We start from the raw sequence: 50,857 nt of genomic DNA, 5'->3' as shown, positions 1-50,857 counted from the left end.
AACACTACATTCAGAAACTACACACACACACACACTTTACCCTACAAATGAAAACATGCATGCACAAACCCACGCACATCATATCATGTGTATTATTGACATAGTGTGTCACATGCCCTTGTATTCAAACCATGCTACGGAGAGAGCAACAGAACTGTCACGCTACAATTTGTTATTTGTTTTTCCATCTTGGATAGATCTATATTTTACCAGACGCTATTAGAAAACAAATTAGACTATTGTGCTGGTATGAGGGCCTGAATTATACTCTTACTGAGAGACAGAAGGAGGACAGAGTAGAAACCTCTCAACCCCCCCAAATCATAACCTCTCTCTCTCTCTCTGGCTCTCTCTCACAGCCTTTTTCTCTTTTTCTCTTTTGGCTTTCTCTTTTAAACACTCTCTCTTGCTTCACCCTTCTCTCTTTCTGGCCCTGCAACTCATAGACAAAACTTTGTGACCCTTAACTGTTGCTGCAGTTTCCCTTCCCCCAATGGGTTTTAAACTGTCCGTTAAAATGGTTGTTGCTAGGCAAGGTTATTAGGGTTGCCTTATCTAATTCTCTTGAGTCAAGTGACTGAGGTCAGCCAATCAGAAGGTTTTATCTGGTGTTTTTTTTTTTTACCTACTGTGTGGTCATAAACAAGTGTTGTGTACATGTGTCTCTTAGTGGTCATTAACCACTCTCTGACTGAGATGACCAAGGGGGTTCATTTAAACTGACACTGGTTCTTTTCAAGGATGCTATAAAGTAAGCCCAACTGGTGTGTGTTGGGCTTACTGTGTACATTACTGTGTACATTTTGAAATCTTTATTGGGATAATATATAAATACACAACAGACCAACACAGTGCAATAAGTGAATGGATGAGTGCTTGGCTGTCAAGGTCCAGCCTCTGATAAATTGTGAAAATGTGATAGAATATTAATGTAAAGATTCTACCAACTCTCTCATTTGCTCTTTATTTGAGCAACAACTCTGTGTCAACCAATCTGCTTCAATAGTGGGATTTCCTGTCCCTCTTATCAGATAGACGCTAGAACAATGGGCTTAGCCCACGGGGTGACATAACCAAAGGGCTCTCTGTCCATATGCCTGTCTACCAGTCTTTGTCTGCTGGACAAGTCACTGTCCTTGCAGTGTTCTCCTAGAGCCAGATGTCTTTTGCTGGACCCAGGCCAAAAAAGCTTGACCATTCTGGAGCAGGAAACTTGATTATAAAAACACATATAGTCCATGACTGTCTGCTAGCATGGGAAGTAACAGTGACTCAAGATATTCACTCTAAGGCTGGACACAGATGGCTGACAGTATGTTCCTCGTGTCTGTCAGGGACCATTTGAAAAGATAGCAATGCCACAAAAAAGTTACTTCACTGTTATAAAACATTCTATCATGAAAATGGCACATATGTCCAATATAAATCACGATGAACCGTCATTTTTTATTGCATTTTATTTTATTTGTATTACAGTAACACAAGAGATAGCCACAAATTGCAAATATTCACAACAAAGAAATCTGATTGTTGGAAAATAAATATACCCAAAATAAAATGCATAAAATAAGCTTCTCTTTGTAGAGGGGACAACATTTCCTTGAAGCTCTAAAACAAGCGTCATCGTCTAGCTGCAGCCATATAACTACTAGGTATTAACGGTATATTTACATGTAACTACTATGTTATAACTGTTTAAAATCATGTAACTATTAGGTTATAACTGAACTAAGAAACAGAACTGATAGTTATTGACCTATACATTAGCAAATTCAAACAATATTTGTAAATGCCATGAAATCACAAGGCTTTGTTTCTGGTTGAAAACCATCTTCATTTGTAAGGCAAAGCTGTACAGAAGCGTTTGAAAGGAAGAACAAATGCTTTGGCTTGCTTGTAGAGACAGCAAGCAATGATTAGTGCCAAGCCAAGGGGAAAATGACACTAGACAAGGGATGATTAATTCTACAGAAAAGCCACAAACAAAGACGATGTATAGGCATGTTTACAGCATTACCATGTCAGAAAAACAAACTGCTTCCGAGCTGAGGAGCATTTTAGTATTCCATATTTAGTAGGCGTACATGTGCATCTGTTTCTGTTAGGACATAAATCATAATACAGCATATCAAAGTTGTGCAATAAATGTACCATATCAATGGAAAATAAAACAAAACAAGACAGCATCCACTTTACACTGTATTCACACACATTTACAAAGAACCAGCTTTCAACAGTCTGATAAATGTTAAATGTAATACGTCATACTGTGGCACTCGCAAATAACAAACACTCGCAGATACACGCACGCACACACGCAGACACACACACGCACACACATACAGACGCACACGTTCAGTCAGTCAGAGAGCATATTCCAGGTGTCCTTAACAACAATACGCCTGTGTGGGAAGAGGGAAGTGCTAGTGATTTGAGTTTGGAGTGATACGGAGGGCTAGCCCAGAGGTGGTGGAAGTGACCCTTCCGTCAGAGGAAGCAGCTGGACACAAAGAGCAGAGGGACGGTCCAAGAAATCGGCTACCGAAAACAGCTGGTACCAGGGCACTGAGGGTGTTGTCTACAGGTCTGTAGGGATCTTTAAGACATATCTTGTCAAACTAGGCAACCCGAATTGCCAGTCAGCCAATCCCCTCAGCAGCCAGCTTCCCATAGGCTGAGTGGTTATCTGCCTATTCTTACAACCTCCACATTGGCTTTAGCTTTATCCTCAAACAGAAAGCTTTCTTTGACAATCTGCAGGAGTTAAAAAGCCTCCACTGCCAATTACTTTAATATATCAAACAAAAATATAAACGCAACGTGTACAGTGGTGGGCCCTGGTTTAATTTACTGACATAAAAGATCCTAGAAATATTCCTTTAACCCAAACCCTAATTTCTTTCACATTTCTCTCACGTTCTATGGGCTAAACAAGTTTCAATGATTGCCATATTGACTAAATGAACTTTAAATCAGTAAAACGCATTGTTTTTATATTTTTGTTTCTTATGTACAGCGGGGAGAACAAGTATTTGATACACTGCTGAACCACTTACAAAGCATGTATCAAATACATGCTTTGTAAGTGGTTTTCCCACTTACAAAGCATGTAGAAGTCTGTCATTTTTATCATAGGTACTCAACTGTGAGTGAAGGCATCTAAAACAAAAATCCAGAAAATCTGATTTTTAAGTAATCAATTTGCATTTTATTGCATGACATAAGTATTTGATACATTAGAAAAGCAGAACTTAATATTTGGTACAGAAACCTTTGTTTGCAATTACAGAGATCATACGTTTCCTGTAGTTCTTGACCAGGTTTGCACACACTGCAGCAGGGATTTTGGCCCACTCCTCCATACAGACCTTCTCAAAATCCTTCAGGTTTCGGGGCTGTCGCTGGGCAATACGGACTTTCAGCTCCCTCCAAAAATTTTCTATTGGGTTCATGTCTGGAGACTGGCTAGGCCACTCCAGGAGCTTGAGATGCTTCTTACGGAGCCACTCCTTAGTTGCCCTGGCGTTGTGTTTCGGGTTGTTGTCATGCATGAAGACCCAGCCATGACCCGTCTTCAATGCTCTTACTGAAGGAAAGAGGTTGTTGGCCAAGATCTTGCAATACATGGCCCCATCCATCCTCCCCTCAATACAGTGCAGCCGTCCTGTCCCCTTTCCAGAAAAGCATCCCCAAAGAATTATGTTTCCACCTCCATGTTTCATGGTTGGGATGGTATTCTTTGGGTTGTACTCATCCTTCTTCTTCTTCCAAACACGGCGAGTGGAGTTTAGACCAAAAAGCTCTATTTGTGTCTCATCAGACCACATGACCTTCTCCCATTCCTCCTCTGGATCATCCAGATGGTCACTGGCAAACTTCAGACGGGCCTGGACATGCGCTGGCTTGAGCAGGGGGACCTTGCCCGCGCTGCAGGATTTTAATCCATGACAGCGTAGTGTGTTACTAATGGTTTTCTTTGAGACTGTGGTCCCAGCTCTCTTCAGGTCATTGACCAGGTCCTGCCGTGTAGTTCTGGGCTCATCTCGCACCTTCCTCATGTTCATTGATGCCCCACGAGGTGAGATCTTGAACTTCTTCCATTTTTTTATAATTGTGCCAACAGTTGTTGCCTTCTCACCAAGCTGCTTGCCTATTGTCCTGTAGCCCATCCCAGCCTTGTGCAGGTCTACAATTTTATCCCTGATGTCCTTACACAGCTCTCTGTTCTTGGCCATTGTGGAGAGGTTGGAGTCTGTTTGATTGAGTCGGAATTCTTACTGGTTGGTAAGTGATCAAATACTTATGTCATGCAATAAAATGCAAATTAATTATTTAAAAATCATACAATGTGATCTTCTGGATTTTTGTTTTAGATACCGTCTCTCACAGTTGAAGTGTAATTATGATACAAATTACAGACCTCTACATGCTTTGTAAGAAGGAAAACCTGCAAAATCGGCAGTGTATCAAATACTTGTTCTCCCCACTGTATACGGTACGGGCGTCATAGCCCAGCACTTTTCGAACCTTCACATTGTTGGTGAGAGTTTGTTAATAAGGAAAACACCACGGTCATAGGGCAGTACCTATCTGATGACGAATGTAAACAAGAGTCCTGTACCAAGGACAGAAGAGGTGCCGACACAAGAAACATATTTACATATTTACAAAGACTTTCCTGGTGAATGAAAGGTAATACTACAGCTCACATGATACACCTATTACTAGTCATACCCAAGATTAATCTATACACATATACACAGGAACGTCAGCTTGACTGAAGTAGTACCATTCATTTTGGATATTTGGATTGAGACTTTAGACTGATTATTTCAACCCTTGGCCTTAGAAATGTCTGACAAAATATCTCTCCTTCACATAATCACCAAAACTGAATGTTTGGAGTAATACTGACATTAACTCTTGAAAGACAAAAAAAAAAAAAAGATGGACTGGAATATCTCCATGATCTACGGAATGACGTTCAAATTTATAGTGCCTCTGCCCACAGTTTTGTCCCGCCACCATTATAAACGCTGGAGAACAAACAAAATTCTACTTGTAAAATGTTGACAACAAAAATACACACTAAGGAGACCTGAAGCAGAGCTTTCAGGAATATTCTGTCTATCAGCTGAAATTAGGCCTCTTTCTGAAGGGGGCGAAAGCTAACAGTTTGAATATAGGGGATGGGGTGGAGTGGGTGATTTGGGGCAGCACTGAACAGGCACTTCATGGGGCAGCCCTTCAGGGTTGGAGCCTACACCCGGTGGATCACGAGCCCTGTGGCCGTCTCCTCCAGGAAGACGTCATCGCTGGCATTGGCCAATAGGGGTTGAGTATGGGAGTTGCTGCTGCCTACCGGGTTGAGACGCAGGAAGCTGGCGTTCTGGGCCCCCTGATCCGTCTTGGTACCAGGGGGCCCCATTGTCACTGGAAACCTGGAGCTGAAGTTCAGATAAATCTGCACAGAGAACAAAAGCAACAGAGAGAGAGAGAGAGTTAGAACGTTGTCTGTAGTCTAGGGCTAGAGAGGAGTTTTCACAGTACTTCTTAACAGAAATAACCATGGAGAAAAGAGTAGAAAGCAGATGAAAAAGTAACACTCTGAGATGAGGTGTGAAAGGTGTGGCATGTGAGAAGAGTCTTGCCCTGAGTTAAGCCACTATGTGAGATCTCACTAGGGCTTCACAAGTGAAAGGTGAGCTGAGTTCTTGAGCAGAAGCCTGTCACTGTCAGTTTGACCCCATCAGAGGGGACATGAAAGGTGATTATGGCACAGTGGAAGAGTCAGATTCATCTCTTCTTCCAAATGTTCTATGATGTTCAGTGGGTACTGTGTGTGTGTGTGTTGTGGGACAAGGGGTGTAACACGTATGGCATATGTGTTAATTGTATGTGTGTTGACTGCCATGAGGAAGGAGGGCTGACTAGCCTGGGGGAATCCCAAACATGTGGCCCTGGGGTGACCTTGGCATTTTGACTCACAGGCATTTTCTTTGTTCGTTCCCTCTGGTCTTAGGAAGGTCAAAGGTAACCCATAAACAAAGCATCTATCTTACTATATGACTGCTCTAAGGCGGAGCAACGTTTTTAAATACATATTCTGTCAAGATGTGTAAACAAGCAGGTTTTGAGGAGTGTGACCTACGTGTTTGGTTGTGTCTGACAGCTGTTGTTCGATTCTTTCCACCACCTTGTTGAAATTGGGTCTGTTAAAGGGGTCTGGATCCCAGCACGAATTCATTATCTCAAACCTGAAAACATATCACACATTTAGAACATAAGTTTGGCACCAAGCACATACACCTTTCATCACCTCTTTCTATTCCCCTATCTAACAAACATTCAAAGTGGATCATTCTGGAAATGTTAAAGTGAACTAAGGGTATTCTCCTTTTAAATGTAGTTTTCAGGAAGTTAAATTTAAAAAAAATCTGCCATCTGCTGAAATCACACATTCACACCCCTGCATGTAGTACTCCCACACACAAAATCATCTTACTATCTCCTTTTATAAACACACAGACACACTAACACATATTGTAATCATATCCTTGTGGGGACCAGAACAATTACTCCTTAATTTCCCCTGTCCCTTAACCCTTGCCCAATACATACCCTAACTTTAACTTAACCCTAAACCTCAACAACTAAATCTTTATGCCTGAACCTAATCCTAAATAACCTAGCCATTATGCAGTAAACCAACCCTAACTCCAACCCTAATACGAATGATTAATTTGATAGTAACCCTGTTTTCACCATCAACACAAAGTTTTACCCTAAACCTCATACTTATGCCTTTTTCCTTGTGGGACCTGGCTAGATAAAAGTGTGGTAAACATATTGAGATCTCACAGGTTTTATAATCTTTGTCACATGTGTAATAAACCCCAGATCACACACGCACACACACACACACGCATGCACATGCACACCTACGCACATACGCACACACTCACATTTCACTTGGTGCAAAGTCTGGTGCATCCATTCTGTATCCTTCTTTAATCATTTTATAGAACTTTGAGTCCACAGGCATCCCAGGATATGGACTGCTTCCTACAGCCCATATAGGAAACAGCATAATTAAAGAAAGAGAAAAAGGTTAATGAGCACAAACACCCACACGCTGGCACAGATACACACGGCGATGTGGATGTACATACCGAGCGAGAAGATTTCCCACAGCAAGATGCCATAGGACCACACGTCACTCTCAAATGTGTACACACATTCAAAAATGCTCTCTGGTGACATCCACTTGACGGGGAGGCGAGCCTGCGAAGAACCCAAACCATCAGTGGTGTTGTTGGGGCCATACGTCCACCAAATTTGGAGGCTACTTTTTTTTTGTACGCCCAACTAATTTGGGGAGATTTTGCATAGGACCTTCAATATATAATTATTTTGTAAAACAAAACAATTATTAATTGTGCAGAAAAACGTATTTGCTATAGCTCGTGCAAGACCGCACCCACTTAGCAACATGATAATCATTTCATTTTAGTGGATATGCGGGCGAACTAATTGTTAGTGCATGTTTTCTTCCTGCTCTTATTTCATTGTATGGCAAGCCCATATCCTAAATCCAATCCAATTCCATCTCTCCAGAAGCCATCTTTTTCCTATGAAGTGAATTCGATTCTGAGTGCCAGACCTCGGCTTATGGAGACTTCCATAAGCCGAGGTCTGTCGGTGTTCTGGCTAGCTACTGTCCCTACATCAAACCATCACAACCAGATGTACAAGATAGACTCATCTTTAAACTAGTCATCTAATGACATTCCTTTTTTTTCAGTGTCAGCTGTCTACAGGTGTGGAGGGTTGAGAGGAAATGCTTCGCATATTGCTTGTTCATGTCTGGGTATGGTAGGAAAGGAATGTCCTCAGTTAATCACTAGACTAAAACTCCCCTAGGGATATTAAGATACTTCTAACTGGGGAGCCCATACCAATAACCTTGTCACCAGGATATTACACACAGCGCAGACATTCAAACTTCGCTTCAGTTGGAGAGACCATAACAGGTAATAAAATTGACAGGGGAATCTTTAAGGAATAGTTACACTCATACAGAGTGGCTCATACATATTTGGGTTAGGTCGGGTTAGACAGGGTTGGGTTGGGTTAAGTTGGATCAGACCTTTTTTTTCCACTGTTAAATGGCTTCTTAAACACGCATCTGTCACGGAGTGCACGTTATCACTTCACATGCCATGAAATTGAAATACACCCAAGTACACATAACTGAGGCCGATTTAGATATCCTTCATATAAACACTGACTGAACTTGAGTGTTCTGTTGGTTTTGACGTCCGTGGAGAATTATATTGTTACGGTTTTGTCTCCATGAATGTCATTAAGATGTCACCAGTTTGCCGGGCTTTTCCATGAAAATTGAGGTACCCAGCACGCAAAGAGGCAGACTTACATTGCCTTTCACCACATAGTTGGAGTCAGTGGTGATGTCACGAGCCAGGCCGAAGTCACAGATCTTTGCCACTCGTCCCTGGGTCAGCAGAATGTTCCGGGCAGCAAGGTCTCTGTGGATACACTGAATACACACACGAGCACACACACACACACACATAAATAATGAAACATTTTCTACTGCAATGAGACTAGGAAACGGAACATCATTTACCCCCAAAAAGAACAGACAATACATTGACAATGTGAATACATTGTGAATGAATTTCCTTTCCAGGAATCAGTTCCATACACACCCAGACACTGATACATGTCTGTAGTCTGGAGTCTGCTTGCATTAATGGCTTATACATTTTTCAGCAGCATGCTCAAACATGAGTTCTGGACCTGTTGACCAGCCATGGAAATGTGATCCTGGTATTGTGTGGAATTAAAGAGGTTGGAACTGACTGTGTGTCACTTAGTGGGTGTCTACATTTAACCTGATACACTGAACTTACAATAGCATTGGAAAGAATTCTTCCCTTTCAATCTATTCTTCCATTATAACACATTCAGTGGATATAAAAAGTCTTCACATCCTCGTTAAAATGCCAGGTTTTTGTGATGTATAAGAATGAGATTAAAGATAAATCATGTCAGAACATTTTCCACTTTTAATGTGATCTATAATGTGAACAATTCAATTGAAAAACAAATTGAAATCTTCGAGGGGGAAAAATGAAAAATAAAAACCTTACAATAACCTGGTTGCATAAGTGTGCACATCCTCTTATAACTGGGGATGTGGCAGTGTTCAGAATTAAACATTCACATTCAAACTCATGTTAAATAGAAGTCATTACACACCTGCCATCATTTCAAGTGACTCTGATTAATCACAAATAATGTTCAGCTGTTCTGATTTTCCTGACATTTTCTTAGTTGCATCTCAGAGCAGAAGCGATGGTCCACAGAGAGCTTCCAAAGCATCAGAGGGATCTCATTGTTGAACGATATGTCAAGAGAAGGGTCCAAAATAATTTCCAAAGCATTCGATATACCATGGAACACAGTGAGGAAAGTCATCATCAAGTGGAGAAAATATGGCACAACAGAGACATAACCAAGAACTGGACGTCCCTCCAAAAGTGATGAAAAAACGAGAAGAAAACTGGTCAGGGAGGATTCTGAGAGGCCTACAGCAACATTAAAGGAACTGCAGGAATTTCTGGCAAGTACTTGCTGTGTGCTACATGTGATGACAATCTCCCGTATTCTTCATATGAATGGGTTATGGGGTAGGGTGGCAAGACAGAAGCTTTTCTTACAAAGAAAAACATCCAAGCCCGGTTGAAGTTTGCAAGTTTCCCAAAAGCACATGGGAAAATGTGTTATGGTCTGATGAAGCCAAGGTTGAACTTTTTGGCCATCATTCCAAATGGTATGTTAGGCGCAAAAACAACACCGCACATCACCCAAAGAACACCATACCCACAGTGAAGCATTGTGGTGGCAGCATCATGCTTTGGGCTGTTTTTCTTCAGCTGGAACTTAGTCAGGGTTGAGAGAATTATGAACAGTTCCAAAACCAGGCAATTTTGGCACAAAACTTTCAGGCGTCTGTTAGAAAGCTGAAGATGAAGTTCACCTTGCAGCATGACAACGACCCAAAGCACACATCCAAATCCACAAAAGCATGGCTACACCAGAAGAAGATTAATGTTTTAGAATGGCCCAGCCAGAGCCCAGACCTGAATCCAATCGAACATCTGTGGGGTGATCTGAAGAGGGCTGTGTACAGGAGATGTGCTCGCAATCTGACAGATTTGGAGCGCTTTTGCAAAGAAGAGTTGGCAAATAATGCCACGTCAAGATGTGCCATGCTAATAGACTTCTACCCAAAAAGGCTGAGTGCTGAAATAAAATCAAAAGGGGCTTTAACAAAGTATTAGGTTAAGGGTGTGCACACTTATGCAACCAAGTTATTGTGAGTTTTAATTTTTTTCCTCAAAGATTTCAGTTTGTTTTTCAATTGAATTGTTCACATTATAGGTCACATTAAAGGTGGAAAAAGTTCTGACATGATTTATCTTTGTCTCGTTCTTTTACATCACAGGAACCTGGCATTTTAACATGGGTGTGTAGACTTTTTATATCCACTGTATGGGGTATGGGCTCTTATTAGGTCTATACTTTAATGCACTCAACAATCATGTCTTTAAGGTATCTTTTACTAACTGCTTTGGTGGCATTTAACTGTCCACTATAAGGAATGTGTATGTACCATGCCAGGTTTTGTTGCTGAACTTGCTTAGGTGATGTTCAACAAAACACTGTTGATGCATTTTGTAGGTTCCCAGCGTTGAGTAAGAGCTTGAGCTAGTACAAGTTGATGAAAGCTGTCAAACCGGGTATCAAACATTCTAGAATGTGCCTTTTGTCATGCGGCTACTTATTTATTTGCCTATCTAGCAATATATTGGTGGTGTATTATATTAGTAATGTATTGAACTGCATCAATATATTTTGCCAACAACACCCAAATCTGTCAATGAATGAATGACATATAACCTATTCCCTAAATGAATGAAAATATTGTTATAGTTTGTGTATTTGACCTAACTTATGATTGTTTGTTTCCTTCATATTTGTAAAGAAGTTCAAATGCTTTGGTGAGTATCTCAGGCACATGCAAGGATTTAAATATTTTGAGAAAAATATTCTTCTGGTCATTTATGCTTCTATTTATGGTAGTAGTACAGTAAATCGTCCATATGGCCCCTTTAAATTTAGAGACATAACATCAGTGAAAACTGACCTGCAGTTTCAGATAGCCAGTGATGGTGGGTTTCAGGAGCTATGAGGAAAGGAAAGCTTTTGTAAGGAAATTAAAGACTTACGTTTTTCGAAGCCAGGAAGTCCATGCCTTTAGCTACTTGGTAGGAGAAGCTAAGCAGATCCTCTGTGTCCAGAGAGAGACCGTCCTCATGGAGCATTTCACTCACAACATCTGGTTCACTGCTGGATCCACCTGAGAGAAAGAGAATAGAATCATAGAGCTGTACAAAAAATATAAATATAGATGCCATATTGTGTTATGTGGTTGTATGAATTAATTATCTCAAAAATATATGTGATGATTATTAATGAATATCATTCTGGATGTCTTGCCTGCTTTGCGTATGGAGCGTCTCTTCTCCGAGGAGAAGCCACTGGGCAGGACGCCAGCAACAGAAGGTCTCATGTCCATATAACCATTCCTGCTGTCTCTGTGAGGATGGAATAAGCAGTCAGTTCAGCTGTCATTACAACACATCACTCCAATACTCACTTACATTATAAAACAGTAGGTAGATTTTATTGGATGTTGTGTAATTAAGAACAAAGTGTAGAATTTGTCCTGCTTTCAATATCATAAATGTACTGCATGCTAAGTTTAATTGGAGAAAATTCAGTTGGGAGAATGACGGCTTTAAATTCAGAGGAAAAAGCAACATACACAAACATATACATGTACAGACTTGGCCAAAGACATTGGCATTTCATCAAGATATTCACCATTCCTTTCAGAAGCCTGTTGAAATTCCAAAAAATTGCACCAGTCATGTATTTCTTTGGTTTTGAATAATTTTATAAATCGTAGATTATTCCACAGATAAATTCTAAAACAGCCCAAACAACCAGTTACCAAGAAGTACAGATGCCATGGAAGCCAACCCTCCTGGACGTGGCTGTAATAGATATCTTAATGGAAGATCACAGCGAAGGATAATTTGAGTGATGGAGAATTCAAGCTCAGTTACTGTACAAATTTACCGACTACATGAAAGGGAGTTACATGGTAGGAGGCCCATGCTGATGGAGAGATAAGAAAGCCTGATCGCAATGTGTCAAAACACACCCGAACTTGCCAGATCTAAATACTATTTAAAACTAGACCTGAAGCACTTCATTGCAGTTATTTTGGCCAAAGGCTGTAGCGTTTAATATTATGTCTAGGGTACGTAATTTTGCCATTGGCATTTCTGTTTTAGTAATTTAAAACAGGTTTTGAAGTATTGACAGTGACAGAGTAACGGCGGACCATATACATGACAATACTACATTTCAACTTATTTTTAAAGATATTGTGAGACTGAAAAAGTGCAAGGGTGCCAATACTTTTGATCTCAACTGTTTATACAGTCAATATATCTATACACACCATTTATTTTTAATCTTTTTACATTTTAGTCATTTAAATGAGGTTCTTATCCAAAGAAAAGAATAAGCACCAGTTGTTGCTCCGTAAAAAGGACCATATCCATGAAGTGGATTCAAGCTTTAAATGGAAGTGGGTGATATGGGAACATTAGGGATTCTGAATGAGTTGTAAGGGTTTGGATGCACATGCTGCTGACCCCACCAAGGGTGAGTTGCTATAATCCAGAAGTGCTATGACAAGTGCCTGGACAAGTCCCTGTGATGCTTCCTTAGTGAGGTGCGGTCATACTTTACGAATGTTGTGGAGTATGAACCTGCAGGAGCAAGTCACTGCCTTGATGTTAGCAGTGAACGATCGTGTGTCGTTGAGGGTAGGATACAGTAGGTCTACCCACAAAAGTAGTATTTTTGAGAGCAAGCTTAAGGGGTTTGGGCTGATATCCTCACATGGTATTTCCTGCTATGCTAATGACACTCAGCTTTTCTCCCCCTTCCCCCGGTCAGAAGAAAAGACCAAGTGAGGATTAGACCAAGGCACTTGGTGTATAGATAGGGCCAATAATTAAGCTTTGGGGAACACCAGTAGTAAGAGGCTGTGTGGCAGACACTGATCCTCTCCACGCCACTGGGTTGGAGCAGTCCACCAGAAAGGAAGCAATCCAAGAGTGATCAGAGCCTGCGATGCCCAAATCAGAGAGGGTGGAATGTAGGATGCTATGGTTCACAGTATCAAGGGCAGCAGATAAAATCAAGGAGGATAAGAACAGAAGAGAGAGTTAGTCGTTTTGAATCCTGACTGGTTAGGGTCGAGGAGATTGTTCTCAGAGAGGTAGGAAGAGAGTTGTCTTCAAAAGGAAATAGAGGAGGGATACTCAGCCTGTGGTGTTTGACATCAGAGGGTTCTAGCGTTGGTTCCTTAAGAGGGAAGCTACTCTAACCAGGTTGAAGTCCACTGGCATGCAGCCAGTGTTTAGCAAAGCGTTTATGAGAGAGGTGAGGAATGGGAGAAGGACTCCTAAGATGGTTTGGAGAAGGGAGGAGGGGAAAGGGTCAAGAGGGCATGATGTCCGGCAGCCAGCTGTCACTTGCTGCAGGATATAATCTGGTAAGAGCGAGGAAAAAGGGGTTAATGCAAGGCCAAGTTGAGTGTGTGGGCAATCAGTTGGGATGCATGGCTGAGTGAATGAGGCTTGGATATTATCAAACTTCTCTTGAAAGTGGATGATAAAGTCATCCGCAGAGTGGGAAGATGGTGGGGGGAGGTTAAGGAGTGAGGAGAAGGTCAAAAATAGTTTCCTGGGGTTAGATGAAGAAGCCTGGAATGACAGAAGGTGGGAAGCGAAGGTAGCAAGGAAGGTCATTCTGAAGTATTGTTTTCCTCCGTTTCCGCTCATCTGTGAGACTGTGATAGTCGTAGGACTAGGGCAGACTGGTGATAAAGGGGAGAAGAATTTTGGAGACGGGAGAGATGATAGGATTGAGGAGACAGCAGTTGGGAGACTGAACGAGTGTTGCGGCAGCATAAGACATTGGAGGGGGCTGACAGTGTTGGGGTGGAGGAGAGAGAAAGAGAGAACGAGACAAAGAAGTGGTCAAACAACTGGAGCGGTATAGTGGTGAGTTTCACTGTCAGACAGCATCTAGTAAAGATTTGATCAAGTGCATTAGCTGCTTTGAGTTGGAGTTGACAAGGAAAGGTTAAAGTCGAAAGAGGAAAGGAGAAGAGAAAACAAACTGCAAATGTTGCAAGGTTGAAGTCACCCAATAATATGAGTGGTGAGCCATGTTCTGGGAATGAACTGATCAACATAATGTAAACATAATGCACTGACCCTGACCCAACTGTCTCCGTCGTAGCTGTCTCCCTCTGTAGCATGACGTTCCTGTAATAGCAGTCTTCCCCTAGCTTCGAACAGAAGAACATTTCTCTCTTCCTCCTCAGAAAGTTCAAGAGGTCACCGAAACAGCAGTACTCTGTGATCACCAGGGTTGGACCTGAAAACAGGAAAAACAATTGGAAATGTCAACACAGAAAAGACAACTAAAGATAAAGGAATTAGGCACATAATTATCCACACCAATACAAGCACAAAACATTTCAGGATCCCAACTCTTGTGCCACAGAACAATAGTTAACATGTGACATGACCAACAAGCCACAGCAAAGAGTATTACTCCATTTAACAACACTTCCCCATCACCCCTAGATGTGCCATGGAATTCAAATTATTTCTAGTCTTGAACTACAACGGCTGGTACAGTCATCCAGACTGTCAGCCCCTTACTGACCTCCAACAGTGCAGGCTCCCAGCAGGTTGACAATGTTCATGTGGTTTCCCAAGTAGCTCAGAACTTTCAGCTCTGACATCAGCGCCTCCTTCTCGGTGGCGTGGGCACTGGCTGTGGACACGCCATCAAAAAAATTGTTCAAGAGATTTTGAGGACTCAGGAAAACATGTGAAATCTGAAAATCGGGATACTATCAGTTCAAAGAAGCAGAAATGTAATGAAATGTAAGTCAAATAGTGTGGATGCTAAAGTTGGGCATTACTGCTGGGCCAAGGTTTTTGGGAAAAACCTTGAGATATACCCCCTCGGTTATCCAAATACATATTTTTATTGCTATATTAGACTTGCCTGAAGATACACAACTGGGGATAACTGACCCATTCCTCCTCCTTTTCTGAGATAGAAAACAACCTTCTGTGCCTATGCAAATGTATGTACACATTCCCCTTCCCCTTTAAACTTCACTCACATCTTTGTGAACCCTTTCCTATCAACCAGTTGGATCATGGACAATATTATTGATGTTGCCTATGTCTCTGGCTAGTATTTCTGAATAACCTTATATTGAAACCGGGAGAGATTCCAGGACATGCGATTACACTTCAATAGTCCACAATCAAACGTTTTTATTATCACTCTTACGCTTCAGCATTTTGACTGCCACTGTCATCACTGTATCGGCCTTGGACATCCCATAAGCAGTAGCTTCCACCACCTTCCCGAAAGCTCCGGAACCCAGAGTTTTTCCTGCAGACAGACATGGAATACAGACAGACGAATGGTAATCCATCCTTCTTCCCTTTCCACATCCTAGCTCCGCCTCTTGCTCAAGGCATTTTATCTGGTCACTAGGGTTTATCCTGCAAGGGCGGGGCAAGCAGACAACAGGACACGCAGGATCCTGTTCAGGGTGTTTTGAAAACTGCTCAAAAAGTCAACAGAACGTTTGCTTAGAGGGAGGGTTTTCTGTAGTTGGTTGGAAAAAGCTGTCACACGGAATCCACCATGCAGTTAGACGCAATTAAAACCAAATGGTTAGTAAATAATCCATCATCATGAAACAAGGATGATATTATCGCAAATATAACGTGGCTGACTTAAAAAAAAAAAAAATACAGTTGGATTTTAAAACCTGATGATTTGGCCTGATATTCAACTTCATAAACAGACATGTATAACAATCAAAACCAACTACACGTCAGTTATAGTAAGTCTTGCATGACAGATTTACTGTAAGAGATTTCTGAGGCAACTTCCCTGCTTGGTGATTAAACTTGTTATTCCAGAATGGGATGAAATAACCTACCAAATCGCAGTTTGTCTCGAGGGAACTCCCACTGGCTGTCATATGGGAGTTGGGTAGGGTCAATGTACACATAGTTGTTTCCGTGGATACCTTCAATAACTTTCCACTGGATCTGGTACTTCGGTTTCTGTAGGAATTCCAGAGAGTTACGTTAGAAATACCAGGGGCACTCAATCTTTCCCCTATGGGGAGGGTGTGTGGCCCGACACGCCGGCATCAACAACACAAAAGGCTTGATGCCGGCGTGTCTTTCATGCTTGTCAACTTCATGTTTATAACATTATTTGACAATACTGTAATAACATAATTCTCTAATAATAACCTAAGTATTCACTCTTAATTAACCATTCTCTAAAACCGTTCATGAATCGCCTCCCAGATTCCTAATAAAAGCCACTAACTGGAGGTCTTATTGTTACTGCTGAATCTCTAATGTTTCCAGCATGATGCTAATCTATTATAGCTGATTGTAGCTATCCTGTTGGTTAGCTAGCTAACTTCTTACCTTTGGTTGTCGCTCAGACGATGGCTACCTTCTTAATATCAATGTCACAGCCACTTTCTAACAGTTCAACACAAATGTGCACAGGCACAGCAGGTTATGTTTCTTTGACCTCACTCGCTAGTATGATACACTAAATGTCAGGTGCAGGACGTAGTTGTTATGCTCTGATGCTGGTGCTATTGAAAAACTGCACGTGATGGTAAACTGCACTCAGCTCGGAAAAAAACAACCGCATTTCATAAAAATATTCTGTCTTTCTGTGGCGGCCCATGACATTTTAGCCGCAGTGGGCCGCAACAGTTATTGTCATGAGAGTGAAACACTGGCACTGAAGTAGTGTTTTCAAAGATGACCCTGTGGTGTATCTTGTCTTTGGCTCTGAGAGTGTAATTTTCCAGGTGTTTTCAGCTGTGGTGTAAGTTGGTGTGATGTATGAGAGGAGAACCAGGCAGTTACCTGCAGGTACTTGTAGAAGAGCACAACAAGGATGAAGCAGAGGAGGGCGGCTGCCGACACAAAGCCAATCAGCAGAGGGGTGAAGAGCTCATGTTGTACAGTTCTTTCTACAGGGACACACATACATTTTGTTTGTAAAAAAGGACCTGAGTGAATAAATAATAAAATACGTATATACTCAATTTGTTAAATTTATGTAACATGTGATTGCCCCAATACTAAATAACTGGCTGTGTACAACCACAACCAAACTACTGCTGCTCCACTCTTTTATGCAGAACGGCTTTAACATAAACAGGGACTGTTCGTTCAGGTCCTCCTAATGCACCTCATTTTGGTTTAGGCCTGGCCATTGACTAAGTCATTAAATGTATGTAAACTTGCTTGTGTGTTTTGGTGGACTGCATGACCAGCATATCTCCTGACATTCTCTTTTAGAATGACCTGATGCAAGGCTAAACTGGTGGTTCCATCCATGATTCAGGTCCTGAACAAACTGTGTTTCCTGTATTTTGTTCATGTCTTTTTCACACCAAGGCTATAAAAGTTGACCACAACACTGCGAAACATCCGGGGTCCCTGAGGAGATGAAGGTGAAGACCTAGGCAAAAAACCGTTATGTTTGTATGGCCTCACCTAATGATTTAATTCCCATTATAGATGTGCACTGAGCTGCAGTACTGTGAAGCATGAGGCAGTACTGCTGTTGTTCATGTGTATAATTGCTGTGTAATGACTGTTCTGTTCCATTGTGTAGCATTTTGTGGTGGGTTGTTGTTGTTGTTGTTCTGCTTGCTTGGTACACTGGGGTGTTATAAGCTCATTAGTCCTAAGAGGCTTTCTCTCCATTTCAAATCATCTGAGAATGCAGAGTCTGCAGGAACTAATCCTCTGTAAACCTGTCAGTGTCTTTTAAAACTGTCCCTCCATCTCTATTCTGGCCATGTCCAAAACTCCCAATGCCTAAACCCTCAGCATGGCCAGAACTCCCACTGTGGTCCAGAATTTTCTGCATGTCTCTGCGCATCTGCCTTGCCCCTCTGAGCACTAAAGCCTGGCCACAGGCTTCCATCGGCCTGTCCTTGCTGGCTACGTACTCCACGTCCACAGTGCCCACCCACATGCCCGTTGTGGCCAGACAAGTACGACCACTCTCCTTAACAACTCTCCAATCCCATGTTCCTTCCCAAGCCAACAGGCTGTTCTAGATATATTTGGATTTGGTATCCAAGATTACACTAGGCCCCTGTCTGTTCCGTGCGTACAGGAGGATATGTCACATACTGATGACACTCATATGTTCTCAGTATCTCACTCTGTCCATGTTTACATAACACACATTCTATCTAGACTTGCATCAATGTTTAATACTGCAGCTCTATCGATGGGTAAGATCTATGTCAAAACCCAGGATTTTCATAAACATTCAGCCGAATCAAATTGAGAAAGCCTTGGAACAGAAGAGTGTTGACAGTGCGGATCACTTGGATGACCTTATTCACATAAAGAGAAACAGCTGTAAGGCTGTTCCTCAGGTTGGAAATAATAGGATCCGGTCTGAGCAAGGCTGTCAGACCAGAATGGTTCTGTGTCTCTAACAGTCTACCTAGTGCAGTGTTTTATTGTATTATTGTAATAATCATTATCTTAAAAAAAACATCTGTATTACTACATTTGAAGTGGTGTTTATTACTTATATGAGTAAACTGCAACAACTGCTCTAATAAATTGTTATTATTTGGAGTAAAACTTTATTAATAACTGGTGGTTACTGTAAACTGTAAATGCTGAGGGTAAACACTGACTGCTTTATACAAATGTTCAGATGTATAAAGCATTAGTTATGCTCGGATAACATCGGGGCACAACATGCTTCGGCTTGTTCACACTACATTAAAAGTGTTGCCAACTGAAAATGTCATGTACAAGTACAGGAATCACAGGCCGGTCTTTTGTAGAAATAAAATTAAGCAAAGGCATTTTCCTGCTTCATAATAACTACTAAGTATTTTTACATTCAATTAATTTGAGTGTAAACATGCTGATCCACTTTTCTTAGCCCCTCATGAGAAACGAACCCACAAACATGGCATAAGTGCTCATTGGTAAGTACTGTACCACATCGTATTTTTACTAAGCTAAATCCTGTGTGATACCTAGTAATTACATTGTACTTATACGGATATTCTGTGTACTGTGTCATGTAGTGATGGGTTTAGACTTTCAATTGCATTGTATGAACCTAAAAAGACAGGCTAGCTGACACCTGGTCCGTCATGGAACCACCAATAACCCCATAACAACGCTCAACTAATGCATATGTTCACTGCTTGTGTTTGTGTCAACAAATACCTACCACTTATAGAGAACAGCGTGTAGGCCTGCTCTCCATCTACCGTGGCCACACATTCCAGCGTGTTGAATCTTCCTGTCGTGACGTTTAGCCTGCTCTCCACCTCCGTCTTCCCGAAAGAGGGACTCAGCAACGTCACAGTGACAATGTCCTGCTCCTCCTGCGTGGCATTCATCTGATGGGAGCATCTGAGGAGAAGCAAAGGGAAATACTGTCAGCCAGACTGGAGTGATCGCATTTGTAGGTTATAGTGTAAAGTTGCATGTTCCAACAGATGTCATTGTATCATGAATGAATGTGTTACGAGTACTCAGTGAAAGATTATTAGATTATGGTCTTCCAATTAAGTGAAGAACTGTTGATTTAGGTGCAGTTCATTTAGAGTCAACCATCCCCTTTACCCCCATTCTGTCAAACATGCGTGCCATCGAATTCCCAGCCCAGTCACATAACTGGGACATTATGTATTCCATTATACCTTCTCCTGACATGCTAAATCAATACATCCCCTACAATTCCAGTCTTCCAGACTTGGTGACAGGAACCTATAACCCCCACCTCAGCATCAGTTAAAATAACACCTTAGAGGGACAGAGTGAAAACATGTGTTGTTCATATCGTTAAGTTACATTAGTATGCCGGCTGGAATGTCATCCAAAAAGATGGGGAAAAGGCAGGGGCTTTACACTAAAAGGTGAGCATAATGATTGGAAGATGTCGAGAATGCCTCAAGATGATATATTTCACAATGCCTTACTGCAAAATAAAAAATAATTGCCACATACTGACAGGTCATGGGAACCACCAAGTCACACTTATGGTTTACGGGCACAGGCGGTTGGGAAACCCTCACAGCAACCTCCAGGCGTGGGGGGTCACCACATCTGAAGGGCCTCGCCCTGCATAGCAAACAATAAGCTAGGCCTATATAAAAAAGAAAGAAGCAAAAAACTTTGAGTGCGAGAAAACGACACTCATTGAGAGCCCCTGTGTGTCAACTGCCAGGTAAAGGAAGCCCATGAAGTAGGCTACATAACAGAGAGGTTTTCAGTTCGTTTTTTATGATGCGCTTTCATCAAAAAATATCTGAAAGTGCATGACCCCAATATATATGCACGGGCAAGATCGTGGTGTGGTGCCTGGAGATGTGGTTATACCCTAATTTAACTATCAAAATGTTTTTGAATCATCTGTTCTCCCCTCATCCTTACATTTCAAACTGATATTTCCATCCATGTCAATTAAACTGCTCAAACTATAACGAGTGTGCCATATGCATTTTCCACTGGCTAATTACATTTTAGAAATGTTGATATGGTGATATGTATAAGCTACTATAGGTTAATGATACAATAATTGTGATTGGACTAAGATTTGACTAAAACATAAGGGCATTTTGGTTACCATTTTTTTACAATGACGAAATCATTATTGAAATTATTTAAATGTGTCGTAAAACTGAAATATATTTTAGTCCAAATGACTAAAACTAGACAAAATCAAAAAAAATGGGTGCCAAAATTAACACTGCATGACCTCAATGTCTGGGTCCAGCAGTAATCATAGCATTTCACCTAATCTCCCCCCCAGCACAGAGCTATATAGCCCTGCCCATGGTGAACAATGATCAATAGGCTGTATAGCGCTGTCTGTTAATTGTGCTGACGCGATTGTGCTTTTGTATTTAAAACTTTTTATTTCCCTCTTTTCTGTTACTGAATGTGTATAGTTAAAGGTAGGCAGCCGTCAGTCTATTCACATAGGAGGCAGTGGTCTAAGCTGATGGATGGAGATACATTTGAGGGGTTTTGGGGGAGGGACCTCGAGCTCCCACCTAGCAGGGAGGCCTCTGCAATGTCCGGCTGCCAGTGGTTGGGGACTTAGGTTAGTATCTGTGTGCATATTTAAGTAAATGTGTGTGCTTCATTTTAGTGATTGAGGTATTCGAAAAAGCCTTCCATAGGATTACCTTGTGCCTTTTGTAAGCAAGTCAAAAAGACGTGAAGGGTAACTGCAATCCTGTTTGTTTGAGTTGGACAGCTCTCTAAATGGATTTCATCATAATTAAAAGTGATTGGATAATCATTAGCCAATCACCTCTGACACACAGCCAGCATTTCCTGGGATTGATGTAGACGTGTGTGCATCACTGATCATAGCCATTGGGTTAGTGTTGCACCAGTTGTCTTACCGTATATAGGGCTGTTCACAGTAGTACCATGTGATCTGAGGGGCAGGGTATCCCTTAGCTACACATCGTACCTGTCCATCAACCGGGCCCTCATGAGATACAATCTCTGGTTTACCTGACAGGAGAAATGGCATGTTAGATTTGATGCCAGGTGTGGATTCTTGGCATAAATGACTGGTAAACTGGAAAGCAAATATCCCTACATTGATTAATTATGGGCCTGTAAATCAACTGTCAAAATGTTGAAGGATAAGGGGGAATAAAGGCCGGCCCATAAATGCCACATCCGTAATGATTAACGATTAATGTTGATAGGGTGAACAAATGAAGTCTCTGATTGGCCATTTTCTAATATAAAGTATTTTTGAATGCAGTAGTAAACCTTCAGAGATGAGAAAAAATGACTTACTGATAACGTAGACCGAAAATGTCTGATTGACTGATGCATCACCATTGGAGGAATAAAAAGTGTATACTCCACTTTCTGACATTTTCAGACGGACCAGCCTCAGCTCACTGGTGTACCTGGTGATTTAACCAACAACAAAATAGAAATTTCAGGAAATGCTCACATCGTTTGCAGCTGATACATTTTTGTTTCAATATTTTTTTCAGAAGCCATCTCATGATAAGCACTGTGCAGAAACTGTCTCATGGTTGCCAGCAGAAAAAAATCCTCCCACAGTATGACTGTTGAAAACTCTTTAAAAGCCTTAAGGCAGTAAATAATAGTTTGTGAATTTCTCTAGAAACTGAAATGTGGAGCTAAAGCAGAACCAGTGGACAGCTGGGTGTCACATACAGGTGTAATGATCTCTCTCTAACCCAGGGCCAGTTAGAAAACAAAGGTGTTACATTTCTGTGAGAGGGTGTAATTGAACACATTCATCATGTGGTAAGTCCTTGCCAATTAGTTTGTAGGACAAGAGTCATAGAATTTTTTCCAGTGAGTTTCTTTTACATTTGGGTGAGTGTGTGTATAGAGTGCGCGTGTGTGTGTACCTGTGTTGTTGTTGTTGTTGTTTGGCCTGTGTGGTGATTACATGGTCTGAGGTGTTTTTGAGCGGCTGGCCTGTGAAGCTCCATGTGAATGTGTGCGGTTTGGGGTATGCCTCCATGTCCACCTGCAGGGACAGACTCTCTCCTGCACGGACGCGCACTGTCCCATTGTCAGCGGGGGACAAATTGATGAAACCTCTGTCTGGAACACAACCAACCTCTCATACGTCAGTTACAATGACAGTCACCAGAATTTAATTAAAAAAAATCTCAATTAACAGTCTGGTTTTAGAGTAAATGTGAACTGCAAAGTATGTAACCAGTAGTTTTAAAACATTCACCACATCGCCATACCATAGACGTCCAGCCAGATCGACTCAAAACTGATCCCCTTCTCGTTCTGACCCTCACAACGATATCTCCCAGAATCCTGTTTACTAACAGAGTTGATGGTGAGTGTACTGCTCCGGACATGCGTGATGGGCTCAGTCAGGATGCGTGAGGCGTTTTCCACTGTTGGTTGCTGTGAATACAAAGCCCACATAGCATCCTGTCAATCAATGTCCAGAGACTTGAAATGAACACTGGTCTGGGCTGTGTTCCTTCCACCCTGTGGGTGTGGGTGTGTTTGTGTGTACCCTATGTACACACAAACACACACCCTTATGTACTGTAAGTACAAACAAACGCACACAGTCCTGTGATGGCAGAGGGAACTAAGGTATAGGCTTATGGATGCAGACTAATGTTCCCTCTTGAGTCTGGTGCCACCGATTCACAATCAAACATTTTTGTCCCAGCTTGTGGGTCCTGGTGCTTTTGTCAGTGCTGTCCATGATACTTTTGGGTTTGTTTGCCGGTGTGTCTGTGAGGTGGGTGTGTCTGTGTGAGGTGGGTGTATCTGTGTGAAGTGGGTGTGTCTGCGCGAGGTTGGTGTGTCTGCATGAGGTGGGTGTATGGTGGTGTAGGTGTGCATTAACAAATAAAAAATTAATAAATGGAGTTGAATGATGCTAATATAGACGGTTTACAGATATATGTCTGCTTACTCATGGCTGATCTACTCCAAACAAAAACAAATGCAAACACATGTATCTACCAGAACTGAGTTCAATTCTATTTAGAGTATGAGTGAGAAATACTTTGGAAGTTTTTTACAATAATTTTTAGCAGTTCAGTTATTTAATATATATACTGTGGAAAGTCCTGGTATAACGGCATTGTATTTGAAAATACTACAATATTTTTATATGAAATTTAATATGTATAGGAAATCCTTTCTAATACAACCCTGTTCCCAAAAAAGTTGGGACGCTGTGTAAAATGTAAAGAAAAGCAGAATGCAATGATGGGCAAATCACGTAAATACTATATTCAGTAGAAAATAGTACCAAGACAACATATCAAATGTTGAAACTGAGAAATGTTATTGTATCTTGGAAAATACATGCTCTCTTTAAATTTGATAACAGCAACACATTTCAAAAAAGTTGGGACAGATCCACCAAAAGATTAGAAAAGTTGTGTAATGCTAAAAAACTAAACCTGGTGGAACATCACACAACTAATAAGGTCAATTGGCAGTAGGTCAGGTAACATGACTGGGTATTAAAAGATCATTCCAGAAAGGATGGGCCTGTCAGAAGTGATGATGGGGAGGGGATCATCCATCTGTGAAAGACTGTGTGGGCAAATAGTGCCACAATTCAAGAATAACGTATCAGAACATATAATTGCAAAGGGTTTGGGGATCTCATCATCTACGGTACATAATAACATTAAAAGATTCCAAGAATCTGTTGTAATCTCTGTACGCAAGGGCCAAGGGCGAAAACCAATATTGGATGGCCATGATCTTCAGACTACAATGCATTAATAACAGACAGGATTCTGTAGTGGACATCACTGCATGGGCTCAGGAACACTTCCGGAAGCCATTGTCTGAGAATACAGTAAGTTGCAGCATCTACAAATGCAAATTAAAATTCCACCATGCAAAGAAGAAATGAACAACATCCAGAAACGCCAGAGCTTTCTCTGGGCCCAAGCTCATTTAAGATGGACTGAGGTGAAGTGGAAAACTGTCCTGTGTTTTGACAAATCAAAATTTGAGATTATTTTTGGGAATCATGGACACCACGTCCTCCGGACTGAAGAGGAGAGGGACCATCCGGCTTGTTATCAGTGCAAAGGTCAGCATCTGTGATGGCAAGGGTGACTTGCACATCTTGGAAAGCACCATAAATGCTGAACAATATAAACCGGTTTTGGAGCAACATTCGCTGCCATCCTGACGACGTCATTTCAGGGAAGGCCTCGCTTATTTCAGCATGACAATGCCAAACCACATTCTGCACATATTACATCAGCATGGCTCTGTAGTAAAATAGTCTAAACTGCTCAACTGGCCTGCCTGCAGTCCAGACCTGTCCCCTATTGAAAACAATTGGCGAATTATGAAATACAGCAAGGTGACTCAAAACGTTTGTGCAGCTAAAATCCTATATCAAGCAAGAATGGGATTACATTCCACTTTTAAAACTAAAGCAATTGGTCTCTTCAGTTCTCAAACGCTTACAGAGTAATGTTAAAAGAAGTGGTGCAACACAGTGGTAAACATGCCCCTGTCACAACCTTTGCAAAACGTGTTGCCCGGCATCAAATTCAAAATGGGCAATGTATTTTTCCAAAAACAATAACATTTCTCAGTTTCAATATTTGAAACAGTTTTACATTTTTACAGTTTTACTATTTTCAATAGTGATATAGGGATAAATGATTTGCACATCATTGCATTCTGTTTTTATTTGCATTTTATGCAGCATCCCATCTTTTTTGGAAATGGGGCTGTACTTCCAGAAGAAGTAGCTTCCTTCAGGCCAGACCCACTTACCCGCATGAGCACGAATGCCTCATCATAAGGACCCAGAGACTCAGTATACATATTGTACACAAACAGCCAACTAAATTCAAGCCTGCAATCCCTTCTTTCATCAGATACCATTTCAGTCTTGGAACATTTTGGAATCTCTTTTAAAACCTTCATAACTCTATAATCTTATTCAAAATCTTATTAAAACAAGTCAGAGAGCTTCCTGAAAAATGTTTACATTTATCTTTTACACCAGGCATAGCTACTATTTGGTCCAGTCCCAATTCTTTGATGACAGAATCTAGATGGCTATACACTACTACATTTCTACATGACACACACCATTCTACACTTACAGTTTAAAGCCTAACTTGGATCCGTATTTTACCCTGAACTGGGTCTTGATCCAAAACACAAATCTCAGTCAATCTGTGTTTACATGTATCCCTGCAGCTTCCTTGGCTTACCACAAAGAGGGTGGGCAAAGGGTTCATTACTGTGCCGGGTGGAGGGGGTTCATTACTGTGCCGGGTGGAGGGGGTTCATTACTGTGCCGGGTGGAGGGGGTTCATTACTGTGCCGGGTGGAGGGGGTTCATTACTGTGCCGGGTGGAGGGGGTTCATTACTGTGCCGGGTGGAGGGGGTTCATTACTGTGCCGGGTGGAGGGGGTTCATTACTGTGCCGGGTGGAGGGGGTTCATTACTGTGCCGGGTGGAGGGGGTTCATTACTGTGCCGGGTGGAGGGGGTTCATTACTGTGCCGGGTGGAGGGGGTTCATTACTGTGCCGGGTGGAGGGGGTTCATTACTGTGCCGGGTGGAGGGGGTTCATTACTGTGCCGGCTGGAGGGGGTTCATTACTGTGCCGGGTGGAGGGGGTTCATTACTGTGCCGGGTGGAGGGGGTTCATTACTGTGCCGGGTGGAGGGGTTTTTATTACCGTGCCGGGTGGAGAGGTCCACTTCAGCTTAATGTCTCCGTTGACATTGGTGGTACTGCAGGTCAGAGTAAGAGTCTGGCCCCGTGTCAAAACCAAACTTTTTGGTCCCCGCATCTCAATCACAGGGGGCGTGTCTGGAACTGAGAACAAGCATATCAGATGAAGACAATCTAGATTCCGTGCTTCACATCATAGGAACACAGGGGTGATTGTGTGACTACCTACATGCAGATGCACACAAAAATTGTGTGGTTTTTACCTGGACGCACAGTCAGATCATAGTCGCGTGATTTGACAAGGACGCCGTCCAGTCTGCCGGTACAGATATAACAGCCCTCAAAGGCTTTCTGAGTGTTATCAATGACCATGCCTCGCTCCAGGCTGGGTAGATAGTGGAGGCCAGCAGGAAGAGCTCCGCCATGACACGGCTCCAGGCGCAGGTTGACCATGGCGGGGTCGGTGGCTAGGCAGGGGATGGCGATACTGTCTCCCACACGAGCCAGGACGCTGAATACCATTGTCTTTCTAAAGGCATTTTCAGGATCTGCCAAAAAGAAAGAAATGAAATCAAACGGTGTGGTATTAAAACAGCTTCAGCGACAGAAATGTGTGTACACCTTACAGGGCTAGCACTTTGAAAAGAGATTAGGAAAGTGCTAATTTTGTTATCTAAATGTTGAGACAGCCCCTCAGGCAATAATCAATCACTGACACACATGCATGTGTGCATGCATGCACACACACACACACACACACACACACTTTCCAACAAGCAGTTCTACCAGATGTAATGCTCTTTGTTCTTGGCAGTAGTCACAGTGCTGAAGATCCAAAGACTGATCCAAAAACATATCAATCCAGCAAACAATTGCCAACACCTTTGTGCACAAACACGCCCACACACAATGCCCCAGGAAGAAAAGGTTTATCAATTGTTCAGTCTCAAGAAATGCTCACAACTGTATCTGAGATCACAACAGAACAGGAACCTTTCTCCCGTGCTGACGTTCATTCGCCCCGTCTCAGTCACACACGCACTATATCTACAAATTATCTCAAATACATAACCACGCAGGCACCCAGAGCTATAAAAAAGCAGTCAAGCGCGCACACAAATTCACAGAAGCATACGTACACACACACACACACACACGTACAAACACACACACAGAGACACACACACAGACACACACACACACAGACACACACACACACCTTTGACATAGACTTCACACACAGACACACAGACACACACACACACACACACAGACACACACACACACCTTTGACATAGATGTCACACACAGACACACACACACACAGACACACACACACACAGACACACACACACACACACCTTTGACATAGACGTAGACAGAGTTCTGCTGTCCACTGCTCTCCTCTAGGCAGATGTATCGACCCATGTGGACAGGCATAGCTTTGGGTATTTTCAGCTCGGCCAGCCCATTACTCCGCACCTCACCCCTCAGCTTTGGACGGTCCTCCCGGTGCCACCGCACCACCCGGTCACCCTTGCAAATCAGGCTTAAGGGAGAATTCATTGGAATGACCAGGTGGGGATTGCCGGGGGTGATGGTGGGTCTGGACCTGCCTGCAGTGACACGGTGAGGATGGTCATTACAGTGTAGGTCCAACAGGCTCTGGATATCATACACAGACTCACTGGAAACATTTTCATAACATGCCACAGTCCTTACTCAGAGCTCTAAAAACCCATTCGACGCGGGCCAGAACTGTGACAGTTTAACAGTCCCAATGGACCTAGATCCACTGCTGGACGCTAATGATAACAAAAGGTAGACTCAGCGATATGACGTCGCAACGAGCAGATACTGCCACGCAGATAATGATAGGAGCAAGATGCAAGACTCCGCTGTCATACAGTCACGCGCAGTACCTGGACACACGCACAAGGTCCTCTGCATGATGCTACAGCCTGGTAGCCCCCAACAGTGGAGAAGTTGAGCGTCGCTGTTCAAAGCTCTAAGTTGTTGTGGAACTTGACCGACTATGCCAGGGCTGGCCAACCTTGTTCCTGGAGAGCCACTGTCCTGTAGGTTTTCTCTCCAACTCTAATTTAGCACACCTGATTCTAATAATTAGCTGGAATGAAAAGCTACATAATGTGAGTCACAAATCGGGTTGAAGAGAAAACCTACAGGACAGTGGCTCTCCAGGAACAGGGTTGGCCAGCCCTGGACTATGCTGTTTCTCTTCTGCATCTACTTCATTTTGCTAAGTCTACCTTTAACTCTTTGCTGTGTCGGGAACTGTTCACGGGTGAGGAGGAGAGGTAGTTCTTCACAGAACAGTTAAGAATTAGCCTAAGACTTACTGGTATCTATTTTTGACCCATTCTTAGAGCACCTGTATTTTTGCCAAATGTAATTATTAGCCCAGAATGTCAATTTATCCAGTTTCTGTTTTACCCAACCTCAGTGGAGTCCCCATACAACCGGACCCTCTGGTTTTTAGTGATACAAAAATAAAGCCTGTGACATTACCAAAAGGAGCCGTGGCGTTTCAAACCCTGAGGTGTAACATTGCTAGACTTCAGGATAATTGCATAGCAAACTAGAATGGGGTGTGTGGTTTAACATGCCAACAGGACATCTGAATAATGTGTCTTTAGTTGTTAGTCTTCATATCAAGTAGATTCAAGTAGATGTATGTCTTCAGTAGCTGTCATTACAAAACCTTCTGTAAGTTGCAAACTACCAGGTCCTCGGATCAGGCCATTATTTTATATTTAACAGGGGGCCGTTTGGAAATGGAGTTGGCACAAAAAATAAAAATTAATTTTTTAATACTTTCTGGTCTTGACAAGAGAAAAATAATATGGGTGATTGTCTCTTGCACTGCTCAACCAATCCAGGAAATTTGAAAATGTTACGACGTGTGTCATCTCAAAGAACATTATAGTATAGGGATACAAAAAAATTGCTTATCAGGTAGAAAAACCTGGATCACAGCTGTGGACGATGGAGTTAGCTAGCTCAGCGTGTGCAGAAACATGCCATCACTGTATATTGGTCATGTCTAACTGCACATGTGGTTAAGTGGCCGAATGGTTAAGAAGTCAGGTAGGCAGTCAAATTATGGTCAATCTGTCAAAGTTTTTTATGAAAATGCAATTGTGTCAGTTTTTGGGGTATGAATAATAACCTTCCTACCAAATAGGCCTACAAATGCTCAACCGCATGACAAATTCCGGCAGTATTAAAATAAGGGGTGTGGTGTTTTGTGTATGTACATGTAATTACAGTACCCAACCTCCACCAGCAAAATCCCGCCCGAACAGGAACAAGTACACTGCTGGTTATAGCAGGCTAGATATTTTGCGAGGATGGGTATATGAGAGCCGCAAACCTTGTTTTGCATGAATTTTCATATCATAACACTCCAAGCCAAATATTTACAAACTTTTATGGTGGAAGCATGACAGATAAGTTTACACTTCATCTAACATCTGAAAGTAAGCATCATCCACATATCCTGATTTAGATCTACCTGAGGTACACAAGGAGTGCCATATTGATTTTGCTTTCAAGACCAACCAGGGTCTTGCCTGCCCCATTCCCTGTAGGTGCACCTTGGCTCTTCACTTGACTAAAAGGTATGTGCTTGCTGTGTACAGTAAGCTAGTCAAAACCAGAACTCTGGAATTAAACACTACTCAATCCACAGATTATCTCTTCTAGTGCTGTCCATTGGTAGTTGGTTTCTGGAGCCCAGAAATCTCTTACAGTATGTCTTAATATCAGGGTGCATTGGGACTTGCACACATTTTTGTTGAATAATTTCAAACACCACAATCAGTCAATAGGGGGAAAAAATCCATTTGGAGGGGATTTTCAGAAGAAATGCAATGTGATAGCATGGTTAAAAGGAGGTATTGCAAGAGAAAACATTTGAATTTAATAAAATACAGTGAAAGATGGGTGAATCTGTAGACATTGTAAGGTTGGCATTTAGAGTCAAATTGAATTATGATAGGTGTTCATAAATAGTGGTGTAATTGTGGGTACTCTGGGGTTTCTCTAGCTAGGGCAGGTGATTATGGGAGATTAAGTAGAAAACTAAATTAAAAGTTAAATACTAGGCATTTGGTAACACATGAAGAAACATTGTAATATTTACCCATCTACAATATCAAAGCTATAATAACAACAATAACAGAAACATCGATGTTTATGCGAAATGAGTACTACTGGAATGCTGTATCCTTCAATTGTCTTTTTCAATTAACAACCACCCATTACCATTTTTATTTTAAGTCATATCAAATGTCCAAAAGTGGTCAATTTGCTTAGTGTAAATTTTAGCTTTTTATAATGCCGAAGACAACGCACTGTGTGCTGCTTCCACAGACCGAAGCCAGCATAATTACACACCCTGCGGATGAACTTTCCTGCCCTCAACTCTGTAGAACGGTGCTTTTCAAGATGCCTCACTTGACAGAATAACTGTCTGACATTATTAATCTGCATTTGCATGTTGTACATTTAGAAGTGGGTGTTGTTTGGATTGAATCTTCAATGATCAAGCAAAGTCAACACTCACACATCAACACCGCTCAATTAATGCTTAAATACAAATCTACAGTAAGTAAGAGGAATTCAATTGACAGATGAGGCGTGTTGTTTACCTGGTCAAGTATATGTTGCCTAAAGCCCTAACATACAAAAACAAAAAGGCATAGGCCTAAAACGTAAATAGAATGGTAATATCGGAAAATCGCAGTTATGTTGATGAGACAACAATAACGATGTATATAATATGCCACATGCCCATAATATATTCAAGACCAAGCAAAGCAAAGTCACTGCCCGTGTGAATTTGCCTACTTTCAAGGAACTAATCGAGATCGTTTTTATTTTGCCTACAGTTATCAGCCGTGTCGCTGAGTTTATAAGACTATACAACAGCAATACAACTAAAGAGTGCAGCGCGATCTGCGCCAACGAATCCATGCCCCTGGAAAACATCTAACGATCTAGACTATATAACTAATGCTATTTGAAAGCATACAGTTGGTGTAAAAAGTTTAATTATTTTTTTTTAAATACGAATTTAATAGATTAAAACCCAAATAGATTGGTAATTGTAATGTCACACCTTAACCCTTTACTTTAACGTACAACGTAGACTATATAAGCATACGGACCAATCGCTGTTTATTTACGTTTTGCCTATGTGATGTATTCTTTCCGCTAGATGAATAATTGAGATGAACGCAACCTGACGCTGAGCGCACAAATATCCAATTCGCTCATTAGGTTTCAGGGACTCAGACTGTTAAACATGTCAAGTTAGACCTACAGGGAACGAACAGGTATTTTAACGTTCTAAACGAAAGGACGTATTGTCTGCATCATCTGTGTGGCCGCAATTCTAAACTAGGCTATAACCTGCTGAAAACGTGTAGACCAGACTCATCTAGGCATCTAGTCTAGGCTACAAAGCAACTCACAACTGAATACAAATTACACAAAAGAATAAGAAAACAGTGGAAACGTCTTTTTATTGCCCATGTAATTTAAGTGTAAAATAATAGTTAAAAAATAAACTTCTGTGAAATAACTAGCCTATAACAGTAGGAAGAGATACATTGTTGACCATTATGGCTTACCTGTTTGAAAGCTTAACTGCAACAAGACAGAAAACAGTACCCAGTGGTAATCCATTATTATAATTCCATCTATATTGCGGTGCGATGCCAGTGTCTACTCTCTGAAGTGCTCGCGCTTGTAAATGCCGCGAATTACTATGAAGTTGAGTGAAGGTTTGCTATACATGCGCTTGCATGTCTTAAAGGCACAGTGCAGCGGGGTATTGCGTGTGGAAGTAGCCTATTAGAATCAACTGTGGTGTTATTGTTTGGTTATGTCCAGAGTTCAGGGAGAGCAGGATGATTTGGCCCGCCCTAGCAAGTAGAGTATATACCTGAACAAAAATGTTATCGCATTATCACAGCACTCCAGGGAATTTGAGAACACCTGGAGCCAAATTACAGTTGGTAAAACCATGAAGAAAAATAAAAAAACAGAAAAGGTCCCCCATCTCCCCCTGCCTAACTTTCCCCCCTTTCTCCTGTACAATGCACAATCCTCCCTCCTTAAAATTTTTATAATTCCCCCTTCTTTCTCATTACCGCTCCCCTGCTGCTCAGATGAAGGGGCCAGAACACAAGCCCCAAACTAAACATTAAAATGATGAGCACTGCCAAGCAGCATACCACCTTGGTCAAACACTGGGTGGGAGACTACATGCTCCTGGAAGTTGTGTTGGAGGGTCAGTAGGGGGTACTCTTTCTTCATGTCTAGATATGAATTCACAGTACCCCAGGGCAATGTAGGAGACATTACCCTGCCTAGAGTGCCCTCTTTCAGAGGGCACAATATTGACTAAAGATCTCATTGCACTTATCATAAGAGTAGGGGTGTTAACACCGGTGTCCAGGCAACCTTTCCAATCTGACATTCAATTCTTCATGGCCAGTTAAAGGACAAGTTCAGAATTTAGAACCGTAATATCATATTTTTGTAAAAAACAAAATTGTGTCATTCAAAACTTCTGGAAGTCAAGAAATCCCAGCCAGCTAAATGTATAAACGACAGTGATGTGTGTGAAAGTTTGCACCAGTATTAAAATGCAAAGCTACATGATAGACTGAATTTAGAGGTTTCAGTACTGACACTGAAGCATGCCTATATCCAACATCACTATAATTTAGCAACGACATAAAAGTGGGTTGCACTCAAACATTTCATTTCTATGCTGAGAAGACAGACAGGATTTTTTTCTATGAAAAAATAATAATGATCTTCAACTGCTTTACCAACTCTGTGATGTGTGTCTAACACACGCTGTCACGTAACCAAATCCCAGGGTACTTGTAGGTAGGGGAGCATTCTATAACAAAACTTCCAAGGTAGTCATTTTGAAATCCTCCAACCGGGATGTTGGGACCCAGATAATAGCATATACAATGTTTCATTTGCATTAAGTACTTACCTAAGATCCACAGGTACATTTTGTAGGAATTGGACATCAGACCGCATGTGTGTATAGAGTACTGTGTCATCAGCATAAAAAATACTTCTCACAAGTACCAGATATCATTAATTAACATACAGAATGAATGAATATGGACCAAAATTGGAACCTGGCAAACACTTTGTGAACACCAATAAATATAGATTCAACCCTATTTATTACAATGTCCTGAGTTCTATGACTAACATCATATTGAAACCACCTTCAAAGCAATTGTCAATTTCTTCGATTTTCTTTTGAAATGACTTCCTCTAGCACTTCTGATCTACAACACATCTGACCTTCTTATGACTGACTTCTGAGTGATACACTGTATCAAAAACTTTTGACAGGTCAAATAAATAGAGCAAAACTATTTTGTTTCTCATCTAGAACCTTGGAAATATAATTTACAACCAATGTAGTTACTGTGATAGTACTGTCCCCTGGTATATAATGATACTGATTTCTGTTCAGAATGCATACTGTAGACCTGGGTCAAGTTTGTCAGGCCCTCTGGGCTTCTTTGTGTCAATCACTTATAAAACTATTGTTCTTTGAATTGACTCGGCAACAAAACTCATCTATTAACTAAAGGCTGTTCCTGCCTGAATATTCTATAATCATTTGTATCTGTGCCATTTATTTATTTATTATACACATAGTAGTCAGATATTGTACTTCTAACAAGCAGTATAGGTGTGCTTCTTAAGCGCTGTCAAGTCTGCTAGTCCGAAATTCAAGCTGTTTTCTAGCTTTAGCCCATGTCACATTTTTTTTATGAACAGCATTATATATGTCCAAATTTAACCAGGGGTTGTTTGTCCCTCATTCGTATTCATTTATATGGAGAATGCCTGTCAGTAATGGAAGTGAAAACTCTAGTGAAAAGCTCTAGGCCAAACTTGACTTGTGATATAGCAGAAATGCAGTCAAGACAACTTTAGTAAACATTTTCTAAGAAAGTTTGTTTAATAACATTTCTAAGTGTCTTTTAGTGATAATGGTACTTTGAGTTCCGGTGTCTCTGATACATGCAAGAGGACAAGGGTTGCTAAAATCTACTGGAAATATACCACTTGCCACATTTACGTGGGACCTCAACACAATAAATACTGTAGATTTTGTAAGATCTTCTAGATGAGGAATTGTTGGTTTAGTGTGTAGTTGGGTTAGGTTAAACAAAACACCTTTAAACCGACCTGAATCGCGTTGACCAGGTTGGTTAGCAGGTTAAACAAACATTTCATAGCAGAGGGTGGATAACATAACCCTTCAATTGAAACATGAGAGTTGTTACCTCATGTAAGGATTAAGACCAGTAATTCTTAGCAACGGAATTCAACTTTAAAGGGGAATAACTAAAAATGTCTACAATTTGTGTAAGTTCATTTTTGTAGAGGATTTTTGGACTATCTTTCTTAGCGAGCACCTCTCTCACTAAGTGAGAGCAGGCTTGAGCAAATGCATGCGCAGTGTAATCTTTTACCCTATTCAAATCTCCCACTTTACCACCACCAAAGCACACTTGGACCATCACATTGCCATCAGATGATCTGTGGTCTGTGTTTCACAAATCTTCTTCTTCTTGATCCAGACACCTCAAATTTAGATTTGTCTGTGCGTAACACTTTTTTCCAATGTTCCTCTGTCCAGTGTCTATGTTCTTTTGCCCAGCTTAATCTTTTCTTTTTATTGGCCAGTCTGGGATGTGGCTTTTTCTTTGCAAATCTGCCTAGAAGGCCAGCATCCCGGAATCGCCACTTCACTGTTGATGTTGAGAATGGTGTTTTGCAGATACTATTTAATGAAGCTGCCAGTTGAGGACCTGTGAGGCATCTGTTTCTCTAACTAGACACTAATGAATTTGTCTTCTGGTTCAGTTTTTCAGAAGAAAGGTATTTGTTTCTGGCCATTTTGAGTCTGTTATCGAACCTACAGTTGCTGATTCTCCAGATACTTAACTAATCAAAAGAAAGCCAGTATTTCTGATCTATTTTCTTTTATTTTAATGGACAAAAATGTGCTTCTCTTTAAAAAACAAGAACATTTCTAAGTGACCCCAAATACATTGTATAAATACTCTGCTATAAATACATTGTAACTATCTAGTGATATGTCAGCATTAGCCTTTGGCAGGGTCAACCATGTGGACTTCACCAGATTCCTAGATAGGGCTTCAACCCTTAGTAGTCAAATGCTAACTTTCTATCTAACAAGCACCAAACAGTTAATTACCATGGCTCCCTGTGTGACACCATCAGGGTCATGTGATCCGACCCAAGGAACATCGTTTGGTAACCTGGGTAGGCATTTAGCCTTAGCTCCATGCCCGCCAGTAGCTCACACTGTAGCAAGTTTAGATGGGGTGCATGTAACAGTTAGTAACATGCAGAAAACGTACTTCACTGCAAGTTGGTTACATCTGAGATGGGGCCATCCAATGGCTACCTTTTGGGAGGCTCAGGTTGTTAGCAAATTGTCAAGTAGGGAATTCACATGTTTGTCATTCAGAGGATCAATGGTTTGAGCCTAGTTAGGGCTATCGGACAGTGGAGGAATCTATACTGCTAGCAGCACACTGAAGTGGGGTTCACATTTCTTACAACCCTACTTACCACCTTACACTTCAGCTCGGCTCAGATGACTTGAGTGCAGACCCTTATTTCCCGGGTAGGGTGACTAACATGGTATGAAACCTGACCAGAGTTAACGTCTCAGTCTGAACATCTCATACAATTAACCAACCCCCCCTTAGAGCCTTGCAGATAAATGGTTATATCACTAACCATTGATTTGCTCTGACAAATCCTAATAAAAGCCTAATAAATGTCAACAGGTGTCTTAATCAAATTTGCACCAGCCCTTTGGAAAAGACATCTTGCACAGTATGTATACAATGGAATCCCATAGATGTTCAATTGGCGTATGTTTCAGATACTACAGAATTGGTCAAATTTAGAAAAGACAGAAAAATGTCAACTATGTGAAACCTATATTTTCTGTTACCCTCATTTATAACATCTCTAAAGAAAATCTGGTGTTCTTGCAAGTGTTGGTAAGTAGTAGTAGTAGAGGTAATGACAATGACTACAGTGGTAATCAGGGCTTACAGTAGGTTACCCAAATGCCTGAAGCAAATGCGGTCCTCTTCATCTCGCTTGATAGAGCATGGTTGTGTGGGCTTTATTCACATGGGGAGCCAGTACAACAGAAGAAAAGATGTCTGTCTGGATAAGTGTCTGTTAAATGACTTCCAGGGGCCATTTATCAGATTTTTAAAGGGGCCATTTTGCATGTTTTAAGTAAATTTTTTAAATAATATAACGATTTAAGAGACAGGGAAGGGACACCGGACAAGAGTTTAGGGCCATGGAGGACATTTTATTAACACAAACAGAAGTGGGGCGGGAGGAGGTAAGGGGAAAACTTAAAGCAAATTAGAAAACACTTCTATGGGGCGTTGTCTCTGGGATGACCTCCCTGTGGCGGTTTGGGAGGAATGTGTACTGGCAGTTGTTTCTCTGGGGCCTCTCTACCCTTCCTCTCCTTGCTGTCTTCCTTCTTCCATGGCTCCATCGTCGCTGGGGCCAAACAGCATCCTCTTCTATAGCCTCTTTGTTTTCGGCCTCTACCTGAGCTGCTCCTTGGGAACCAAAATACCTTCCCTGACAAGGTCCTGAAATAAGGCAGCTGTGTATGGACGGGGCTTGCCCTGCTGGCTGTACCAGAAGATTCTATAAGCTGCCAGCTGACTTTGGGGGCACTGGTGGAACTCTAAAGCAGCAAGTGGGAGCACCTTTGCACCAAAATATATTTTTAAATAAACTTTCCCAAGTGCCTGAGATATTGCCCATTGGATCTTTCTTGATTGTCTATCAGTTTTTGTTGACTTGTAGTCTCTTCATACCCTCCTTAGACACAGTTCTATGCGTCCAAATCTAAACCCTCTCATTTTCCATTTGGACTAGCTAATACTATTCCAGTCTTATTTGTTAAGGGAAGGGTCGTGTCACTGTTTAAAGCCTTGTTGACATTTGATATCTGGCAAAATTCTACATGGTGCCCCTTTAAATATAAACATTTGTCAGTTTAAAGAAAACCGGTCGATATATGCTGTCAATTATTTTTCATATTCAGTTGTGATTGTAAAGCAATTTACTGCTTTTTTAAAAGGCAGAATGTCAGGTTTGCGCTCTGACTAGAATTAATGATGGCCACTGTTTGCAATAAGAAAATATGAGTTCCACATGTTCATGGACTCAAACCATAAGAAAAGGCAAACATATGATTAATTTAATCCATGCATGAAATACTACCAAGATTATTGAGCGAAAGTCCAAGACATAAAACTCACTTTGAGTGTACATCTTCCAAATAAACTATAGTTATAGAGTTGGCATCTAATTCTAGATTGGAGACAACGTGACCCTAAGATGTGACCACATTTTGTTATTTTCCAATGTGACTATTCTTCTTTGGCTTCATTTTCCTCATTGTGCTTAAGGGCAAGACAGTCTTGAGTTCGGTACAAATCATGTCTACCACTCTTCTGCTGGTTGCAAACTTGTTAATTATTACCCCACTGTAGTAGTGGTGCATGGAATATTTAGGTTTTAGAAAAAACTGTACCCATTACCTGATTTCTAATGATCAGCAATGATTTGTCTCTTTTTATTTGTGATTACTTTGCCTTACCCCACGTGTTTATGTAGATGACAAATGGGTTTTACTAATTTATATTCCCCAGTAAAACAGGAAGCCGTGGATGCCACAATACATTTTGTTCAGACTGAGATGTACAGTAAATCTACAAAGTATTCACCCCCTTTGGACTTTTTCACATTTTGTAGTTACAACATGAAATCAAAACGAATGTAACACATTCTCTATTGGGTGGAGGTATGGAATTTGACTGGGCCCCTCAAGGATATTAACAGACTTATCCCGAAGCCACTCCAGTGTTGTCTTGGCTGTGTGCTTTGGATGGCTGCTGTGCTGAAAAATGAATATTCACCTCAGTCTAAATGTCTTGTGTGGTCTAGACCAGGACCTCTCTGTATTTTGCTCTGTTCATCCTTCCCGTAATCCTGAATAGTCTCCCAGTCACTGCCCCTGGGAAGCATCTCCATAGCAGGATGCTGCAACCACCATACTTAACTGTTTGCATGGTTTACCATTAGAATGTTTTTTCTTGCATAGTCTTTTACACCTGTACCTGGTGGGTTGATAATGGTCCATATTTTGGAACACAGAAGCTTTACAGTGACTCTCTATACATGATATCAGAACTACAGTGCTGTATGGATTTTGACTGACACAAGTTCTAAACAGGAGCACTAAATGTGACAAACGCTTCCACCTCCTTCAAATAATTTTTACACATTTTGCTAAATATTTATGTCGAAGAGGTAGACATGTCGTAAATTGAGGGATCTCAAAGGAAGAGACGTTTATGATTATCGTAACTACTGCTTTGATGTCATACAATCAAGCTACAGTAAACACGTGATGTACTTCACAGTGATCATTACAAGAGACACGGGTGCAACTCCCTGGCTCGCAAGGAATCCAACCCAATCACGACACCTGCTTCCCGCATCCCACAAAATTTGTTAGGGAATAAAGGATCCAACTTCACTGAATGAGGGCACTCCCATTTTAATCTGAACTCCTCAATGAGGTCAGGCAAGAATGTCTGGATGTGAGGGAAAAAATCCTGCTAACCCTGGATTTCTAACATGCCGGAGGAAGGGGCGCCTACTAAAAGTTTGTTGCTACATACACATACGTTGGCAAAAAGTTTAAAAAACTTATAGTGACTGAACATTCAGCTGCTAATTCAATTGCAAAGTTTCCTGAGAGCTAGGAAAATGGGTGAGAGGGAACATAACCTTCGTGATGAACTAAATATTCACTCCCATTAAATAAATTTTTAGGTTCACATGGAAATGTCCTTGTTTCTGAATGAAAAGGTACATTTTGTCCATTAAAATAACATCAAATTGATCAGACATAGAGTGTAGACATTGTTGAGGCTGTAAACAACTACTGTAGCTGGAAATAGCAGATTTTCTATAGAATATCTATAACCACATTTCAAAAGTTGTTTACCACTGTGTTGTATCACCACTTCTTTGAACCATACTCTGTAAGCGTTTGAGAACTGAGGAGACCCATTGCTATAATTTTGAAAGTTAAATGAATTCCCATTCTTGCTTGTTATAGGATTTCAGCTGCTCAACAGTACGGGGTCTCCTTTGTGGTATTTTTAATTTCTTAATGCCCCAGATTTTTTTGTTGGTGACTGGCAGGTAGGCACCCGGACTCTTTTACTACGGAGCCATTCTGTTGTAATAAGTGCAGAATATAGTTTGGCATTGTCTTGCTGAAACAAATTAGAACTTCCCTGAAAAATATGTCATCTGGATGTATTTCTCCACAACCTGTATATACAGTTCAGCATTAATGGTGCCTTCACAGATGTGCAAGTCACCCATACCATGTGCACTAATACACCCCCATACCATCACAGATGCTGGCTTTTGAAATGTGTGCTGATAACAAACCAGATGGTCCCTCTCCTCTTTAGTCCGGAGGACCTGGTGTTTATCATAGTGAAACTTGTACAATGTTTACATTCATTCCACACAGACTGATATATTTCAAGTATTTATTTCTTTTAATTTTGATGATTATAACTGACCACTAATGAAAACCCCAAATTCAGTATCTCAGAAAATGTCAATATTGAAGACACCTGGTGCCACACTCTAATCAGCTAATTAACCCAAAATACCTGCAAAGGCCTTATAATGGTCTCTCAGTCTAGTTCTGTAGGCAACACAATCATGGGGAAGAATGCTGACTTGACAGCTGTCCAAAAGACGACCATTGACACCTTGCACAAGGAGGGCAAGACACAAAAGGTCATAGCTAAAGTGGCTGGCTGTTCACAGAGCTCTAGAGAGGCGAAGGGAAGGAATAGATGTGGTAGAAAAAAGTGTAAAAGCAAAAGGGATAACTGCACCCTGGAGAGGATTGTGAAACAAAACCCATTCAAAAATGTGGGGTGATTCACAAAGAGTGGACTGCAGCTGGAGTCAGTGCTACAAGAACCACCACACACAGACGTATGCAAGACATGGCTTTCAGCTGTCGCATTCCTTGTGTCAAGCCACTCTTGAACAAGACACAGCATCAGAAGCGTCTTGCCTGGGCTAAAGACAAAAAGGACTGGACTGCTGCTGAGTTATGCTCTCTGATGAAAGTACATTTTGCATTTCTTTTGCGTTTTGCATTTCATGTTGCTTGAAGTCCAGTGTAACGTTTCTACAGTCAGTGATGGTTTGGGGTGCCAGGTCATCTGCTGGTGTTGGTCCACTGTGTTTTCTGAGGTCCATGGTCAACGCAGCCGGCTACCAGGAAGTTTTCGAGCTCTTCATGATTCCTGCTGCTGACCAACTTTATGGAGATGCAGATTTAATTTTCCAACAGGACTTGGCACCTGCACACAGTGCCAAAGCTACCAGTACCTGGTTTAAGGACCATGGTATCCCTGTTCTTAATTGGCCAGCAAACTCACCTGACCTTAACCCTATTGAAAATCTATGGGGTATTGTGAAGAGGAAGGTGGTTGTGGAGGCAAAAACTCGGGCCTGGGAGGAGTTCGGTGAGGCCATGGAGAAGGACAGTGTGGTTTTCGTCCGGGCCATGGAACACTGGACCAGCTCTATACCCTCTACGGGGTGTTGGAGGGTTCATGGGAGTTTGCCCAACTAATCCACATGTGTTTTGTGGATTTGGAGAAGGCATTCGACTGTGTCCCTCGCGGCATCCTGTGGAGAGTGCTTCGGGAATATGGGGTCCTGGGTCCTTTGCTAAGGGCTGTCAAGTCCCTGTACGACCGAAGCAGGAGCTTGGTCCGCATTGCCGGCAGTAAGTCAGACTTGTTCCCAGTGCATGTTGGACTCCGGCAGGGCTGTCCTTTGTTGCCGGTTCTGTTCGTAATTTTTATGGACAGAATCTCTAGGCGCAGCCAGGGGCCGGAGGGTGTCAAGTTTGGGAACCACACGATTTCGTCTCTGCTTTTTGCGGATGATGTTGTCCTGTTGGCCCCTTCAAGCCAAGACCTTCAGCATGCACTGGGACGGTTTGCAGCCGAGTGTGAAGCGGTGGGGATGAGAATCAGTACCTCCAAATCCAAGGCCATGGTCGTCAGTCGGAAAAGGGTGGCTTGCCCACTTCAGGTTGGTGGAGAGTGCCTGCCTCAAGTGGAGGAGTTTAAGTGTCTAGGGGTCTTGTTCACGAGTGAGGGAAGGATGGAACGGGATATTGACAGATGGATCAGTGCAGCTTCTGCCTTAATGCGGTCGATATATCGGTCTGTCGTGGTGAAGAAAGAGCTGAGCCGCAAGGCGAATCTCTCGATTTACCGGTCAATCTACGTTCCTACTCTCACCTATGGTCATGAGCTTTGGGTCATGACCGAAAGGACAAGATCCCAGATACAGGCGGCCGAAATGAGCTTTCTCCGCAGGGTGGCTGGGCGATCCCTTAGAGATTGGGTGAGAATCTCGGTCACCCGGGAGGAGCTCAGAGTAGAGCCGCTGCTCCTCTACATCAAGAGGGGTCAGCTGAGGTGGCTTGGGCATCTGTTTCGGATGCCTCCGGAATGCCTTCCTGGGAAGGTGTTCCGGTCCCATCCCACCGGGAGGAGACCCCGGGGAAGACCTAGGACACGCTGGAGGGACTATGTCTCACGGCTGGCCTGGGAACGCCTCTGTGTCCCCCCAGAAGAGCTGGAGGAAGTGTCTGGGGAGAGGGAAGTCTGGGCATCTCGGCTTAGACTGCTGCCCCCGCGACCCGGCCCCGGATAAGCGGAAGATGATGGATGGATGGATGTTCTTAAGTAATATTCAAATTTTCTGAGATAGTTAATTTGGGATTTTCATTAGTTGTCAGTTATAATCATCACAATTAAAAGAAATAAACATTTGAAATACATCAGTCTGTGTGTAATGAATGAATATAATATACAAGTTTCACCTTTTGAATGGAATTACTGAAATAAATCAACTTTTTGATGATATTCTAATTTTATGACCAGCACCAGTATAATCAATCTGACTCCATATAGTTTGTAAATATATGCGATTGTAGTGACATAATATCCAGGCACTTCTTAGTGAAGGCTGTTACTCTATCGTTACAAGCAAAAAATTTAAAGGTCATGTGTTTCACAGCCTATGTGAATCCTCAATGCCTCTCTTCAGTCAAAGTCAATGGAATTGACAAGTCAATGGCATATGTTCCTGGGCCTAACCAGACTGCTTCAAAGTCCAGGGATGCCAAGTCTGGTCGCTTAAACTTATATGTGTGTAATTTTCAGTAGCCTTGAGTATGAAGATGAACGAGGAATGCCGTTGTAATCTTTACTTCAAAGTAATCCAATTTATTCCAATCAAGTAATGATGTTTTGCAATACAGAAGACAGTTACAGGTCTTTGGGTAAATAGTAAGCTACAACACAACATGTTGGGAGGTGTCTTTAACAAGAACAAACTCCAAAACCGGACTTCAGCAAAACATGTTTGGAGGTGTCTTTAACAAGAACAAACCCAAATCACTGTGTGTGATATGGCTGTTCATCCTAACTGCAGACATTAACACAACGGTGAGCAAGCGGGGACCCAAATGCGGACACAGAGGCAGAGGAGAGCGGTCCAAAGTATTTATTGAATAACCAGGTAGTGGGCAGGCTCGTAGTGGTGGACAGGCAGGGGTCGTTGTCGGGGAGGTCAGATGGTCGAAGGTACAAGGGTAGCAGACAGGCTAGCGGTGAGGGACAGGCAGTGTTCGTTGTCGGGCGGTCAGATGATCGAAGGTACAGGGGAAGGCAGGCAGGCTCGTAAACCGAAAAACAGGCAAGGGTCGCAACCGGGGAATAGAAGGACAGGTAGAGTGGATAATGCAACACATAGAACGCTGAAAACGACGATCTGGCAACTGCCAAACAGAGAACAGGATCTAAATACACAGGGCTAATAGGGAACCGGGAACACCTGGTGAGGGGCGGGGACAAGACAACAGGTGAAACACATCAGGGTGTGACAGACATATCTAAAACTCTTCCCCTAATGATCATTAGCAATACTTTACCTTTGCTAACACAATGAATACAAAAGACAAGAATTGTCCCACAAATCCAATGCAAAATAACTGAATGATTTGGGCATTGTTTGTTGTTGTTACTTGTACAACACGGACATTATACAACGTTCTTGTAAAGTTTAATCCATAACCCATACAGTACAATAAAGCATATCAGACTATTCATCCCTTTATGGGAACAAGGAAAATCCAAACACTACAGATAAATGTCCACAATATCATGCATTTAGATACATTCCAATTTAATCAGAGTTTCACACCTCTTCAGGTGAGCTCAGAAGAGTGTGGGCTGGGATTTCTCATTCCACTACACAACTATATAATTCAAGTCAATTGGTTTTGAAACATATTGAGTATACTAACCTGGTGGTAGTGTGAAAAGTACTTACCTTTTTTTCAAGTGTTTTCATATAGTTAGCATCTTGCTAGCTTTTACGGTTCTTGTGCTACAAGCAGGGGCGACTGGTCATTAGGGGCAGGTGGGGCACAGAAAGAACAACAACAAAATGTTATATAGCGTCTTCCAAAATTGCATATAATTTGTGTTAGGATTTTATTTCATGTTCATTGGTCCCTGCCTTGCTGCTTCAGACTGTGTTCTGCCGATTTGAGTTTGCAGTAGTAGGCCATAGGCTAAGCCTGAATGTGAGGCTAGCCCCTCTCTCACAATGCAATGTACGTGTGAAAATATTAATATGCATGCTCAGAATATTAGTGTGATCAATGGAGATCACACACATTTGACAGGCAGCAGCCCCACTAAAGCGTGATTTTGTAATTCAGACCTGATTGGCTGTCTGTCTGTCTGACGCCAACATTAGTCGGCAAGAAGAGCGAGGAGGGTAGATTGTCTTAGCTAGCTTGTTAGCTTCACAAACGCCAGATAACTTGAGAACATTTATGAAGTGGATTTCTTACTCGAACACCGGTTTGAAACCCTTAATTTGTAGGAGAAACTTGAAGTAAAGCGACTTGGTGCCCATCAGCCACGGGATATTGTCATCACTCAAACTGCTGATAAAAGTAACCACACGTTTAATGTGGAGTGGTTTTTGATGAAAAAGTGGCTAACGGTTAGCATACAAAAGAAGGCACTCTTCTGTTTCCATGTCTGCTATTTAGTGGAGATGGAACTAGGTCGAGGATGGGTTACAAATATTTGAAACATCCTTCTGAGAGGATTTCAAAACATGAGAGCCGTGTGAGTCATCGGGACAATGCTGTGAATTTGCACTGTACAAAACTAATTGTTAGACTTCATGTATGAAGTGTACAGGGAGGAGATAGCCAAGCAAGTGGACGAGACATCATTTGTTGCCATACTGGCAGATGAGACAACTGATGTCTCCTGTAAATCACAAATGGTGGTTGTGTTGCAATACATGTTGCCTGACAATAAAGTGACAGAGAGGTTTTTGGAGGTCAAAGATAAAACAGGACTTGGCCTCTCTCATCAAGGGTGTGCTGGAACCACTGAAGCTGGGAGAAAAGCTGATTGCTCAGACTTGGCACGACTGTAATGAGTGGAAACGTCCGAGGGGTACAGACGCTAATGAAAAGACATATCCACATGCCCAGTTTGTTCACTGCTATGCTCACCAGCTGAACCTGACCTTGCAGCAATTTTGTTCAGCAAGGATGAGCATCCTGAAGGTGTTTTTTGCAGATTTAACTGCTTTTGCCACCTTTTTCTCTGGCGCTCCAAAATGTGTTGCTGCACTTGCTGAGGCAACACAGAGACACATTCGAAGGCCACCCGCTGTACGATGGAACTTTAAAAGTAGAACTGTCAATGCAGTTCGGGAAAACCGCGCTGTGCTGCTCCTGTGTATGGAGGACATACGCACACAACCAGGATGGGATGATGCCACCATAAGTGAGGCATACGGCTTGTCAAAAAAATTCAGGGGCAGAGCCTTTCTGCAGCTGCAGGAATATTTTTTCTTCCTTATGCCAGAAGTTGATGTTTTATACAACACTGCATAAACGGAGCATCGATGCATCTGGGATTCGCAGTGCACTCACCCGTTTCAAGGAGAATGTCCAGGATATGCGGGAGCAAACTGATGAATGGGCTGCCACCGTTCACGATGGAACAGACGAGCCAGGCCGATGAGTAACCAACACAGCGCCGGTGATGAAGGAGGCATGCGACACCCAAATTGACCACCTGATCGTTGCCAAGCTGGTTGACAGCTCGCTCTTCTCACAATTTGTCCTGTCATTCCCTACATCTGAGCTTGACTGTGCAGTGAAACTATGGCCTCTAGATAATGAGGAAAAGTTGAAGTCTGAGCTGACCACTCTGTACTGCCACACTAAGTTTCACACTGCTAAGACGCCCCTCTCTCTGTTAAGATCCATCCATGAGAACAACCTAGAGGAGGCTTTTGCTGAGACTGTCACTCCGCATCTAAATTATCACTGACTACAAGTGATGTTCAAAGGTAAATAATAGCCTGACCAGAGGCGTTACTAAAATCACAATACATTCGGGGCACCAAATCATCCGCAGTCTCTATATCACAATGTCCTCTGATGCGGCGCATCTTCGAGGTTTCTGACTGTGCCTGCACAGCTAATATTGTTTCTCCAACACGCGCATGTTACTTTATTGGGTTGAGGCTATTACTTTCGTTAGTTATAGAGTCATCACGGAATTGGAATATTTTAAGAATACTCCCTTTCACTCAGTTTTAATAAACTGGGCAAGTGAGGGGCGTGATCAGAACAATGTATTGTATAGTTTTATTGACCGATTTGAGACATACAGCTGGACATTTGAATTGTAAATGTCTGTCTTAAAATAGCAAAAGGTAGGGGAAGATGTGTGGTATGAGTGCTTGAAGATTTGTGTTGACTGACACTTGTGCCGTTCGCTTGCTAGATTCCAACCTTATTAATCTGAATTATAATTTTTAAGTAGGCAAACGGATTCTAAAATCAACGCCTAATAAATTGTATAGAAATATGAATATAATTATAGCAAAATGACACACCAGTAAAAATAATTATTTAGATTTGCCCAATTTCCTTTAATTAAAATCTCTAAATTTCTAAACAGCTTTCTGCGGTTTAGATAACGCACATGTTCAAATTGTGATTTCAATGTGATTTCGACTAAAAGTGCGACCCTACTCTTCAGCAGCACTTCTTATTGCTCTTAGAATAATAATACCAAAAAATAAGCTTCCAGAATCAGATGCAAAAAATTATCAGACCTGTAACCGGTGCCCTCACTCTCTTTCAGCACGCTCACACAAAATGAGCACGTTAGAATTTTTTTTTTTTTAGATATATATTTTTTTATTGATGCTGAGAACAGGAACATAAAAAAGGAGAAAGTATACATCACATAATGCACGTTTGAAATAGTGCAAAGTAGATCTGCTGCTTGAATGACGTACGGGGACCCAAAACCATTTGCGTCTTTTAATCAACAATATCCTATTTTTTGAGGGCTCTAATGCATGATTGGAATTCCAGATGAATAGATGAATATGTTCTTACCTTTTGTGTTAAAAATGTATATATATATACATTATTTGAGATCCAGGGCTATAGCCCTGGACACCCAGGCCTAATAACGCCCACGAGCCTGACTGATGCAAACCACGTGACAGCCCAGGGAGAGCTGATTTTCAGAAATCCAGAGGATGTCAAATAATGTGGCAGCCTGGCTAGATATAATGGAAGTACGGCACATTCTAATGTGGTCATTGCCTAGCACATCTAATTCATAATTCATCATTACATAAAGTGCAAAGTAATTGGACAATCTGCAGTTACTATCTCTATTTTCTAATGAAAATAATATACCAATCCGTATGATATAACTTTTGAAGCCCAAACTTTGGTCATTTTAAATTTGATTAGAAAAATGTTCAAATGCTGAATGGGAGATATTTTATACAACAAATTCTTAATAGACCAAGGAACACCTATCACAACATGTAAAGCTGTGCTAGGATCTAAGACCCATAAACCGGATTAATGTCAACTCTAGATCAAACAGAACATAAGATATTTCCTTTAAATTTTAACATTTGATCATTTAAATATGCATCAATACACAAATTAGAATAATTTTTTATAGAATGGTACCTGTTTGCTGTAAGGGTGATCAGCGTAATTGCAGTGCTATTGTGCACAAACTGCATCAACCTCTAAACAATTTGTTATAAATTGCAGTTACTAATAAGTTAATTGTATTAAATCCACACCATAATATACGTACTAAATGTTTTATTCTTCTATTTGCTGCCTGCAGCATTATATAAGTTAATTTGCTCAGATGATGTACAGTAAATAGTTAAGCAACCAGAAACCAGCCGGGCAAACAAATTACTCAAATGCATATCACTACCTGTGTAAAAGCCACACAGAATGAGAGCTGAGAGCTGAGCAGGATAGTGGGTTGTTGTGTTTGTCAGGGAGGGCCTTAAGCAGAAGATTTGTAGGCCTTGAGTGGAGGATAAAAAAAACATAATTTTAACAATTGTTATGAATTTTGCCAGTTCACAAGGGCTCTGATCATGTGAGGCCTGAAGCAGTAGCCTCTCCTGCCTTATGATAAGTCTGCCCCTAAAAGTGAAGCAGGAGTGAAAGCTGGCCAGGGGGGCCCAGACTAAAAGAGAGGTCAGTAGGTCACTAGAGGCATGTTTGGAGGGCTTTCTAAAGTTCCTTCCCATAGCTCCAGCCAATAGAACATTCTACTCAGTATTATTTTACGTAATTGTATTGGATCCATGACTTGAACGGGATTTGTATAAGATTTCTTCACATATCATGTTCAAATCAAATTTTAAATTTACAATATATTTGGGATATTATCGGATGTTAAAACTTGATGCGCACAAATGGTAATATTGGTAATAGGCTTGGATGAGAATTGCATTCTTTTTCACCTTTTTAGACTGCCTAGGATATACTTAGGATATACTATATGATGCTTGATTAGAGCCATTTTCCTCTTACAACACAACAATGACCCAAAACATAGCTCCAAACTATGCAAGAACAATTCAGGAAAGAAGCAGTAGCTGGTATTCTGTCTATAATGGAGTGGCCAGCACAGTCACTGGATCTCAACCCTATTGAGCTGCTGTGGGAGCAGCTTAACCGTATGGTTGCAAGTGCCCATCAAGCCAATATTTGTGGAAGATGCTTCAGAAAGCATGGGGTGAAATCTCTTCATATTACCTCAACAAAATGACAACTAGATTGCCACAGGTCTGCAAGACTGTAATTGCTGCAAATGGAGGATTCTTTGATTAAATAAAAGTTTAAAGGACACAATTATTATTTAAATTGTTACAATATTTCTAACCTTGTCAATTACTATATTCCCTATTCATTTTGCTATGTTTCCTATTCACACTCATTTAATGTATATTTTCATGGAAAACAAGGACATTACTAAGTGACCCCAATTTTTTAACAGCAGCACCCCAGCACTCCCGCGGGAAGTAGGGGTGCTGGAGTGCTGCACCCCCGCAAAGATTTGACTCTTTATCTCGCTGGGCTACTCAGCCACTCCACCCTATTACAAAACAGAAATCCTATCTGTTGATGCAGGTCTTTTTAAAAAATGTAATTCCTTAATGTTCTGAAAATCTCAAAAAGGTATGTAATAAAATGCTACAGCCCCTGGTTTTGTTCTCTCTGAAATAATCCACCTGTAAAACCTGTACCACCTCAAGTACCAACTTATTTATAAGTCACTTTTAGGTGAATGCACACCATACCTGAACTCACTATTTAGCATCTGCTGCTCTAATAGGAACATGTGCTTCTATATACTCTGGTTAATTCCTAAAGCTTATTATTCCTTCGGTTGTTACTGATTTCAGTTTCTTGCAGCCAATGATTGGAATATTTGGCAAAAAAACCTTAACCTTGTAAGAAATCGGCGGTTTCGTATAGTGGTCAAATAATGTAGAACCCATATTAAATTGAGGGAGAAGTTTGCTTAAGTTTATTGCAAAATTGCAGCACAGATGTCATTCGGTGAATGTTCCATTATCTTCTAACTGTAATGTTGGTTACCAGCTAGCCTATACATTAAGGGCATTTTTACATAGCAAAGATCAGGTTTCCAAGACAGCAATCCCCATAGCAAATGGTCAACGTGAACATTCCTGTGGTCAATAGAGCACAACCTACAGAGAGAGAATCTGTTGTTCTCATTATCTAGGCACATTCACTTCCAATGAAACATACATATTGTAATTGTTAATGCTCAGATTCCACAACCTCGACACACTCTTCTCACACTTTCAAAAACAAAATAAAAGAGCTAATAACTAAAATGTACACCTATTGAATCCCGTTCCTATCTGGACATGTCCCACTGCATACAGTGGGGAGAACAAGTACAGGTGCTGGTCTTATAATTAGAATATCATCAAAAAGTGGATTTATGTCAGTAATTCCATTCAAAAAGTGAAACTTACATATTATATTCATTAATTACACACAGACTGATATATTTCAAATGTTTATTTCTTTTAATTGTGATGATTATAACTGACAACTAATGAAAATCCCAAATTCAATATCTCTGAAAATTAGAATATTACTTAAGACCAATACAATTTTATTTTTTTTAAATGTTGGCCAACTGAAAAGTATGAACATGTAAAGTATGAGCATGTACAGCACTCAGTACTTAGTTGGGGCTCCTTTTGCCTGAATTACTGCAGCAATGCGGCGTGGAATGGAGTCGATCAGTCTGTGGTACTGCTCAGGTGTTATGAGAGCCCAGGTTGCTCTGATAGTGGCCTTCAGCTCTTCTGCATTGTTGGGTCTGGCGTATCGCATCTTCCTCTTCACAATACCCCATAGATTTTCAATGGGGTTAAGGTCAGGCGAGTTTGCTGGCCAATTAAGAACAGGGATACCATGGTCCTTAAACCAGGTACTGGTAGCTTTGGCACTGTGTGCAGGTGCCAAGTCCTGTTGGAAAATGAAATCTGCATCTCCATAAAGTTGGTCAGCAGCAGGAAGCATGAAGAGCTCTAAAACTTCCTGGTAGCCGGCTGCGTTGACCTTGGACCTCAGAAAACACAGTGGACCAACACCAACAGATGAC

General features: G+C 41.5%; 1 protein-coding gene across 3 annotated transcripts; it reads right to left on the bottom strand.

The window, feature by feature from the left end:
- Positions 1–4,423: 4,423 nt before the first annotated feature.
- On the bottom strand, positions 4,424–32,308 carry kita (KIT proto-oncogene, receptor tyrosine kinase a). Of its 3 annotated transcripts, none has more exons than XM_010872232.5 (21): positions 32,186–32,308; positions 27,890–28,144; positions 26,792–27,076; positions 26,533–26,672; positions 23,075–23,243; positions 22,724–22,922; positions 22,131–22,246; positions 21,722–21,836; positions 19,534–19,718; positions 17,178–17,284; positions 16,217–16,343; positions 15,553–15,657; positions 14,911–15,021; positions 14,454–14,616; positions 11,590–11,687; positions 11,319–11,449; positions 8,438–8,560; positions 7,173–7,284; positions 6,966–7,065; positions 6,152–6,257; positions 4,424–5,464 (listed from the first exon to the last, which is right to left on the bottom strand). In XM_010872232.5, the coding sequence occupies exons 1-21, from the start codon at positions 32,238–32,240 to the stop codon at positions 5,261–5,263; spliced, it is 3,006 nt and encodes a 1,001-aa protein (XP_010870534.1). In that variant the 5' UTR covers positions 32,241–32,308; the 3' UTR covers positions 4,424–5,260. The 3 variants fall into 3 exon arrangements, with proteins under 3 accessions (XP_010870534.1, XP_019904313.1, XP_019904314.1); XM_020048754.3 differs by having other exon boundaries at positions 22,131–22,249; positions 22,733–22,922; XM_020048755.3 differs by lacking the exon at positions 27,890–28,144.
- Between the last annotated feature and the right edge of the window lie 18,549 nt (positions 32,309–50,857).

The sequence above is a fragment of the Esox lucius genome, chromosome 8 (genome assembly GCF_011004845.1).
Source record: "Esox lucius isolate fEsoLuc1 chromosome 8, fEsoLuc1.pri, whole genome shotgun sequence".
Lineage (NCBI taxonomy): Eukaryota > Metazoa > Chordata > Actinopteri > Esociformes > Esocidae > Esox > Esox lucius.
This window is presented reverse-complemented; position numbering and strand designations above follow the sequence as displayed.

Bases quoted from the DNA above. Each gene is read 5' to 3' on its own strand.
- kita (XM_010872232.5), bottom strand. From the start codon at position 32,240: ATGGATTACCACTGGGTACTGTTTTCTGTCTTGTTGCAGTTAAGCTTT. The intron at 11,450-11,589 runs GCAAGACATCCA...TCTTTCTCTCAG, and splicing joins ACGCTCCATACGCAAAGCAG to GTGGATCCAGCAGTGAACCA. The intron at 6,258-6,965 runs GTGAGTGTGTGC...ATATGTTTTCAG, and splicing joins GACTTTGCACCAAGTGAAAT to GTTTGAGATAATGAATTCGT.